The sequence below is a fragment of the Anopheles bellator genome, chromosome 1 (assembly GCF_943735745.2).
Source record: "Anopheles bellator chromosome 1, idAnoBellAS_SP24_06.2, whole genome shotgun sequence".
NCBI classification, from domain to species: Eukaryota; Metazoa; Arthropoda; class Insecta; order Diptera; family Culicidae; genus Anopheles; species Anopheles bellator.
The window spans coordinates 13,242,840-13,312,269 of record NC_071285.1 but is presented as its reverse complement, the minus strand read 5'-3'; the positions used below and the strand labels follow the sequence as shown (position 1 = coordinate 13,312,269).

Sequence of the window (69,430 nt, the reverse complement as noted above, 5' to 3'; positions counted from 1 at the left end):
TTGGGGTCTCAACTTTCAGTGGCGTGCTCGGTCGGATCGCATCGCGAAACCCGCGCCCAACAGCCATCCGGCCGCACCGTACGATACCCCGACGATGGCCGGTGGACTCTTTACGATCAACCGGACGTTCTTCGAGCGGCTCGGTTGGTACGACGAGGGGATGGAGATTTATGGTGGCGAAAACATGGAGCTCTCCTTCAAGGCATGGATGTGCGGGGGCACCCTGCAGATTGTGGCCTGCTCACGGGTGGCCCACATTCAGAAACGGGGCCACCCGTACCTTCGCCAGATGCGCGGCGCTTACGCCAAGATCCGGCGCAACTCGATCCGGCTGGCCGAGGTGTGGATGGACGAGTACGCGGACTACTTCTATGATTCGTTCGGTGGCCGTGTGAAGCGCGGGGACTTTGGTGATCTCACCGCACGCCACGAGCTACGCCGGAGGTTGCAGTGCAAACCGTTCCGCTGGTACCTGGAGCACGTGTTTCCTGAGCAGTTCGATCCGAGCCGGGCGATTACGCGGGGCGAGATCCGCTTCGGGGGTGCCGAACGGACCCATCCCACTTGTCTCGATTGGCCCACCGAGCTGAGGGTTTTGCCGTGCCACGGTACCGGAGGCCATCAGCTGTGGTATCTTACGGCCCAAGGAGAAGTGACCCGCGAGGATCACTGCCTCGACTACGACGGACGGCAGATGGCGGTCTATCGGTGCCACGGGATGCGTGGCAATCAGCAGTGGAGCTGGGACCCGAACACTAAGCTCCTCCGGAAGTTGATGTACGATCGGTGTCTCCAGTGGGACGGCGCTGCGTTCCGGCTCGAGACCTGTGACCCGGCCGTAGCGAACCAACGGTGGTTGATGCAAAACTATAACCCCAACAATCTGTGATCTGTGTGCCAGACCCTCATGACAGTCTGTAAAGCACGTTTCATAATTGCGGACGGAGCCGTTTATCCGGCGATACCAGAACTCGGCCTGAGCTCGGACGCATTAAATAGACCCTAATCTAACGAACGATAGCTTATCTCTCCAGTAAACGTTCCATGGCCGAAAGTGTAGACCTTACCACCTGGATGATAGCCTATTCGGGACGTGCCATTTCCGGAGGTCACGATAAAATAATCGAGCCACCAGTTGGACTATAAAACTGGGACTGGGAAAGAACTTTATTCACTGACTCGTGTGACACGTGCACCGAGCCGAGGGCCAGACAATCCTGCCACATTGTTGTCTGCCCACGGGAAAGTCGTGAGCATCGGTAAGGCACCAGGTGCGGAACGCGATTGTTGGCCAGTTGGCGGTGAACCGTCTGCTTTCATCGCCACTGAAGTCACCAGTGACGTGCGCGGTGCGTTCTGCCGATAAGCCAACATGTTGTGTGTCCATCACAAACATGGCCCGGTGTACAAGTGGGCTCCGTAATCAACGGCCCGTTATCCTCGCGGGGCACCGGGAGATAAAACGGCACGATTGATAACGCAACGGGTGACAGTTTTCGATGGCGCGGTACCTTCGGCACCACCAATGGTCATCGAAGTCAGTGTTGAATCGTTTTCGTGCTCACATCATGTACGGCGTAAGTAACGGGCGGGCCTTCCGCAGACTTCCATCGGAACAGCAGTATTTAACCTGCCCCCGTTTTGCAGGCAAAACTACTCTCCGCCCGGCGCGATCTCTGCCTGGCGGTGATCGTGACCTGCTGCCTGCTGGCCCTGTATCTCTACCACAGCCAGCTATCTGAGCGGCTGGCCACACTGGAAGACTTCCGAGCGCTACACCAGAACCAGGAGCAAACTCGGAAACTCTACGACGAGCCGTTCACGATCCCGGAATATGAAGTGGTCCCGTACGATCAGCACTACACTCCAGCACCGCAGGACGAACGGAGTGCCAAGCTTCCCGGTGACATGGGCGAAGCGGTGACCCTGCCGAAAAACGTTTCGGAAGATATCGAACGGCTCGTCAAGCAAGGCTACACGGAGCAGGGACTGAACCAGTACGTCAGTGATCTGATCCCGGTGCGCCGCCGGTTGCCGGACCTGCGAGATCCTTGGTGTACGGAGAGTGATCGATTGCGCCCGGCACTGCCGAAGGTGTCGATCGTGATCGTCTTCTACAACGAGGCCTGGTCGGTGTTGGTCCGCACGGTGCACTCCATTCTCGATCGAACACCGAGCGCCCTGCTCGGTGAGATCATTCTGGTGGATGACTTTTCCAGCCTGCGTAAGTAGCGGCCACTCTCAGTAGTAGCTCTCACTGGTTCACCTGTTCCCTCACCCCTAGTGTAGCGCATCTCAGGACGCAGCTGGACGAGTACTTCAGTGACTACCGGCAGGTACGGATCCTTCGGGTTCCCAAGCGTCTCGGGCTGATCCGGGCGCGTATGCATGGCGCTCGCAGTGCTTCGTCCGATTTTCTTACCTTTCTCGATGCGCACTGCGAGTGTATGGTGGGGTGGCTCGAGGCACAGCTGGATCAGGTGGTGCGTGATCCGCAGACGATCGCACTGCCAACGATCGACTGGATCGACGAGAACAATCTGAGGCTGGTGAGCGACAAAGCGCCCGTGTTTTACGGGGCCATGGGCTGGGGACTGGACTTTCGGTGGCGGGGCCGCTGGGACCGGCTGCGCAAGCCGGACAACAAGCTGGAACCGTTCCCGACGCCCGTCATGGCCGGTGGGCTGTTCACGATCCACCGGAAGTTCTTCGAGCGGCTCGGTTGGTACGACGACGGGCTGGACGTGTACGGGGGCGAGAATATTGAGCTTTCGGTGAAGGCGTGGATGTGCGGTGGTCGCGTGGTGACTGTTCCGTGTGCCCGCGTGGCTCACATCCAAAAGACTGGCCATCCTTATTTGAGGGTAGGTGAAGTAGAGGTTTTTCTGGGGAAAGCCACCAACTGCTAATATCGAATTCTCTCTCTCTTCTGAAAGGGTGTGAAAAAAGACGTCGTCCGCGTGAACTCGGTCCGAGTGGCCGAAGTCTGGCTCGATGGGTACGCCCAGGTGCTGTACGATCTGTTCGGTGGGCCACAGTTCCGCGGCAGCTACGGTGACGTTTCGGAGCGCAAGCAACTACGGGAGGCGCTCCACTGCAAGGACTTTCGCTGGTACCTGGAGACCGTTTTTCCCGAACTGGCCGAAGATCTCACCAAGTACCGGCCGGGACACGGGGCGATTAAGAACGAGGCGCTACAGTACGTGGCGGTGCCGCAGTGTCTCTCGTACCAGATGCCGGAGCCCCTCATGGACGTGTGTCGCGAGGGGGACTCCAAGCAGCACTGGGTGCACAATGTGTACGGGGAGATTAGCAACGAAAACCGGTGTCTGGACTACGATGGCAATAGGCTCACGATGTTCGGTTGCCACAAGGCGCGCGGGAACCAGGAGTGGCGGTACAATGGCACCACGTACCAGTTCGAGCACGTCAAGCATAAGGCCAAGTGTTTGGCGATCGACCGGGGCACCAAGAAGCTGCACATGGAGCCGTGCGATGCTGGCCAGGAATCTCACCGATGGCACTACCCGCCGTTAGACTTTAGCGGTTAGATCACCCTTTCGGATGAGATAAGTTAAGCAGAAAGCCGTCCCAAAAGTACAAAGAGAAACTTTAGCTAGACTAGAGCAATGTAATGAAGAATGTAATGGAGAACCATTTAATGCATGAAAGCAAAATACATACAACTCATAATCAAAACATCAGCTCAACTACTGGGTTGTTCAATAAGTTCTGAGCTTCGCACAATTTTTTGGTCTCAAAATACTTTTTGTTATTCAGTTCGGTCTCCCTGAACATCAATACACTTTCATCAATACAATTTATGAATTCGCTCCCTGAAGCGAGAATCTAAAAAGGCTGCCTTCCACAACTCTTATAACCTCATCATTGGATGAAAAACGCTTTCCACGCATGAAGTTTTTTAGATCTGGAAACAGATGGAAGTAGCTAGGGGCTGCTGGTGAATACGTTGGATGCTCCAACAATTCGAACTTCTCGGATTCGGAATTTATGTTTTTTCCAGGATGCAAGTAATCAACTAACAAAATTCCTTTCGAATCCCAAAAAACTGATGCTAACACCTTCTTGGCCGACTTCTGGACACAGACTAATTTCGGGGCCGAAGAATCAGGTTCACACGATTACTTAGCTTCATGGTTTGACTCATGGTTATGGTGATAGACCCAAGTCTCATTCATACTGATAAGACGAAGCATAAAATCCACTTTACCCTTTCGAAAACGCTCTAAATGTTGGCGAGAAAGTTGCTGATTCGAATTCGTTTTTGTTCCATTTTTAGCGAAAAAGGCATCCATTTTGCACACAGCTTTCTGAAACCCAATACTTCAATCAAAATATTGCTTACACTGCCCAGATAAGAGGCCTAGTGCTTCTACTAAACCTGTTTCAGTCATTTTATGATTTTCCAATACGATATCCTGTATTTTTCCTGCGATTTCAAGTATTGCTACTGTTTTTGGACGTCCTTGACGAGGATCGTCTTCAATACTTGAATTAATTGAAGCCGAAGAGTCCTTAAACACTTTCAACTCTTAATAAAATTCATAAATTCATAAATTCATAAATTCATAAATTTCATAAGTTCATAAATTTCCTTTGCTTTTAAACCTTCCAATTGATTTTTTCGATTCAAAGTGACAGATTTAAATGGAATTTCCCGTGAATATGAAGAGTGTACCAACATAACAGAAAAATAGGCTAGCTGCAGCGCCCTCTGTTATTGACGCTCAAAACTTATCGAACAGCCTGGGATTACTTATTGATCCGTGTGATACAAGAAAGCAAAATTCCAACAGATTTAGGTTACCAAAAGAACCTTTTTCGTGGCACAAGCTGATCACACATCACACTGGCGTTAAATAAGAACCAAACGATCGATCTAAGAACCTCTCAAGCCTCAAGCGCCAGCTAGCCGATCCCACAACACACACCGATACCGAGCTGGTCATAATAATCGTCACAGGCTCGTCGGACAAAGACATCGGAGATTGCCGGGCGTCGATACGTCCGTACGTGTTCCGAGCTCCAACATGTAAATCCGCTGTTGTTACAACTGTTTCCGCCGGGTTTGGTCAAGAAAGCTGTGCAAACGTCTGCCGGGACTAGTTTGTGCCTTCGTTAATCGCTGTTGTCGCTTTGTTAAATATCTTATAGTAGCGGCGCGTGAGGCACCCTGTGCCGAACCCCGGGTTCTTATCATGCGCAGCTCACCATCGAGCGCTCTATCGCGCGGTACCGTCGTTTGTAGTACGATACCGTGTTCTCCGCCACGGGACTTGCGCTCGTGCTACCTGTCCGTGCTATAAACTGACCTGTCCGTCACGGGCCCTGCGACCCTCAGTTTGCAACGTGCACTGCCAGCATGCGGCATGCGGTGCGTATCGGTTCCGCACGCTTCGCCGTCCCGAGACGCTCCGTCCTGACCGTGCTCGTGCTGGGCCTGGCAACGTTTGGCGTAGTGTTCTTCTTCCTTCCGTACAACGTCAGTGTGTCGCTGACCTCAAAACGGTTGCTTGCTCCGGTCATAGAAGAAGGATCCAACCAGCCGGCACCCCTATCGGCTGGCGATGTGGCACCAGAGGGGACGAGCACCAACGTGGCCTTGACGCAGGCTACGGAGCAACCCAGTGGCAATGGATTTCGCGCGGAGGAAGTGAAGGACCCGAAGGATGAAGGTTTCCGCTTCACCTACACGACCCTTGGGTTGGACCCACGGCTACCGGTGCCCCCGGGGGATATGGGTGAGCCGGTGAAAGTGAATCTCTCGGACCCCGAGATAGCCACGATGATCAGTGAGGGCATGAAGCGCCAGGGCTTCAATCAGTACTCATCCGACATGATGTCCGTGCGGCGTCGGCTGCCCGAGATCCGTGATCCGTGGTGTGCGGAACCGGGCCGCTTTCTGGCCGATCTTCCGGCGACATCGGTTGTGATCGTGTTCTTCAACGAGGCGTGGTCGGTGGTGCTGCGGACTATCCACTCCGTGCTTGACCGCTCACCGCCCCAGCTGGTCAATGAGATTGTGCTCGTCGACGATTGTTCCTCGTTACGTGAGTAAGCCGGCCGTTTGTGTTATATGTTGGTTAAGGTTCACTTTCCGCTTCCGCAGCCAACTTGAGGGCCGAACTGGATGAGTACTTTCGGTCGTACCAAAAGGTGCGCGTAATCCGGGCACCGAAGCGATTGGGATTGATCAGGGCCCGGATTTTCGGGGCCAAAAACACCACCAGCGATGTCATCACGTTTCTGGATGCCCACGTTGAGTGTACGATCGGTAAGTGTCTCCTGTGATCGCCCCCGGGGGTTTCAAGTTCTTCACCGTCATTTCGGCTCGTTCGCAGGCTGGCTGGAGGCGTTGATCGATGTGGTAGCCCGTAACGCCACTACGATCGCCATCCCAACGATCGACTGGATCGACGAGAAGACTATGGCGCTCATCTCGGACAAAGCGCCCATCTTCGTCGGGGCGTACGATTGGGACCTCAACTTTGGCTGGTGGGGTCGATGGTCGCTGCACAAGAAGCACGAGAACAAGATTGAGCCGTTCGATACGCCTGCGATGGCCGGAGGGCTCTTTACGATCAAGCGAGCGTTCTTCGAGCGGCTCGGCTGGTACGACGAGGGGTTCGACATTTACGGCATCGAGAACATTGAGCTGTCGATGAAGAGCTGGATGTGTGGCGGGAAGATGGTCACCGTGCCGTGCTCACGGGTGGCTCACATCCAGAAGGCTGGCCATCCGTACCTGAACAACGAGAAGAAGGACGTGGTACGGTCGAACACGCTACGGCTGGCCGAGGTGTGGATGGACGAGTACAAGCAGGTGATCTTTGACATCCACGGCATACCGCACTACCTGGAGGAAGAGTTCGGCTCGGTGGCCGAGCGGAAGGCGGTCCGCGAGCGAGCCAACTGCCGGGACTTCCGGTACTACATCGAAACGGCGTTCCCCGAGATGCACAGTCCGTTCATCGAGGGCTCGTTCCGGGGTGAGGTTCATAACACCGTCCTGGGGGATGGCATGTGCCTCGAGTGGCGCCCTGCCGACGCCTACCTCGGAATGTCCGCGTGTGACGGGAAGCAAAGGACACAGTACTGGACGCACAACTACTACGAGGAGCTGAACAGCTACCGAAATTGTATCGATTTCACCGGCAGCTATCTCGGCGTGTACGGGTGCCACCGGAGCCGGGGCAATCAGGCGTGGAAAGTGCACAAAAATACGGGTCTGCTGGAGAGCGTGAAGTACTCCAAGTGCCTGGCGCTCGACCTCGCAAAGAACACCACGCTGAAGATGGAGGAGTGTGATGCGAAGCGGGATGCCCAGCGGTGGATCCTCAACTTCACCGTAATCGATGTGTCGCCGTTCAAAAGCACACCCTAGAAGCGCACGGTCACCGTTTCCTGGCCACTAATCTCCCGGGACAGGGTGGCCCGCGGTTCAGCAACGGCCTATATCTCCGAGCCTGCTCCTATATAACCTCCCGAAAGCCTCCCCAGACTGAATCGATAGCCACCGCTTATCTGGCTGATAAAACCGGCTCAATTGCACCGTGTTACTCGGTGTTGTTTGTTGTCGGCGAGCGTTGTACAACGTGGCCAACCGAGACGTCGGTCCAGATCCAAGTGGCAGTTGAAAGGTGCCCGAAAGCGACTTCCACTGAGAGACTCTATTTATAGGCTTACTACTTCATCGCCTCCGAGAGCTCACCAGGTGATCTTATCGGTGGAGAACTAGCGGTAGACGTGCATTCCAGTTCAGCTCATGACAACCACTTTTTTTTTTTGTAAATAAAGCCATTAAGTGATGATGAAACCCCAAAGACCTATTTCTGGCAGTAGATTACGCGGTCAAGGTCGCACGTTTCGCCGAGCCCTCAGACTATTACTATTTTTGTCGGACTGAGTCTCCCGGATCCGGTCCGGTATCGTGCGGAAATGCGTGTGGTTGCAAAAACGCGAAACGCAACTCGTGCCAAATAGATAACGCCTTCAGTTGGCGTCATTTTTGCACTTCGCGTCGAAGCGGCACAAGTGTCTCCCGGGACCATAAAGGGAAGATAAAAAACTAGAAACGGTGGACCGAACAGCGGGCGCCCTCTTTAATTGATGACGATGTGTACCGCGTTTCTTATCGGACAGTTCAAGTGGGTGGTCGGTGACAAGAGGGTTGCGCTTCAATGATTGATTGGATTTGAATAGTTCCCTTGAGCTACGCCGCTCCGGAAGAGACCACGCAGCGAACTCATTCTAAAGAGTTTGCGTTAATCTTGACTGGCACCATGTGGGCTAGTGTCGTCCAAAAATGACTTTCACTCCAAGTGGCCACCATCAGTGGCTGGATGATAAAATGAACGTAGCATGGATACCTTATGCTCGCAGGCGTTACCTCTGAATGGCTATGCTGGGTCACGTTCACTCGCTATCGCTCGTTCGGTAATTTAGTGTCAAACTTAAGCTCCGTTGATAGAGACTTCGTGTTGAGGCCATTCAGGCTTCTCGGTCGAGGAAACGGATCCACAAAGTGATCATAAATTTCACTTGCTTTCGCCCTAACCTGTGTTATCCCTACCAACGTGATCTTGCTTGCTTGCTGCTTGTACCAACGTGATCTTGATCTTGCTTGTGATGGGATGCATTCGAGACATTTTTTTAATAAAAAACTATTTTGATCAAATGTCCACCACAATTGGCTTGGTAGTCGCTCATTCGGTGGACCTATTTTGAGTACATTTTCGACTTCTGTGTTCCTATCTCAGCAATGGCAATGTGAACTACAATCTTTAGGTCATCAACAGTCGTTGATTTGTTGTCTTTCACTGATCCTTAACAGATAACAGTCTAATGGTGTAAAATAGCAACTCTTTGGACGCCAATTCACAACACCATTATTCGCTGTCCGAAGATGCGGGGCAAACAATCGATCGTGGCAGTCGCTGTATGGCAGAGAGCCCCGTCCTGTTTTACCCAAATGTCCCCCAAGTTTTCAGCTTCAACTTCGCCAAAGAAACAATCAGCCAGCATTGCTTTACACCGAACAGTCACTCGTTTAGGGTGCATTGGTTTCTCTTGCACGACTCGTGGGTTTTCTGAACCCTAGTCATCGAGGTGTAAATAAGCTTAAAGGAAATGAGCTCGTGCACGTACCAATGTGATCTATCTTGTACTTGACATCTTTCTCCTTAACTAGAGGAAGTTCTTTAAAATTTGAAACATTAAACCCGATACGTAGCCTTAATATTCAGCCACAAAGGCACAAACTTGTACCGCCAATAAGGGGGTGCTCATTTTTCATTCGTGAAAAAGCGAACCCCCTAACATCGAACCATCATGCAGAACAACCTAAGTCAACTACTTCTGGCCCAATTCTACACCGGTGTCAGTCTTCCAGCCGACCAGCTGTGCCAACAGGCGCGGTGGCACTACCGGCAAAGAAACGCCTCACATTGTGTCGATGCTGCACCACGTGAAAGGTACTCAGTTCAGGGCGTGCATCTGAAAACTGTTCAATATTCATGGAGCCCGGCAACGATTCTTGGCACCCGTTTCGCAACCGCGACCATCGCGAACCCGAGGCCAATGCGAGGCTCCATTGACGCCTCGAGAGCCGTCTTGACACGATGCGCAAGAGCAACCGCAAAACTTTCGCGATAGCCCTGTGTTTGCTGACCCCGCTAGGGTATCTGCTCCTGAACTTGTTCTACGGTGGCACCGACGACTCGCGCCTTGACCACAATCTCGTGTCAAAAATTAGTTATCAAGCTGTGGACAATGAATCTGTCGCGACCGTTCGTACATCTTCGTCGATCGGTACGACGCTGTTCAAGTTTGTCTACAGTACGCTCGGGCTCGATCCACAGGATGCGACCCCACCGCCGGGTGATATGGGAAGTGCAGTGACTAACGATCTCAACGATACGGAAGTGTCCCAATTGGTCGAGCAAGGCCTGTGGAATCAGGGTCTAAATCAGTACTCGTCCGATTTGATGGCCGTGAGACGAAGGTTGCCCGAGGTACGGGATGCCTGGTGCCGGGAACCGGGCCGTTTTCCGGCGAACCTTCCGCCAGCATCGATCGTGGTCGTGTTCTACAACGAGCCGTGGTCGGTGCTGGTGCGTACGGTACACTCCATCCTGGACCGCTCGCCAGCGGAACTGGTTCACGAAGTGGTGCTCGTGGACGACTTCAGTTACCTACGTGAGTGGCGGTGAATTGATATCCAGCACGAAACGTTGGCTAATAACCAAAACTTATCGCTTCAGCGCACCTCAAGACGCAGCTGGATGATTACTTTGCCCCCTACAGTAAGGTACGCATTTTACGGGCACCGGAACGGTTAGGTTTGATCCGTGCCCGAATTCTGGGAGCTCGAAGCACTTCAACGGATCTCATCACATTCTTGGACGCGCATGTAGAAGTTACCGTAGGTTTGTACCGACGCTGCGCAAGCGAGTAGCGATCGAGACTGACTGATATTCTGACTTCTGAAACTTCAGGCTGGCTCGAGGCGTTGCTAGATGTGGTGGCCAAAAACTGGACCGTCATTGCCTTGCCCACGATCGATTGGATCGACGAGAATACGATGCGCTATCGGTCCGGGGAAGCACCCGCCTTCATCGGGGCCTACGATTGGGATCTCAACTTTGGCTGGTGGGGCCGATGGTCGATGAAGAAGCAGTACGAAAACAAGATGGTACCGTTCGATACAGCCGCCATGGCCGGGGGACTGTTTGCGATCAATCGGACCTTCTTCGAGCGGCTCGGCTGGTACGACGAGGGGTTCGACATTTACGGTATCGAGAACATCGAGCTGTCGATCAAGAGCTGGATGTGCGGAGGGAAGATGGTCACCGTGCCGTGTTCGCGCGTGGGACACATCCAAAAAACGGGCCACCCGTACCTATCGAAGGAGAGCAAAGATGTGGTCCGGGCGAACTCGATCCGCATGGCGGAGGTGTGGATGGACGAGTATAAGGGCATCATTTTCGACATCTACGGCATTCCACGGTACTCGGTGGAAGAGTTTGGTTCCGTCGACGGCCGGAAGACCGTACGGCAGAGTGCCGGATGTGAACCATTCCGGTACTATCTGGAAAATGCGTTCCCCGAGATGCACAATCCGCTGGTGCCGGGAGCGTTTCGGGGTGAGGTACACAACCGGGCGCTCGGTAACGAATCCTGCTTGACGTATCGGACTGATCGCTACTTCATCGGTATGGCACCGTGTGATCATCTGGAGAAGAGTCAATTCTGGACGCACAACTACTACCAGGAGCTGAACAGCTATCGCAACTGCATCGATTCGAACGATGATCGCGTTGCCGTTTATGCTTGCCACCGGAATCGTGGAAATCAGGCGTGGAAGTACCTGGTGGAGAGCCAACAGATAAGGCGAGCGTCAAACGATACGCAATGCCTTTCGGTGGATCTTACAACGAACGTTAGTCTAATCATTGAGCCTTGTGACGCGACGCTAGTGCAGCAGAAATGGGAAGTCACGTTTATCCACCTGGATGTGTCGATGTTGATTGAGGCACAGAAGTCAGTATAAACATGCGGGCAGAATGCAACAGAGAGGATCCCATTCGAATGCCCATCCCTATATTAGTTTCTGTATTCCAAAACGTACCAACAACAATAAATGCCTGTTCCCCCTGAAAGGCCTCCATTGTTCAAAACGATCGCATAATCATATGCTCATTTACGTCATTCGGTTGCTCGGTTTACGATACGATCACCATCGCGGTTGGTACGCAGCTTCAGAAAAGACATAGAACTCGCCATGGCTGCCACACACTGTTGGTGCTGCGCGTTGAAAGTTCTGGTGGTGATCCTTGTGATCGCGAACGTTCTTTACTATCGCTACAGTGACTGGTACTACGTCACGGTTTGGAGTAACGGCCCGTCGCAAAAGATATCGTTCTTCGGCAGACAAGACGCCGTAAACTATTCCTCACTGCCTGGCCATTTGGGGTCCGCGGTGGAGTTTGATTTTTCCGACCTAGAGGTAGCGTCACTCGTCAACGGTAGCATCCAGCGGTACGGATTCAACGAGTACGCCTCGGCGTTGATACCCCTGCGACGGGTGCTGCCAGATCTGCGCGATCCATGGTGTGAAGGTGACCGTGTGCAGCGCCAAGGGCGGCTGCCCCCGACAGCGATCGTGATCGTGTTCTACAACGAACCTTGGTCTGCGCTACTTCGGACCGTGCACTCGGTTCTCGATCACTCACCGGTCGAACTGGTCGAAGAAATTGTGCTCGTGGATGACTTTTCCTCTTTCCGTAGGTTTCCGGGTGACATTTTAGAGCAATCAACTAACGTAATGCTTTCGTTGGGACAGCTTTTTTGCAGAATGAACTCGAAGAGTATTGGCGTCCGTACCCGCAAGTACGCATCGTTCGTGCTCCCGAGAGGCTGGGATTGATCAGGGCTAGGATCCTGGGAGCCAAGCGTACCAGGGCCCCGTTGCTCACGTTTCTGGATGCCCACGTCGAGTGTACCACCGGGTGGTTGGAGCCGTTGCTAGATCAAGTTGATCTCAATTACACCACGATTGCCGTGCCACTGATCGATCGAATCGATGACAACGATCTGCACCTGATCGTGAATGTGTCGTCCCAACTGGTGGGTGCGTTCGAATGGGACCTCAACTTTGGCTGGTGGCAACGTTCGATGCTACCAGTCCGAAATTCGGTCGACCGTGCTCCGTACGAACCGTTCGAGTCACCGGCCATGGCAGGCGGTCTATTTTCCATCTCACGCCGCTTCTTCACCCGCCTCGGTTGGTACGATGAAGGGTTCGGTGTGTACGGTATGGAAAATGCCGAACTGTCCATCAAAAGCTGGATGTGCGGTGGCCGCATCCTGGCCGTCCCGTGTTCACATGTCGCGCACATACGCAAAATCTCCCATCCGTTCATCGGAGCGGCGCAGCAGAATGTGACGTTCCTGAACTCGGTTCGCGTGGCCGAAGTCTGGATGGACGAGTACAAGCGGGTCGTGTTTGACGCGAACGGCATTGAGCGATACACCGAGGAGCTGTTTGGATCCGTGGCCGATCGGAAGGCTGTTCGGGCTGGTGCCGGGTGTCGCACGTTTCAGTACTACCTCGAGCGGGCCTACCCAGAGATACCGTCACCGATTGTCCCGGGACAGTTCCGTGGCGAGGTTCGCAATGCGGCGCTTGGCAATGGAACGTGCTTGACGGTGCGTTCGCTGGGAAACGCACCCACCATGGAAGATTGCGGTCAGCGGAAACCGGCGGCACAGTTTTGGGCCCACAACTTCTACCAGGAGCTCAACAGTTATCGACGATGTTTGGAAGCAGAACCGGTTCTGAAGATCGCACCATGCCACCGGCATCGTGGTTCACAGGCGTGGAATTACGATCCGGATAGCATGCAACTGCGGAGCGTCCCCAAGCAACAGTGTCTTTCGATAGTCAGCGTGACAGATAACAGCACGGAACTGACATTGGAACCGTGTGAGGCACACAAACTGGCCCAGCAATGGTACGCACAGTTGACGGAGTACGGGTTTTGGAAACAACTTCAATAAAGCCGTCGTTCACCAAACCGTTAGTGAGTTACCACCCACAGCTACTATCGCAATATTAATTCGCTCAAAGTGTGCCTGTGCCAAAGTTCCCGCGACAATTAGAATATGACCACTTTGGTGGGTGCCATTAGTAAATTATAAGAACCTAAAAGAATATTGAAATGCTAGATTTTAAATTAAAAATCCATGGATATGAAAGCCGTATTTTTTATATGGAAGCGGTAACTTTTTATATGAAAGCGGTAATTTTGTGTGTGAGAGATGGTTGTTATTTGATAAAAATGAAAGAAAAATCGATAAATGATTTGCACAGATGCCGTCGCACCAGCGCTTTGAAGTAGTCTGTCGAAATAAGTTATCTGCCTTAATCAAAGTTACCAGTGAGCTGTGACAAACACCGCAACTCCGCTTCCGCTGATTCGAACGTAGTGCACTGAGAAGTGGGCGATGCCATGTGATTCAATGTCGAAACCACAAAAAAGACACTCGTTTCGTTACCATCCGGATCGTGTTGAATGATGTGCCATTGTCAACGGCAGTGTTACGTAGCATGGTTAGCTACCAAATTAATTCGGTGGATTCAAACAACCTTACGTCATAAAGAGCTTGTTGAGTTCGTATCAGGATCAAGCACAGCTGAAGGGACAACTTCTTGGCGTGCATCCCGGCAGGTGTGTCATTGAAAGAGCGAAGCAGATGCCAAAGACAAGTGGTTCGGAGCCGCACTCTAGTGAAGGCACTCTAGTTTAGTTTTGTTGATCATGCTTAACAGACGATACACACGCAATTTACTGTCACTGGTGGTTTACCTGTCGCTGTTCTTCATAGCACTACACTTCTACAAGCTGTACCTAAGCAGTTTGCGATGCGCGGATCGTGCGTTAGGTATGGAACGAAAATGAAACAAGCAGGAAGAGAAACTCTCGTCTAATAAGTACGGGACTGCGCTTAGCTGATCTTCCCGGCGATATGGGCCAACCAGTGCGAATACAACTGACGAACGAGACACAATGGCTAGTGAGTGAAGGAATGCGCATTCTGGGCTACAACCAATACGCTTCCGATCTGATGTCCCTTCGGCGACGCCTGCCGGACATGCGGGCTCCGTGGTGTAGAAAGCAAACCCTACTCCACGCCAATCTACCACCAACATCCATCGTGATCGTGTTCTACAACGAGGCCTGGTCTGTGCTGTTGCGTACGGTACACTCGATACTCGATCGAACGCCCGACCGCTTGATCGAGGAAATTGTGCTAGTGGACGATTTCTCAACCGCCGGTAAGCCAGGTTAACCTATGTAACGCTAACGATTGATTGAACGGCAGGTCCTATTCGCAGGTCATTTGAAAACTCGTCTGGATGAGTATTTCGTGAGCAATCCCAAAGTTCGCATCTTGCGCGCAGGTCGACGATTGGGATTGATATCGGCCAAAGTTTTGGGCGCGAAAGCAAGTACGGCCGGCGTTATCACCTTTCTGGATGCACACGTAGAGTGTACGGAAGGTGCGTGGCTGTCACACCGCTTCTTTACAAGCAGCACCTAAAGTAAAGCTTCTTTTTCAGGATGGTTAGAGCCGTTGCTGAGCGAAGTGGCCAGCAATTCGACCACCATTGCCATCCCGACGATCGATCGAATCGATAGCTACACAATGAAGCTGGACAAGGATAGTGCTCCGGCGCTGATCGGAGCTTACCAGTGGGATCTCAATTTCGGGTGGTGGCATCGCACTGCTATGCACAAGCAGTACCCCCATCGGTACGTTCCGTTCGATACACCCGCCATGGCAGGGGGACTGTTTGCCATAGATCGCCGCTTCTTCCGGCGGCTCGGTTGGTACGACGAAGGGTTCGAAATGTACGGCATCGAAAACATCGAACTTTCGATCAAGAGCTGGATGTGCGGTGGTCGAATGGTCATTGTGCCCTGTTCTCGCGTGGCGCACATCGAGAAGGCCGGCCATCCGTACCTGAACAACGTCGGGAAAGATATAATCTTCAAGAACTCGATCCGACTGGCCGAAGTGTGGATGGACGAGTACAAACAGGTGATGTACGACGTGTACGGTATTCCTCGTTACTTCGAGAGCATTTTTGGTCCGATCGAGGATCGTAAAGTCCTACGGAAGCACGCAGCGTGCGGCACGTTTCGTGGTTACATCGAAACGGTTTTCCCGGAGATGATGAATCCGCTTGTGCCGGGTGCTTTTCGCGGCGAAGTGCGAAATGCCGCACTGCCTCACAATCGCTGTTTGACACGCATCTGGGCCACCGGCCAGCTAACGATGGCCATTTGCAATGGAGCAGAACAACAGCAATATTGGACGCACAACTTTTATCATGAGCTAAACAACTACTCCTTTTGCTTGGAGGTTGTAGAAGGAAAGCGTGCGCGATCGGTGGTGCGGCTGAAACGGTGCCATCGGGACGACCAATTGGGCAACCAACGATGGCAGCACTTGGTTACGACCGGACAGATAAGAAGCGAAAAGAACGGTCAATGTCTTGCAGTAACAAAAGGCAATCCAATGGTTGTGACTTTGCAACCTTGCGACTCTTCGAGGCGTAATCAAAAATGGATCGTCACGTTCGTTCAGCTGGACGTGTCGGTATTCAAACACCACTAAAAACGGCAGTAAGCATAATAAAATTATCAATCTTAACTTACCTTGATTGTCTCTGGTGACGTTTCTGCAGTTTCAGAATTATAAAAACCACCCCTTTCGAGGTTTCCCCATGGCACGACAACTTGATATTAGTGGCACCATAAGCAATCAACTAAAACTCGATCACATAGGTTCATAGGGAAACGCACAAACAAAAAGCTGTTGAGGAATAAAAAACAGATAAATCATAGGTACAACTAGTTAAAAACGAATGAGGCTTACTCACCAGCCAATGACCTTGCACTCCGCATCAAACTGCAACCTTCGTCATTCACATCCCTATCACTTCGTCGAGATCAAAACGCCGTGTGCAATGCATCCGCAAAAATGGCTCATCGGCGCGTCACACGATCGTTAGTTCCTGTTGGACGTTTGCTTCGTCTAGTCGCATAGTGATGAAGGGATTCCTTCTGCTTGTCCTGCTCGTAGCCGAAGCCAGTTCCCAGTTCAATCCTCATTTTAAAGCGAAACACCACACCATCGTGCAGCTGTTCGAGTGGCGCTATGAGGACATCGAGCACGAGTGCCGCACTTTTCTCGGTCCAAACAGATTCGGCGGTGTTCAGCTGTCGCCAGTGAACGAAGTGCGCACAAGTAAATCGCCAACCTGGACCGACCGCTACGAGCCAGTTTCGTACAAACTGACCAGCCGTTCTGGCAACGAGACCGCTCTCCGTACGATGATCGCCGCTTGCAACGAGGCTGGTGTGCGAGTTTACGTCGAAGTGGTACTGAACCACATGGCCCGGGCCAGCGAAGGACCGTCAACGCACGGAACGGCCGGTTCGATCGTCAATCCGGCCGCCCGTGATTATCCCGACGCACCGTACGTGGCGTCTGATTTTAACGATCCTTGTCGCATCACCAACGTTAACGATCCGCACGAGTTACGCAACTGCTGGAAAGAGGATCGGCCCGATCTGAACCAAGGACTCGTACGCGTTCGCCAACGGATCGTGGATTTCCTTAACCGTCTGCTAACGCTGGGCGTGGCAGGTTTCATCGTCGATTCCGCGCTCTACATGTGGCCGCACGACCTACGGGCAATATACAGTCGGCTCCAGAACCTGACCACAACTGCCGGGTTTCCGCCGGGGGCCCGTCCATTCATTTGTCAAGATCTTTCGTACCATCAACCGGGTGCAGTTCCGGACATCAGCTGGAGCGATTACGCCGACCTTGGCGTAATCGCGCAGGATCGTTTTGCGATCGACATTGGCGACGTGTTGCTGAGGCGAAAACCGTTTCACTATTTCGTCCATCTCGGTACCCGGTTGGGTTACGTCCCACGAGAGAAGGCTCTTGTCTACGTGAACAATCCACTCCTTCTTCGCGAACCGGATGCCGATGGCGATCTGTTGGTGGTTTCGATGCGCAACCAGCGCGCTTACAGGATCGCTCTTGCATTCCTATTGGCACACCGTTACGGAATGGCCCGGGTGGCGAGTTCGTATGAGTTTTCTAACCTTAGCGAAGGGCCACCGCTTGACGCGCAGGGACAGATTATGCAGGTACGACTCGATGAAACTGGCCAGTGCCGTCGGCCGTGGATCTGCGAACATCGTTGGCCAACGGTCCAGAAGATGGTGCACTTCCGGCGCGCCGCCCACGGGACGGCCGTGGCGAACTGGGTAGACAATGGCCAGAATCAGATCGCTTTTTGTCGCGATCGTGTTGGCTTCGTTGCGTTCAATGCGGAGATTTCTCTCACACTAAAAGCCAACCTGCACACCTGCCTGAAGGCCGGCTCTTACTGCGATCTTATCAGTGCACCGCCCGACCGAGTGAGTGAAAATGGCGTGTGCACCGGCACGACGGTGCTGGTAGATGCCAAAGGGCGATCGGACATTTTCATTAACACACAGCTGGAACAACCATTCATAGCGGTGCTGGCCTCCGGATAAGCGCCTAAATGCGATCGCAACGCGCGTAAACTTTTAGTAAACACGACCGACATTAGCAACAGAAGGCGAAAATACACCACGCGACGCACAAGCTGAATGTACACCAAAACTTGTAGGAACGATTGAACGTCGTTTGGAACGGGGTCACTGTGATTTCACCGGAGGAAATCCGCGTTTTCCACGCAAGATCATTTCCCGCCATGCGCAAACTACGATTGGAAGCAACGAACTGTCAAAACAACCCCACTTAGCCAAGACACTCACCCAGATCACGAGCGGCGCGCCTGGGTTCGAATCCTGGGACCGGTTATCACGTTCGATAGGTTCGAATCCTGGGACCGGTTGTCCCGCGCGTAAAAATCACATTATTAAGCAATAGGGATTAACATTGTGGGGCAGGAACAGTTCCAAATAGGGTCTGGCAGAAGGAAAGCATGTAAAAATTCCGCAATTCACTTTGGTCAGCAATTCATCACGCACTCGTTCATTCAATCGTCTCTAGAAGCAAACGGCAAGCAAATAGGGATCGTTTCCGGTTCAGTTTATGTGTTGTCATCATGCGAAGAATATATTCCAGTACAAAATAGGAGAAGGAAACTAAGTGAAATATAAACATCCCATTTATATGTTTTGAATGTGTTTTTGAGTGTGTTTGTCGTGATGTCATTTGATTGATGTTTTGCTGTTGCTTTCTTATTATTTGCTTTCTGTTGTCCTGCGCTAGCGCTGTGTTTCCAACCACCGGCCGCTTCAGACTGTTTCATTCTGTTTGTTTTTTATTTGTTTCTGTTTTCATTGTTTGCTGTGGTCTGCTATCGATAAAAGAACAATATTTGTAGTAAGTAGTATATTTATGTTAATATTGTTGCTTCTTAGTAGTGGGACTTCCGCTCCCTCGCGGAGGGTGGTTCAAGTGATTTTCTGTTTACTTATGGTTTGCTCGCTCTTCAAACGGGCCTTTTCTCGTTCGTCTCCGGTGCACACGGCAGCGCACATGTGTTGCACGTGTAAGAGAGGCGGCAGCTTCACCGATAATCTAACCTGGCGGCTAATTTGGTCATCGATGTAAGTGTCCCAATTGCACGAAGATGAAAAAACTGGCAAGACAGGAAGCTGTGCTTCGTTTTGCTTTTGTAAGTTTTTTTTTCCGTTTGCATTTTCGCTTATACATTCGCTTCACAGCGTTGAAATCGAATCACAACAATGAGAAATATCTGAATTATTGAAACATAAACATTGAAAAATTGAATCGATCACTAATCGATCCGTTGCGCACCCTTTCTCACCGGTTTGTCCGATCTTCCTCTCCTCCCGGGTAAGCTTGTGTTTCGTCTATGGTTTTGCGTGTTTGCGTGTTGCTGAGCATGTAAAAGTAACTGGTGTCGGTTCGGTGTTTTTGCACGCGCACGATCGAGCTGAGTGGCTAAAAGTATGCTTTACATTCAGATAATTTTGTGTTTGTTTTTCTTGATTTGACATGAGAAATTCTCTTACGCCGAGCGTAACGGCTATACTCTACCTATTCCTGTTTAGGTTTTCGTTCAAAGTAGACACTCCTCGATCTAATTTGCTGAATGTATTTGTCACGTATTAGTGTAAATCTTCTGTTCTTTTCTTCATGTTATAATTTTTTCGATAAGAGCAAAATAGCTATAGGAAGATTCGACGACGTTTTTTTTCGAAAGAATACAATAAACGATTAAATACACAACTCTCTTCTTATATCCTTTCGCTTTGTCTTATGGTTTATTTTTCTTAGTTACTTTGTCATTTTTTAATGATATCCTTACGTTTGACTCTATGGTTCATCTCACTTTTTAGGTTGTTTCGCCTTCCGTCTTTGTTTTACTGGCTCACTTCAATGGCTTGTGGCCTCTGCCTAGAGACTTCTTCCATTAGTTAAGGGTTACACACGTTTATGTTCACACTCCGCCGCTCCGGCTGGTCGGTCCAGCTGTCAGGTGTCTTTTCATCTACCCACTGCGCTTCACATTGTTGCCAGCCCAATACCTATCCGCCTCCAATCCTCCGGTCCTACGCATGATTCGCACAGACGACGTTTGTTATAGATTTGTTAAAAATTAAGGCAGTGGTGAAATGGAAACTGTATCCTGCATTAACCTCGCAATCGCATGCTCATCAAACGCTGACACTGGCTCTTCTCTCACTCTCTCTCTCTCTCTCTCTCTCTCTCTCTCTCTCTCTCTCTTTCTCTCTTTCTTTCTTTTTTCTTTCCTCTGTTTAGTGGGTTGGTTGACTTTTGTAATCGTTAGGCGGATGATCCCGGACACTGCCAGCCCAGTTTGGTTTTAGAACATTTCATTTAACCGGTACCGTGTACGTGCACCTTGGTTGTTACTTTTAGTTTTTACATTTTATTTGTCATTGGTTTACACTATCTTCCTGTTATCCTGCGTTTGCGTTCACGTTTAAAGTAACGTTTAGTATTCGCGATCCGCACCCTCCACCGTCGCACCCTTTAGATATCGGAGACACTGAGTTGTGAGTTTTGCCGTTTGCACACCGACTCACAGTAAAATGTTGTTTCAATGCAGACTTTTGTTGTTGCCTCTTTAAATATCCGTTCGAAATGTAAAAAGGTTCCTGTTTTCCGGTGCTTATGGTAAGACTGATTTTGTCGTCCAATCTTGCGGGAATGGCTGAATTCTAATTTCGTTCTATTTCGTTTTACTTTTTCATCTTACAAACTGTTTTGCTCTACTTAATTGGGCGTGAAGTAACTTGCGATTTTGTCGGCCGCCTGCAACGGAACATGCGCATTCACTGTGCGAAATGGGTAATTAATCGAAACAGTGGTAATTCCGTTTCTCCTTTGGTGCTTAAAAAACGATTGGCTGCACATTGTCAACCTGTAACTGGCTCAGATAGTAGTTATTGGATAAAACATTAGTAATACTAACCGATGCTAAAGTATAATAGCAAATGTGTTAGAGTACAGCAATAAAATATCGTAACCGTTGCAGTGTAAAAGTTGTCTAACAAAATCAGTACTACAACTTCTACAATCACAAAACCGACCAATCGAGGGAAGATGACTCTTAGTAAAGTGGTTATATTAAATCACTACCGTTATCGTATAACTGTTAGAACGCATATGGTTACGAATCCTTAACAGAGGTTAGGTACTAGCACTATGTATGCCTACTGCCGGATTATGTCTACCAGTTCCGCGTTACGATTGCGTCTCACTTTAGTTTAGGTGTTGAAGCAGAACGAAAAATCACTTTACGCTATTGTTTACAAAGAGATTGTTCTTTCCATCACTCATCGGTACAGTCGTGCACTGTCCAACTGTTTGCGGATCCTAGAAACGACAGTTACATTTCCGGTTCGTTTATGTCATAGCATGTGGCGCTTGCAATGCCTCTCAATTCCATTTCATACCTATGGCCTTCCTCTTCTGGAATGTTTACAGACTATATAGGTTGCAAGAGAGTAAGTGTCACATTGATGCAAGGTGATTGGATGTCGAGAGTTTGAGAACATCGATATACCTTTCTGTTGTCCGAAGCGCCTTTCGGCTCTGGTAGGTCTAGGCGCACAAGTATCCCTATGGTTTAAGTTGCATAAATAGTCCACCAATTGTTAGCGTTCCCGTTCCGTTCAGTAATGTATAAACTTGGTATTTCTTCTTACCACGTCACCTCCACGGTGTGACGGCTTCCTCCTAAAAGCTAAAGGGTTTTCTTTTTCTTTGTCTATTGGTTTTCAGCGTTCTCGTTATTACGTTTATAGATTGTCATTTTCGATTCTTTCGACTCCGGACACAGTGAGCGGATGTCCTGGAGGGAGAGAGAGAGCATCCCAAATTCTCGACATTCGGCGACTCATGTGCCGGCCCTGTGGCCTGTTGTCGATACACACTTGATATGATAGCTAGCTTTCCATCTATCTTACTGTACCCAGCTCACCAAACTTACGCACTACAAGAGAGTAATATGCTTTTTGCGTTTGTATTGAAAGTGTCGTTTTCCGGTGAGTGTGATGAGCGTTTTACGTGTATTATATTGAGAACAAATTGCTTTTTTTCAATCTTGGTGAATGCTTACGCTACGAATGCTGAGAATGCTTTAATATAAGTCTACCCATCGATAGCTTCGCCTTCAATCCACTCTCTCTCTCTCTCTCTCTCTCTCTGTACTAGGATTAAATATTAGTCTGCAATAGATTCTATATTAAGCCCAATCACAGGCAGGGGTTTTTCTCTCATTTTGTGTAGTATTTTTCACGGTTTGTTTCACGACACCTATTATTTTTCAGTATAATAAATAGATCTCTTCAATATAGTTTTACACTTACGTTTTCGCCCATTCTAGCTATCGACGCACGTGCCGGCGCACTCACAAGTGTCGTGCGTATTCTACTGGCCAAATCGAATCCCGCGCTTGCGCCGCTAGTGCTGCTGTCGCATGTGATTTTCCATTTCCTCGTTGCTGCTTCACGTATTCGCTTCGCTAATGCCAATTTTATCACAATGCCTGGCCGCACGATGCAAACTGTGCCTGCCAACAACGCTGCCAAAAGCGCTCCGTTTCTGGTCCAGCACTTCGTTCAGAATTTCACGCCAATGTAAGGGGTTTTTGCTACAATTGTTTATCGTATAAACGCCGACGCGGGCTGTTCGAGTGCTTGTCTGGTGTGTGGTTACTGATGCAGAGAGTGTCGGCTAATCGGGGACTTTCGGGGGCGACTGTCTATGGGTTTCTTGTGTTGCTTATCAATAGGGGTATATTGATCGTTTATTAATATAACTTCCTCGATTGCCTCGGAATTGTTTCTCTCCCGCCCCGGCCCGCTCCGGCACCGGTCCTAATAGTCTCCCTTTATTTTACCTCACATTTTGTTTTCTTTATTCAGTATATCAATAAAGTGCAAGATTAAAGCTCCTTTTGGTTGATCTTTCGAGTATGTGTTTTGCGTAAGTTCAAGTTTAAGCTACGTGTGTGTATTTGTGTGTATGTGTGTTTAGGTATATGAGTGCTTTTCGAGGTGTGGTCACAGAAAGCATTCCATCTCGAACCATGTACCTCTCCTCGAGGGCTTTGTGTCCTCGTGACGTTAGAAGTAGATAGGTGTTCTACCAGTGACAGCCTGTCGATGCAATGGCAAAGAACGCGGGAACCGTCTCGCGGTTTGGGGTTTTACTTTTTGCTTCACTTCCGCTTCTGCTACTCTCTATGCTCTGTCATTATTGCTACTAAAACTAGTATCCAACAATATCTTAGCGAATATCGGCGCCTGCGTCAAGTTTGTCTTGCGTTTTGCTGGTGCTGTCCGTACTTGTATGATTGTTACTGTGGCACGTGAATACAATCTGCTCGCTAGCCGAACGAATTTGTGTATGTCTGTGGGTGAGTGGGCAACTACCAAATCTCTTAAAATTCTCCTGGTACTGACCTGCTGCTGAATGCTTAACCTATGGCATCATTGTCTTACTGCTCAGCTCCCAACTTCTAACATTCATAAGCACGGTTAGATGAGAGTAAATGTGCATACTTTCTGCCTTGTACTACCTTAGATTTCTCAAGTTTTTCGCTCTATTAGTGAAAAAGTGGTGTTTTCTTAGTACACAAGACTCGCCCGAAACGATGTAGGTCGATTCTGTCTGGTGTAATATGCTTCACATGATCGCGCCTCTCTAGCCGTCCGATTAGTTTGGACACCGATCAGAAGTTTCGGGTGACTAGTAGTGTTTCAACCGAGAAAGAACAGTATGGTACATTGGTACGCCTTTGTTGTTGCTCACGGCCAAAGTCATTCCCTAAAAGTCGGCTCAAGTAGAGCCGTACTGCTTTAAATTCCGTAGATCTTGTAGTTTCAGGTGGCTTGTCGGTCACTTAGAAAGGGACGATAGAGTCGAAGCATTATACAGAGTGCAACATCGAATGTGTGCTGCCGAGAAGAACAGAATAAATTCTTCTGGATGTCACAATGTACTCTTGGGATGTACCTTTTAGTTTCTCTCGAAAGTATGTTCCATGTAAGGCGATCTCATGTATCGTCCAAGCTTCTCTACTGGTCGTAAGCAAAGATTCTGATTTATTCGACATTTTCAGAACAATTATAGTGTTGGTTTGCAATTGTATTGATGCTTTTCGGTTGTTCGATAACGCGTTGCTCGAAACGAAAATTAAAATCCTCTGAGCGAAATTATTCAATGTGAAAAGAAATTTTCTTCACTTGCAGTATTTCTTTTAATTGTTTTGGTTGTATTTTTTGCTTTTCTTTTTTCCTTTCCCCTCAAGTGCCACTCTCGACGATTTGTTTGGATTGTTTGTTACTTTCTGCTGTTGCTGAATGCTTCATTTACTGAAACGCATTTGTATATATGTATAATTTGTTTATAGTATAAAAGTGTGTAGATTTTAACAAGGTGCAGATGTTTTAAATGTCGCTTTACGGATCCAACGAAGCCACGCACAAGCAATCGCAACTCGCGACATGACCGCCAGAGACATGGCGCTTAATGTAATCCGTTGTGCGCTCGCTGACGCAGCTTCGCCGGTGTCCGTAACACGATAATGAGTGTAAAAGTGGTATTAGTAGATAAAAGAGTTTGGCAATTAGATTCCCTCGCAAAGGAGGAACCGATGGAGTGCAAGCAAAACCAATCGGATCCTTTTGCGTATTTACTAGCTAAACATGTACAGGAGATTTGCACAGGCAAACGAAACTGTGGCCACGAGAGACACGCCATTTCGATTACGGTACATAAAACATATCCGAAGACGAAGCTTGTTAAGCAAACCACATCATGCCTTTCGCGAAATTTATGGAAAATTAACTATAACGACGACTAATTAAACAACTAGGCAACGACACCTCGCGCGAACGGGAAGACCTAAAGATTGCGGTTCGCAAGTCTCCTCGGGGAGGCGAAAACAAATGCTCCAAATTTGTGAGAGCGGAATGGAAACTTATCGTATGGCAAGCCGTTTGACTGGATTCATGAATGCCCTACTGTCGAACAACCTTCTGCGAAAGGTCACAGCAAATGTAGCTTAATGTTAATCGTTTCTTTGGATAAGTGCTCTCTCCGATCGGCGGACACGGTAAACAAATTAAATAAAATACAAACATAAAAATGGAAACGCGGGTTGAGCAATAACCACTGCCAGATGTGAAGGGCTGGTGTTGAGATTGGTTCCGGGTGCCCTCCCCACTTTTAGACGTACTGCACAAACTCGGGATTAAGATACGAGAAGCCGTTGAACTCCGTTTGATCGAGATTCATCATGAAAAGCTTGTCCGTCGGCGTGAGATCAGTTTTCTCCGAAGTGAACTGACGATCGAAGTTGGAGACATCCTTGCGATGTTTCTGTGTGAAGATTGGATAGAAATATGCGTGAAACAGTGCGTGAACTAGAAGTAATGTTGTACTTACAATCTTTGGCTTAAACGGGGGCTGCACTTCCCGGTTTTCGATCTTCTCCCAATCGATGCGCCGGAAGAAGGCATGGGCACGGACATCCTCCTCGCCTCGAGCACCACAGCCAAGCCGTTTCTGTGGATTCTTCGTCAGCAGCTACGGACGAGAGAGGTGTTAAAGTCCCAGTTGGTTCTCGCAACCGCAATTTGCTAACGAAATCCATCTTCCAAACTTACCCCCTTGCAGACGTCTTTGGCTTCCTTACTCAAGCTCTTCGGGTAGGAAACGTTATGATCGGTGATGGCGGCAAACAGCTCCTCTTCGTCCTCGCCATCGAACGGTGGCTGACCAACGAGCATCTCGTACAACAGCACTCCGTAAGCCCACCAATCAACCGACTTGCCGTACGGTTGATATAAAATGATCTGCGAGAAAGCGAGCAAAATGTCATATGTTGTGTGCTGAGTGCCCTACTCGCCGTGCCCCTTACCTCGGGTGCTATATAGTCAGGAGTGCCGCAGAATGTTTTCGTCGTCTTATCAGCCATAATGCCCTCTTTGCACATACCGAAATCGGCGATCTTGATGTGACCGTCCTGATCCAGCAGAACATTGTCCAGCTTCAGATCGCGGTAAACGATGCCGCGCGCGTGCAAGTAGAACAAACCTATTGCAATTTCCGATGCATAAAATCTGAAAAATAAGAGCAAAAGTCCCATCGTTAAAGGCACCTGATTTCTCGCTGTGAGCTATTGCTAATGGTCCATTTATCACAGACACAGAAACAGTCAGCGAAGAACTATTATTCCTGCCCTCACGAGTTACTAGCTAATCGATTTGGTACACACATCGGTCGGTTAGTCGTTGGTTCCAGTCGGTTTCGCAGTCAATTAGCATGACCCAGACACTCTATCGAGCGGAACTCGCGTACCGGCGTACCGCGTAGCGAACCCTCGTCTGGAAAGACGGAAAGTTCACTACGGAACGGTAATTAGTTGTTGGTATAAATAGCTTTTTCTCACATTTTTGTAGGTTTTTCCTTTAGCTGCTGTCTTGGCGTGTTTTACTTGTGAATAATGTCCTTCGCACACTAGTAAATAAGAGATGCGAGCTGTTGTACTTACACAGCGACCGGTTCCTTGAACTTGCCGCACTGTTGAATCTGAAACATGAGATCACCTCCGTTGACGTATTCCATGACAAAGTACAGACGATCCTGTTTATGATCGATAGGAAAAGAAAGAAATACGATAGTGAATTGAAGGCCAAATACATGTGAAAAGGCGCATTTACCATCGTCTGGAAGCACGAGTGCAGTTGCACCAAGAACGGAGGCTTGCTGGAGAGCGCAAGGACACGCTTCTCCACCATCGTGCACTCCACGTCGTCGTCCTGAATGATGATATCCTTCTTCAGGATCTTGATCGCGTACAGCTCGTCGGTGCCCTTGCGCTCGGCCAGCATCACCTTGCCGAACGAACCCTTGCCGAGCACCATCAGGAAGTTGAAGTCGGTCGCCCGTATGACGTCCTTCTTGGTCATGTTATGCGGCACATCCTTATCGCCCATCATCGGTATCTTCTTGGTGATGGATGTTTTCTACGTTTCAGTAGGGAAAAGAGATATTCAATTAATTTACCAATCTTCTAATTCAACATTAAAAACTACCGCCGGGTTTACCCTCATTTGGCTCTTGAGCTGCACAAGATCGGCACCCTCCTCCGGTACCGGCACGTTGTAGTATTCGCCCTCCTCCTGGGTGAGCAGCTTGAACCACCCGTCGACCGGGTTCTTCAGGATTTCCGAGATGCCGAACGACAGTGAGCCCATGAAATCGTTCCGCGAGGTACGATCCCAGTCCCACACTTCGATCAGTAGACGGCGATCCTTATCCTCCGCCTTCAGATCGCTGCGGAATTCGGAAAGGAAGAAATTAGAAGATTGCTCATGCATGCACTTTCTGTTCGGCCAACCGTAACCTACAATGTCAGCGTCTCGTTCCAGACCGGGTTCAGCGACGCACGGATGGTTTTGGTTTTCTTCTTCACATTGTCCGCATCCGGGATGAGCTTAATCTTGACGTACGGGTCGCTCGAGCCATTCGGATCCATCGGAATCAGGTTGCGACCCTGTTTCACTGTTTGCAAAGTAAACGAAACAAAGTAAAGTCGGTTCCATACACATTTCCTGTTCTGACGGGCACGACGATAAGAACAATGCGAACGGCCGATATGGCCCTCTGGTAGCATCGCTGGATACGGTTTCATCTTTTCGCATTGTTGCGATGATTAAAGCATTCCCCCGACCGGTGCAACCCGGAGCGCCAGATTTTGTATGGGTCGGTGCGGAACATCCTTGTTCAGCAGCCACCGGCTTTCGATGCGCTTTCATCATTATCCTGCCCACATGATAGAGCGGTAAGGGCGTTTCCCGCCACCGGAGCGCCGACAGCAAATACAAAAGTGCCATTCTAGCGCCCTGCCAGCAACAGTGGCAAAAGAAGGCCCCACTGGAGCTTCCTGCTTTGTTTGACGCCATTTTTACTGTATTCAACCACACAGAGAGCAACCCCGCCGCATGCCTCTGCCTACCAGTCCCGGTTCCAGGCCAATGCGGTGTGCCATATTGTTGCTACATAATATTTCCGTTTTTCACCACCAAAGGAACGACGCCGACTGGCGGCACGTCAACCTAATTGAAAGCGACATGTGAGAGAGAGAGCTTTTCGGTGTTGTTACCATGCCCAGTGTAGGGCCCATCGCGCCTCCGGAAAAAAGTTGGTATTATTCACGCCAGCCCCGGCTAACCGATCATTACGATGCCGGCGACGCACAAATAGTGCCGAAGAACATCCAAAAGGCGCCATGGACCAACGCCACATCAAGTGAGCCACCAGGCGGCTCCATTGTGTTGCTGATGAAAACTCCACTGAAGGGCTACGAAAGGCGCCCAACAAAAGCGAAATAACTCTCAATTTTGTGAACAGCACTCTACATACTCATCATATAAATTTCTAGTAATTCCACACCGACCGAGAGAGCCGCAAGGGAGGCGAAAATAATGTGCCTTCTTCGCGGAAGGCACATCGTAATGTCGCCGGCGCTCGGTTTCCGGGCTGCTGTGTCCTTCTGTTGCAAATTACAACTCCTTCCCGTTTCCCGCGTGAACCGTTATCGCGGCCACTCGTCCTCTCGAGCTCGCACGAAGTGATGGGCCAAAAGTACCGGAGATTGCTGTAACGAAACACCAGCGTACAGCACACCTCTAACGAGCTGATGACGCTGCTTCCTAGTTCGCTTTTCCCTTTGCGGAACCCTTGGAACCCCAGGTAAAAATGTAGCCAGCAGTGTCAGAATGCGATCAGCAGGTCATTCGTTCCGCTACGAGAAACCGTCGCCATGACGGGCCGGGATGGATGCGGGCTGTCCCAAAAAAAGAGAGCACCTAAAGTGGAGCTGTTGTGTGGTAAGCTGCTGCCAACAAAAGCTATCCACGAGAGCGCGATAAGGGCAGTTCGAAGAAGCCCACGCCGAGGACTGGTTTTCCATACCCTTCAGGAGTCCGAAAAGGGTCACGGGCCATGGATTTGTCTGATAATTTTATCGTCTCTTGCAAAGTCGTAGCCGTTGCCTGCGGCACCAAGCGAAGCGAGGGAAAGAAAGGCGAAAAACTTTTCACAAACCACCCAAAAGGACGGCAACAGGACAGAAGAAGCATCTACCTCGACCATAGAGAAGGTGTCCGCCATTGTCCTGACCCTCTTCTTGTGGTCTAGCTAATCTGCATCTCTTTCCCAGGCGGCCACAGCATGATTTGTACTGCAGCGGCAGCAGCAGCAGCACCACCGCCGTTCCCCACCGGGAGTTGGCTACCGCCGGAACGTCTGAAGCGCCCTTCCTTGACGACAATGTCCGTGTTGAGAGGGTGCGAAAGCATAAAAAATATAAACACCTTTTCTGCGTGTCGCTCGTTAGCATTAATGGGTCCGGTTACCAGAATGGTAGCTAACAAAAGGACGAGCACTGCCCGAGGTAAGACAACGGACAGGTAGAGCAGGAACCCACAGGACACGCATTGGGAATGGCACCGAGAAATTCATTTTAATTTTAATGCTGCACTTTAAATTCATTTCCAAACTCACTGCGGTCGCTTTGGGTTCTCGGTTCAAAGCTCAATTCAAGCCCGCGTGTGTCACCATCGGGACGTTCATCACGAGTTCAATTGATGGATTTACTTAAATTTTCGTTCAGCTTTCTCCGAGCGTCCACAGCCCACGGCCCGTCCGGTAATAAATTGCAACGCATAACTTTCTCCATTACACGATACACGCGCGGCGAGTCGCATTGGGAAACATGATGTTGCCTTTTTTCCAACGACGACGACGACGACGAGGACACAACCTGACGGCCTGCCGGCCGGCCGGCCAGCCCGTGAAGCACTTTATCTGCCTCACTCCCACGGGAGGACTCATCGAGGTTTGCTCTTTGCGGAGCCTTCGCCGCATTAGGGCGCCAACGCCCGGTAGAAGGAGGAAATGAAAAATACACAACACCGGCATCCGTCGGCGTCGCCGTTTCAAGGATCGGTTTCAATTTTCCTGATCGACTCATTTGAGCTAAAACCCTCGGCCCTTCCTCACACACAGACCGGTCTGGGCCCTATTTGGCCCACCATCAATCAGCGGTGCGGGCTTTACTTACTGGAACCCACCATCGATCCATACACACCGATCGATCGGTCGGGTCCGGGGTGGCCGAACCAGGAACTATTGCGACCACCGGCGTCCGACGAAAGTACAACCATAAAATCCATCCTCCTGCAGCCGACGAGAAGCAGTCAAAGTCGGAGAAAAGTTCGAAATTCGATTAATCGCTTCGTCAATTGAAACAGATACCATTCCATTGTACGGCGCAATCATTCGGCAACAAAGTTCCGAGAGTACCGTTTTGTAGCGTGTTACAGTTGTGCAAAGTTATGCTCCTGGTCCCCTCCGAAGCCGTGCTCAGTTTGCTGGAGCCTGGATCGTTTGCTGAGGAAAAACCTGCAATTCCAAACCGTAAAGTGTGTTCAAGTTTCTAGATCAATCAAGCCGTGTCACGACCAAATGGTGACCATTTTATTTAGTTTGTTTGGTCGCCCACATTGTTGCACCATTCTATTTACGCAAACCTTTTTGGTGAATCGGAAAGGATTGCCGCTTGTATGGCGCTCTTAAAAACGGTCGCCATCATCAATCTCGGCGAGTTAGAAACAGCGACGGAAGGAGGCCTCTGGAAAGGTATTCTAGTCGCACCGTGCCGCGTGAAGACGTGCTGGGGCAGATCGAAAAAATTAAACCCTCAAAACACACCCAAAAGTCATTAATTTAAATGGCCTGCCGACGGCGGCGTCGTGACCTGGAAGTTGAAAATTAATTCGCGCATTTCAAGCGCAAGACAGACGCGCGGTCATAAACAATTTGTTTCCATCTTCATTCAAGGAAGCTGGTGTCCTGGGGTGGCCCGTTGCTCGGGTGGCAATCAAATAACAATCAATTTGTGTTTGTGTCGCAATCTAACTCACCTTCAATGTTGAGCTTGCCGACCGAGTGCGTGATCGTCAGCTGGATCCGCCCTCGGCGCTCGGTGTGATCACATCCGCAGAGGTTCGGTACGCTCTCCTCGCACCGTTTGTGTACATTCATATCACATGCTGCGTCACGGGGGCCACATCCGGCAGGCACACACGGGTTCGAAGTTGTAGTTGAAGAAATGGCGAAAAACAATGAAAACCGGTTAGTCATACGCTCCTCGTGGTCTTTCGCTAAGAGTTGTATGTAAAGTGTAACGTGTCCACCGTGTACTGTTGCGTGTTATTGGAGAGCATAGTTGAGAGTCGCAGTGAAAGAACACATAGAGAAAATGGCGATGGACATTTGAGTTGAGAGTAGAATAGCACAAGATGGTGGTTAAAACACTTATGATGTGACATTTAGAGTGTAACATGGTGTTAAACGAACAGTGTTTAATACAACTTAAATTTGTGTGAAACGATGTGATCGTGTTGAGTTACGTACTCGTTAGATTATAGACTCGTTTAACTACGCTATAACAGTTTCTATGTTATTAATTGTGTCAGGACTTTTAGTACGCATTTAGAGTTCGAGGGTTCGAGTTAGTGTTGGGTTATAAATTCTACAAAACGTTTAGTCGGATATTCTGGTACAATTATACTTTGCCATTGTTTAACTGATGGATCGATAGCAGAAGGCTTTTAGGGATTATCGCTATTAATACACAGAAGTTTGGGTTAACAAACATACAGGAGGAAAACAGGGATTTTAGTACGCTTCCAAACGTTGGATTGGGATCATGTTTGGCAAACTACAAAACTAGAGTTTGTTAGAGGGGGACACAAAGTTGTCAGCTTCGAAGAGAATATTGAAGAGACACAGATAGAAAGAGATAGAGAGAGAATAAGTACAGAAGACGTGGCACTAAAAATATGTTTCACACGAACATTACACTCGCGCACACAAACAATCATTGACAATCATTACCGCGGGGAGCTTCATCCCGCTTGAGCATGCAATTTTGCAACGAGAGTGTCTGAGGCTTTGGAGTGCAAAGGCACCGCATTGTGCCCATTGTTATGTTTATGCGTCTGGCCATACCTTTATTTGGGCGATAAACCCGACCAACCTGGCTTATGATATTAGAGGTCCCGGCAAATGGGGCCGGTGCCTTAGTAATTGAACCCACAATGGTTATTGCGCACTACACGGAAAATGCCCCTTGGAAGGGGTTTGAAGTAATGGACCACATCTCCAGCACTTCAGCCAGGCAGGAGGTAACCAAACTAAAGTAAAAGCTCGGCGCATAAGTTTTAAGTGTGGATTTTTACAACAGCGGGACCCGCTCATCGGGACGGGTTTACGATGCAACGGGCAACGGTTTCACGTCGGTTGCCCGTAGCCCATCGACTGTAGTGCGAAAAGGACGAGGGAAAAATGATAGTGTGCCTGTGGAGAAGTTTGCCAGCCGCAAAAACTATTTTTTCCTTCCTCGAAATGAGCAAAGAAAAAAGTCTCAACGATCCCTTGGCGGCCGATTTTTTTGATGCCTCACCGTTCACGATCTGAGACAAGTCGGAACACGGTTCGTGAAGTAGCAAAACCGTAAAATGGTACCCGGTCGTGCACGAATTACTTTTTGCCGACTGTGAAGTGAGTGCGCGCGCGAAAGTGGCTAACATTTACTGGGTAATTTAATTATCTCGATCCTCTCGGCGTCCTGTGGCACATCGACAGGCTCGTTATCGCTCGGGCAGGAATTCGCCCGCTTCCGAGCGAAACATCAAAATTAAGCAGCAGAACCGCCAGCCCATGGAGCTGAGGAAGGAGTGCAGGAAAGCAGGAAGTAACATTCCGGAACGCCCTCCGTGAAACCCGAATCCCAAAAGGAAGTGTTTATTTCGGCCGAGACAGCCGTGTCATTTACCGGGCCTTCACGTGCCATTAGTGAGGACGATTCCAACGGCTCGAACTCGACTCACGGATTTTCCGAAGTTCACAAGAAACCCACAGCAAAAAGCCTCATCCAACCGATGCCGTGCGAAAGGAAGCAAACTCTCGGTAATGAGTTTTCCTGCGGGCGCACAGCGGGCAAAAACACGACTGGAAATTCCTTTCTTTAAAGCGGCCTTACAAAGGGCAGAGTGAGGAAGGCCGACGGCATAACATTGGACAAAACCAATATTATCATCTTATTATCCGGAAAAGGAGGAAAACGGAAAGGAAATACATCCACCCTGGGGTCGGGGCCATCGACATGCTTCGAATTGGACGATAATGGCTCGAAAGAGTTGCAGGCACCGCCGCCCAGTTCCGACTGCGCATTCCTTTTTACGACGATAGTTTCGGATAGTTTCGATTCCAACGGGGGACCTCCGGATTTTTCCCTGCTCGGTTCCGGGTGCCGTTCATGGGGCCATTCCTCGCTTTTATTATCGCTATCCGAACTATGGTCGAGCAATTTGAGAAGCATCTGAACATTTTTAATGTTATTTGATGAGGTTTTCCTAAGGGAAGCTTTTCCGGATAGTTACAGTAACATTACGAAATGCGCATCGGGCATCGATCTGTGTTTCCTGGACCAGGGTGCAAGGTTCTTCGCAAGAAGATTCGCAAAGTTTAATCTCTGCTTCAAGCGCGTCTACAGTTCTCCATTTTAAAGCTCGACTGGCCGATTAAATTGCTGACTGGGGATTAGTCCTGATGGATCACTTTCTGCATCCATCAAACGGAGTTGAAGTGAACCGGCAGTGTACGCTGTAGCGGACCTGTGACCTTTCTTCCAGCATCATCCAGCGGACGAAAGGAGTAGACGACCAGCACAACAGCGTTTAGGAGCGTGTTCAGATGTCGGGATGGTTGAGACGTCCAAACTCGCTAATCTTTTCATTTAAATTCAACTTCAATCGCAAAGGCTCGCAGCATAATGTTCGCCGCACATCGGGCGTTGCGGGAAAAAACCTGCCCCGTGTCGCCGAAGCGCCACTAACGATCTCATTTGCGCGCATTTGTTTGCTCGCTAACCATTTATCGGGCTGCTGGCAACGCGCATCCCCATTTCGAGCAACAAACTGTTGGCGAACAAACTCTTTCTCCGGTTGTGACGGCGGTCTGACGCTAATGACAGCTCCAAGTGCGGGTAAATAGACTCGCTGCCACCGCCACCGTCACTAACTGGTTGGTGGTAATCGATTCGCACTTGCCTCGCAACTGTTCTGTTCCCGAGACTGGCACAAAACAACCGGATCGCGGAAGAAAAACACAACGAGCCCCTGAGGCCTGTTTTCGCCGTTTCGGAATTGTTTCGTCCGTGCAGCCTGTCAAATGAAGACGCGCGTGCTCGTCACCGTCATCATCATTACCCGGGGCATTTCGCCAATACTGTGTTGCTGTCACCGCGAACACGATGCCTCACAGCTAATAGCCAGCGAGCAGCTAGCAGCGAGGAACTAGCACGACGACGACGATGGCACGGCCCGCTGCCCGCTATATACGTCCTTTATTGATCGTGCTCAATGAGTGTGCCAAATTTGAAAGACATCTGCCCCGGCTGCTGCTGTTGCTGGAGACAGCAGCCAGTTGGTTAGACGAAGCGCCGCCAGTGCTCGGAAATTGTTTAATTTAAACTGATCAGTTTCAATCAAGACCCCGGGAGCCGGCGAACGCTTGGCGAGGTCCGGCTTGGCTCGACTGGACCCGGTCCAAGCGCCACATCGTTCATCGTCGTTCCGGTGCACCCGGGCAGCACCTGAGGGGCAATAACTACTGGTGTAGGACCACCAGCAACAGTAGCAGCCGACCATCATCACGGAAACTTTGGTTGGCGCCCTTTGGCGCTCCGGCGGAAAAGGAGACCCGGAACCCAGGACCCAGGACCGCGCCGGAGAGATTATAAAGTTGTGTGCCGGATTTCACCCTCCGATGCGGGCGTTCCAGCCCCTCAAAAAAAGAAGGAACAAATATATAAATTGGTCCCCATTACATGGAAGCTCCCTGCGGCCCCGGTATCCTGTCTGCCCCGAGAGTCCCGTGTTCTGTCCATCTCGGGCTTGGCGGAGGATTTGCGAACAAAAGATTAATATTTTTCTGATCCCCGGGCATAGTAAAATATTAAAAGGATCACTCGCAGGCTCTCCCGCACCCATCATCATCGGTTATGCGGCACCCGGGCAGCTTATTGTCTGTGGTAACGATAGATCCATTAGTTTGGTAAACCCTCATACGGAAAAACGGGGGGACATACACCGGCACGCACGCAAGGGATGATTTATCTGACCCCAGGATGCGCTGGTCGGGTGATCGGGATGTGCCACCGTATAGTTTTAGATTAGTTTTCAAACTTTTACCCACCCAGAAACCGAAGCACAATTGCGTAGCCCGGTAACCAGGAAAGTGGCAAATCATGGAGCATATTTTAGTCACCATTTTTTATGTTTGCGGAACCTTTACTAACTTTAGCGCCCAACTGGGGGGAGCAGTTTGTAACAAAGCCTGACCACCCGGCTCGGTCAGCAAACATTAAATCTCTTCCAAGGACACAACCTCGCCTCGGCTAGAATAGCCCCCGGAGACACATACATCCGCATTACGGGGCCACCCCGCTAACGGTCTGGCCCGATGTGAAATTACGGCCCACCGACCACCGACTGGCGACCTTTGAGCTGGGTTTCAGTTAGGATTTCCTTTTTTCGATCGCCTTCGCCCTCGAAATTTGCTGAGCTCAGCAACAAACGAAACTAAAGCCCACCGTCATCGGTGGACCAGCAACTCCTTTTTCAACCTTGCTTGCCCGTTGTTTGCCGAGCAACAGAGCTTCGGGTGATCGTGGGAAACCGGCCCCTTGTGGGAAGGTGAGAAATTTCTGGCTTTGTTTCGTTTCTCTGCCTGAAACAATGGGCTGTGGCCCGGGTGATAATAAATCATACCCGCCGCCGCCCAAGACGCGTGCTCTGGGCGATGCGAATGGGAGAAAGAAAACCGGTGCGACGGTCGTTCACTCACTTCGAGCCTCGGAACTGTCCAGCGCGAGCACGGATATACCGAGGCGCATCCATCGCGTCTCCGGGCGATTTAAAGTGGGATGCGATCGCGAAAACCAGGGGGATCTTACATTCGGGTTCGGATTCGTCAACCCGAAACCCGGCAGATGGTCTACCCTACGCAAACATCGATCCGTCATCGCCGCGATGATGATGCCGTGCCGGTCCTGCGTGCCGTCCGGCCAGGCCGTGGGAAAATGTCACGGCAACACGCCACCCGTCAAGCCACCCCGTGCCAACGTGTTGCGATTTTTCCGGTTTCCTAAGCCGCACGGAACAGCGAAACGGAAGCAAATTTGTCACCGTTCGGCCCTCTGGAGGAGCGGAATGTACGGGACGGAACGGAGGGACACTTTTTGCCAGGTTCGGCCCGGGTTAATACCCGGGTGATTTATGAACTGTCTGCGCGGTGTGTGCCCGGTGTCACGGCAAATTCCTGGTCAGGGAAAATGTTCGATGGAGGCGCATGGTGTTTTTCGGTACATAAAAGTAATATTAGACAAAAAGGCCAAAAAGGGCTTTGTAGCATATGTTGGGTAAAGCATAAATAATATTTACACCACGTGATTACATTATAATGGATTCAAAAAGTCCAAAATGATCCAAAACAATCCAGAACAAAATCCAACAATCATTGATCAATTTAAATTTACCATCATTGATCAGGATTAATTGACCTCTCCAAATGCTTACTGGACACCATACCTTTGAGTTGGACTACTGACAAGGTCCACTCATTTCCTCACAATTACCAACAATTCCTTAATCATTTAAAGGACTTCACTTGTCGAAAAGTAAAGCTCCAGTTCCGTCTCAGACAATTATCCTTAAAGTAGCGATGGATGCAAAGTAAACATTTCAACTCGTTTTTAAACCAACTCAAACGTGCTTAAAATCGAAGTGTAGTATCGGCCATACGAACGTTACCATTTATTAGCCAATGTAACCGAGTGTGTCTCGAACGGCGAAAGCGGAGACTTCCAACAGAATATCGAAGGCGTGAATCGTTGAGCACCGTTCCAAAAACCGTTGATGTAATTATTCCCACGTGCAAGAGAAGCTTGCCTCAAAACCAACGGAGGCTACCAGCGTGGGAAGCGCTTTTTGCTCCGCAAACTTGGAAATGTCAAGCGATCGGATCTGGAGCGGCTGCTGCCATTCTTTGAACCCAACGAGAAGAAGCCACGGACGATCGATCGATTAATGTGAACATTGGAAAGGTCACACCACCAACGGGTGGTTCTGGGCCTGAGATTGGAAAACCTCAGCCTGGTTTTTGGGCCACAAAGACCGCTGAGTGGGTGGGTGTTTCGATGAAGATGAACTTTCAATTATTTTTCCAAGTTTTTACAAATACAAACAAAAGCAGTATGTACACAGTAACATCTCAACAACCGCTTAATAGTGCTTCTAAGTGTTTATAATTGTGCTGTGGGTTTTTTTTTGGGCCATGGACCATGTTTCTACTGACTACTGCCGTGGCCAACGAACCCCTTTGCCGGACCGTATCCCGTGTGCTCTAGTCTCTAACAGTCGTTCGCAATGCAAAAGGGGTGTTCGGGGTGGGCCGTGGGAAAGCGGGAGCATAACCAAGTGCGGAGGCCAGGTCAGCAAACGGTGCACTGCCTGTTAATTGCTGCCGGTGCAGATGTCGGTCCATTCGATATTCGTCGGTGCAGTGGTGGCGGCGAAATGCGGAGTGTGCGCGGAAAGTTTTGTGCATTTCAGGGTTTTGCCTCCTTCACCGGAAAACCTGGTCCACTTCCGGAGGAGGTTGTGCACGGGGTCACGGGTTGTTTCTTGTGTATACACGAGTGTGTTGTGTGTTCGGTAGGAGCAGGTAGGTTTAGTATTTTCCGTTTGGAGTGCTATCAAGATCGTTGTAATGTACAGCGCGCCACCATTAAGGAAGAGAATACCGCAAGAGTCCAGACACTACTAGGGGGCACCCGGAACCGAGCTCCTGTGTGTGTGGGTGTGTTATTATTCGGATGAGAGTGTGGAACTAACGGAACAGAAATTATTTACCAAAACCAAACACGTGACCGGTGTGACTCGTGTGCCTAACCATATATTAAACAAGTTTCTCTGACCCGCGCGGCGCTCGGGCTGCCTCTCACTGGCCGGAAGAGTTAGGTTGCGAAATGGGACAATGATGCACGCCACGGGTGCCAAGTAGGTGGTGGTTGTGTATTAAAGTCTATTCTATTCTAGGCTTGAACGAAACGCCGGAAGTCCCGGCAAACAATTCGGTAGGTACCTTGACACTTTAAACCCTGATGCGCGATCCCGTGCAGCATCGAACCGCAGTGATCGCAAAAGGTTGGTGTTATGAAAGTGTATCCTTGCCATTTGTGCGGGTTTTGTGCCTAGAGAGAAGTAGAAGAATAGGTAGAAGAAACGGTGTGGAGAGAGAGAGAGAGAGAGAAAAAAAAACAAAACACAGGGAGACAGTGCAGCGGGCGGGAGGGCGGAAAAGCATTTCCGGCACCGCCATTTCCGGTTGCCGGAAGCGTTCGCAGTTCGTGTTGGGAAAATCGAATAAATTTCGGAATAATATGCAGTAAAAGAAGGCTAGAGCGAAGGATAACGTGAAAGCAAAGGTGAATCGTGAAACGTTGCTGCTCACTGGGCTGTTGAGCGTTGAGGAATGGTTAAAGTAGCGCTGCAAAACAATGTTTAACATGTTCGCTGCTACCAGCTTACACGGAAATATTTTAGAACTTAAAAAACTGCACAAAGCATCGTCGGAAATAAATATAAATTAAAGAGCAAACAGCATCACTAATCCATATCAGTTTCGAGCCACTCAGCACGATAATCCCGACGTGTATGTGCGCAGTGGCAGCTGTCACGAAATCCTCGCACACACGCAATGCACACATACTCACTCATCCATGCCACGCGTTCGTACGCAAAGTAAACTCGACGCCATGAACAGGGGAATAAAATGAAAAATCGGAAAACTACAAAAGCGGAGCAGCGGAAAAACTCTCCGAGCAGCGAAACGAAACTGTGTTGACGCGAAATGATACGCAAACGTCCGCAAATAACCGCCACAAATCCGGCTCCGGAACGCGATTGCATCCAGGAATTGATCCTCGTCCGCCCAACTTCGTTTGCCATTTTTCAACCGTCCCGTCAAACAATCGCCGGCCCCCCCCGTTTGTTTTCCACATCCTGGCAGCCTGGAGCCGAGTGTTTGACAGCAGCGAGCGAGCCGCAGCTAATCCGGAAAGAGAGGCAGGACGTCAGTCGAGCCTTTCCCACGGGGATACCCGTTCCGGTGAATCTTTCATCCCGACCAGCTGGCCTGCCCTGGTTTCGTTGGGGGCCAATTTCACAAGGGATCTGGCGCGCGTAACTAGCAGCAGCATCTTGGATCAAAGGAGCAGCAGCTTCCTCTTCAAAAGTCGTGCAAAACAACACCCACACACGCGCGCGGAGATTAGCATTATCGTTGGCGTGTACTGTCAAATGTCAAGTCCTGTCCGCTGCTGGTGCTACTGTTACCAAGGTAACCTTTCAGTCGAAAAGAGCGCACTTTTTGTGGGCCTTCAGCCCAGTGTAGCAACAACGCCTACTCTGGCACGTTGGATCCCATTTGTTCGTGATTTTTCCCACCGATTGCTTGTACGGCACAGTTTGTCCGCTGTCCGTGAATTGTTTTTCTTCAGCAGCAGTTTTGTGGGACCAACCGAAAGTGCTAATGAAAAGGAATGGCCACGTCCGTCCGACCATCGATACCGATGACTCTCGGTTCTCGGTTGGGCGTAATGATCCACAAATAATGGTCGAAAGCGCGGAGCTCTTTCTATTGGGCCGGGGCCGGTTTTTTTCCAGGCCACGACGTGGTTCGACGACGAAGAATCCTGGCAGCAAGATCTGACAGCACCCTCTCGGTGGTTCTCGGTGGCGTAAATGCCATACTCCATAACCGAGAGAAAAGAAAACACTCGTTATCGAACTGACCTTTGCCGTTTCCTAGGACATTGTTGATTCGTAAGGGGGTTTTTCCCCTCCATTCCAACATTTTAGGACATCAGGCCGGCCGGAAGCTAATCAACTAGAAAGCCTGGCCCCCTTGCTTGCGTAACTCTTGCTGTGATTTTACGGCTCTATCTGCTCTATCGCAAGCACCACGCCCGTTCGTTCATTCGAAACCCTGCTGCTGTTGGCTCTCCCAACAGTATATCCAACAACATCTTCATGAAGAGCCTTCCCACCCAGTTGTGGGGAGTAGAAAGAAGAAGCCGTCGTCCGCCGGCTCCCACCGAGGCCGTCGCAATGCCCGAGAGACAAATAATTCACGTTCCTGGAGTGGCGTTCGGCCCACCAACTTTTGCCGAACCTTTCTCGGTAGCCGATCACGACAACGTGATTACAGTGCAAACTACACGCCGCCGAGCTTGTGACGCACAGTGAGTTTTGGGCACTGACCGAAAACGTGCCGAAGGCTGGACGGACGGGTCGGACACTAATGGGTTCGGTGGAGGTACCAGGCACACGTAGGGCCCAAGACGATCCAAGATAGCCTATCGAAGACGTAATACATTGGCCTCTTATCGAGTGAACACGTAAACAGGGAGGTGCTCAATCGGCAAACAAACCCAATTCACATGGCTGACCGTGGCACACTTGGGGCCTCCACGAGTTTCGGAAAGACCTCACTGGTGACGCAACTATTGACCAACCATTTTACAAACCCTCCCATTAATTGGTCGTCCCAACCCGGGCGTAGCCAATTGATTAGATTTCCTGGAAGGCGATAACAGACTGGCGATGTGGAACGCAGTACTTTATCAATTTATGGTCGATGAGGGTCTCCCCCCTCACACCAGATATTAATCTACAATCCATCACAAAACGAGCTCCATACATTCAAATTGTAGAACGAAAATTGCTGGTCACAATACCACAATTTACTGGGCTTCTCGGGCTTCGGGTTCTTCCAGCGTAACCTTCGTTCGATTGATAACTCCCCGGCCAGATAAACGTGTTAAAAATGGCACGGAAACGGATTGTTAGCCGGGGCCGACATCGCTTATTAGCAGCAGCCCACGGTCCGTCGCCTCGTAGTGTATGGGGCGGCCAACAAATGACCACAAACGTTCCGCAACTAATTGCACATATCAGTCATGAACACACCCTGTGGCCACGCACGCAACAGGAGATAGAGAATTGTCTGCAATGCCCGGGAATTGTGTGTGTTTACCCCGTTCCCACCCCGAGAAGCCGGGTTCCTGGTAAACCAATGGTCATTAATAACGGAACGGACCTTCCGAGAACCTAGCGAAGATCACAAACCTGAGACCTGGTAAAGTGTAATGCGCGAAACGACCAAACACGCACGATCCTCATCGCAGACACTACTAAACCAATAGAATGTCGGTTCACTTTCGGCAGAAACTATCCATCCTATCCGCGTCGTTACGACAACGGCGACCACGAATCGGCACGCGGTATTTCCAATTCGCCGACGGCTCGGGACGTCGAGTGTTTGAAAGCTGCAGACCACGAGCCATATTAGCACCAGCACACTCTATTAGCGGTCAAGTACACACTCTACGCGCGAGTCAAACATTTGACTTCGACGGCGATCGACGGCGAAGTGTGATGTCTTGTCACAAACATCCGCCAGCATCTCGGGTATTTGCAATGGCCATCCCTCAACACGGAGCAATCGCAGAAAAAAGGACAAAAAAATTACAACCCTTGACAGATGGTCACACACCGAAGATAGGAACGAGAAGCGAGTTCAAAGAGACGCCACTGCTCTCCAACGACTTGATGAGGGTCTCACCGGGGGCTGGGGAGTGTCTTTTCTTCGATCTTCGGCTCCGGGCGGCTCAAGTCTGACAGCTCGAGCTGTCGGAATTGGATGACCACCCGTGGCGAAAGGTAAACATAGGCCACCATCCAGCGAACAATTCCCGTCGACGTTGGCCCGTAGGGGTGTGAGCATTTGAAACGACCCGTTCCGCGGACCCCGGACCACCGATTGTTTGTTGACGGAACGGAACGCGATAATCTAGAGCACGAGCTGCAGCGTGGCAATGTATGAATTCCAACAAAGCACCGTCCACATATGTCCCTCTCTCCGATTAGAGAAGATTTTCCGGCTTCACACCTGGCCGGAGCCAAAGCGGACGCCACACTTCACATTGATTGAAAAAGTGCTGCTGAAGTGAAAAGCGACCAAAACTATTCAACCTCAACACGGCGTGGGGCGGTCACTACCACCGCATGAAGCCATCCATCTTCATTGGCTCTGGCCAGGTGGAATGGCCCCCGAAACGAAGAGAAACGTGCGTGAAGTACGTGAAAACTTTATCCGTGCGCTACACGAGCCGCGGGAATGTGTCATCGAGATGTCGAGAACGAACATTTTCGAAATTGAAAACTTAACCAATAAGACGTCACGGTCCCATCGTGACCACCGGAATGAGGACCTTTGAGCAGGGTATTGTACCTATATAGCCCTTTTCTCGGAATTCTACTTGAAATTGGAACATTCCAAGCGGTGATTGTTTGTTCCACCCGAAAAAGTCGGTTTGTGATGCGATTTGCTGTGGTTCGTTAAATAAATACATCAAAACGTAACGAAAATGGTTTTAAAATACTAGAAATTAGGAAGAAACAATTAAAACGACCTTACGAAGCGATCACTCTCACACTCACTTCGCGCTCGATCACCTGCGCTCAACCATACTGAAAACACGAAAAAAGTCTGGTAAGTCACTCACATTCAATCGAAACAAGCTAAAACTACGAAGCGATAGTTGAAAAGGCGAAAACAGAAAACTAATTCAAAATATTTGAAAGTAATTTAGTAAAACGCTTCCGTATTGTTGAAGAAAAAACACAGAATACACTAATCGAAACTAGTCAACAAACAGTATCGGAGTAAAAGAGAAAAGTCCGCACGACACGCAGAAGTAGAAGAACAGAATGAACAAGCAAAGCGAACAATAGAAGCGTAGTGGTAATAGTATTATAGAAAACGTTGTTGCGATCCGAGCGATAAAAAGTAGTAAAGTTATGCAAAAAGCTTCATACGAAAGCTGGTCGATAATGGGGACGAACGAAACGGCTTCAAAACGACTACACAACGAACGGGCGTATCGATTTATAGTCACGATTCATTTTAGCAAACTGAGTGTTGAGCGAGTGTATGTGGCAGGTCTGTTAGTTTGTGTGGATGAAATTATTTAACTTTAGAGTGTTCAGTGTCACTTTCGTTGTGCTCTTCGTGGGTATTGAGCGATCGAAGAGCAGAACTTAGCAGAGGAGAAACACGGTGAGATAGTTTAGAAAATAGCAATAATAGGGTGGCGCGCAAGGGGCGAAACATAAGACGAAAGTCGAAAGTTAGAAAAGGGAGCGACAGCGTGTTTCGTGTACTCCGCCGTGAGGAAGAAGCGCCACGAAGGAAGGAATGTGAAGGCTGGGTGAAGAGAAGGCTTTAGCGGGTGGACAGAAGAATGAAGAGAAAAACAAACGGACATACATAGGAAGATACGTCAAATAAAGAAACCATGATGGTCGTTACCTGTACACTTAAGCCCCTGGTGGATCAGACCGTACAACAGCGAGCCACAGTGATCGCAAAACGTTGGGCTCGAATAGGTCCACTCTTTAAACTCATGCTTGGTACGGGTGTCCTAGGGTTCGGTTCGGTTTGTTTGATTGGTTGTTTGTGGTTCGATCGTGTGTTGTTGGTTTGGATGGGGTTCGTTTTTTGTTGGTTTGATCCACATATCCGAACGGCCGGGTGAGTGGGGCGGTGGGTGGGTTGGTGGTGCGAGTGATGAAGGAAGATTCGACGACCGTGTTTTATTGTCATGTAGTTGTATTTTTTTAATAGTAAGATGGTAGTGGTGGTGGTGGTGGTGTTGGGGTGCGTTTTGATGTTTGGTGGTCGGTTCATTGTCCGTGGTTGAATTTCGAACATTCGTGGGTAAATGGGAATCGGAAAAACGGAAAAGAAAAAAGACAGAAGACAATGTTTAAAGTTCTACGTATAAATGCGTAACGAAAGCGTATGCTCTGGCGCAACCTTTGACTATGGCGAATATGGTTATGCGAATGGTGGCCGATCGGTGGGCGCGCGAGTCATAAAGGAAAACTGTTTTCAAACAATCAAAACCATTCGTGAATGAGAGAGATTTGCGCTATCAATTGGTAAGTTGTACCCTGTTGTAAGCATTGTATACTATGTGCAGTAGAAGCGTAAGAACGACAGAAGATAACCACAACTCTATTCTATTTCGTCTATTCTAGTCTATTCTATTTCAGAAATGCACATTATTTCACTGCGACAACCTGCAAAGCCACACTTCAGAGCAAAATGGTAGAAAAATTTACAGTAAACTTCAATTTGGAATCCTTGTCGAACTATCCACTACTTATTTTTTTGTCGTCCTAAATTTAGCAATGCCAATTATAGACGAACACGACAAAAGAAACCGGAAACGAGAAAGCGCACGAACGAACTTGAACGACACACTGATACGACACAGTTTGCAACATTATCTAATCCTAGCGGGCAACTGCAACTGAGAACGCGGAACGATCGGAAACTGTCTGCTATCGTTTGCTATTGTAATGGTTTAAGAAATCCAAAAAACAAACATTATTTTCACGCGCTTAGCTCATGCACATTCGAAGAAAAAGTCGTTATCCTGTTTGTAGAAAACAATCTTATCCAAGCGCGAGCTCTACCAGGCGATTTAACTAGAAAAACTGTCCGAGGAGCTTTAAGATTCATTTGATGCAAAATTGTTGCAAGCCAACCAAAGCGGGCCAATTGAAGAGCGAAACAATTCGGGACCCTTCACTCGGCTCGGCTCATTCAATTAGCCAAAGCAAACACAAACCGTGCGGCCACAAACGCCGCACACTGTGAAATCAAAATAAATAGTACGCCAGCACACAATCAAACAAAACGCAGAAAATCGTCGTCATCGTCGTCGCCACATACACTGGGTTGTGGGTCGGGCGTTCGGGTGGAAAAGCCCCTCCCCAGGGGGGCGACTCCACCCCGTAGGAGGTTAGCCAAAATAAAGCATAAATTACACTTTAACGAAATACGAGCTCGGGTCGTAAAAAAATTAGTAGTATGTAAAATGAACGAATGGAACTGGCGAGAACAAAACTCAAAAAAGGAGAACCATCCAATATGTCTACGCGGCCCGGCCACCGGAACAGCGGGTCGGCGTCGTGGTAACGTGGATTGGAAAGAAATACGACCGATCCGGCGAGCGATCTGGAGCGTATCAAAACAACAACCGAGCCGGGGGAAAGGTTGGAAAATTTATTTTTAACACTGAGCCCCGGGAAGCAACCGCCGGTGCCGTGGCGATAAGTGGAAGAGTTGGTGGCCGCTTTCGAGATTGAGTTTTCAGCGTTGCCGAGTGCGGCCGACCGGCCGGTGAAAGAGACGGCCGTACGGAGGGGTGTTTGCAAAACATAAATCTGGAAAAAATTAAAATATTAACTCGCCACGAAAGAGCGGCATATCCTCGCGATGTCGACGGCGGCACCAATTAGGCAGCGGGCGGTGGCAGATGTGGCACTGTGGTAGTGCCAACAATGCGCCCCTCTCACTGTCCAGGTGTTTCTTTTGTTAATTCGATTTGAAGTACTAACTCAAATTGCGCCCGAAAAAAAGGAACGCTTTGCTATGTAGATACTGCATACGGAATGCTAAAGAAATTAGCGGTAAAAAGGACCCAAAACAAACGATCGTGAACGGGGGGTTTCGTAGTAGCGAAATTTTAAAGCATAACGTTTTTGAATCGGTCACAACGGAACACGGCTCTACTTACATCCGAATCGGCTCCCTTATCGGCACCCGGACACTTGAAGGTGACGTACTCGTGGCATCGTTTGTGAACGACGAAGGAACAAACTGTCGAAAGAGGAACGGAACGAAACCGGAACCGGTGTTAGAGTTAATTTATACAAATTTAAAGCTACAATTTGCTAAAACTGTTTACGTAATTTAACGTAAAAATCCTATAGCATATGCAAAGGATTCCAAGGCTTAACTTCAAACAAATATCGCTACATATTTATGCTGCCATTAACTCACTATATGTGCATTATCTATTCTACTAATTTTATATAAACAGTTTTAAGTCAATCTAAAATTCAGCCCAAAACAAACCTCACAACCTCATCATTTACTGCCCGACGCTTCAGTCCGCTAGCGCTTACCTTGACACTGAAATCCTTGCTTGCCGAATCCCCTGTCGATGGTGTCCACGGTGTTCGCGATGAAGCGTGTGACGATAAATTAACCACGCGCGACGGATCCGGAAAATGAGATAAAAAACGAAACGGACACGGTTAGTGACGTGTCGCACGACGGACCCAGCCGCTAGCGTATAAATGTGTTTGTGTGCGTTAGTGTCGTTAGGGTTAATATTTAATAGGATTTATTGTAGGTCAACCAAAAAAAAAGCCTGAACATTGTCGTTGCATTGTCGGTTCTATTTTGCCAACACACCACAGTACGGTGGCTAGGATGCCGATGCCGAAGGAAGCAATGAACCCGCCGCCGCCACACCTGCATGAGTTGTGATGAATATTTAATCACACCGTTACACAGAACCATTTATTAATCGGAATATGAAAATGACGATGGCAACGAGGGGCATAAAAAATGCACATAGCATAAAATAATTACAGAACGTGCCGCGCCACAACAAAAACCCCACGGGTCGGTCTTCGTCAACCGTCAGACTCGGGCTGACGGCTGCTGCTGTTGACGGGTCCGGAGAGATACGATCCAACTTATGGCCTCGAAAGTTTCGCTTCCGAAAACCGATCGATCCGCGACGGTGATTGGCGAACGGCAACAACTTGTTGTTGCCGCTGACTTTCTGGCGCTGCTATAATAATTCAATTTTCTGTGACCGTCGCCGTAGGGCAACCCCAGGTCTGCCCAGGTCTGGCCGTCTTGGGCGGGTGCCGTGCCACCACCTAGTTCGACGAAATTCCGAAAACGCCAAAGAAATGCCGGCTTTATTAACCAGTTGGACCCCTGGTTCCTAAACCGGTGCCATCCAGTTCGCCGTCGCTAATTTCGGGACCGACCGAAGGAAACGCCAACCTGTCAAGTTGATATTTCATTTTCCTTCGATGGATTGCGTGACGGAACTGTGGGCCGCGTTCCGGCGGATCAGCCCGTTCCTGTTGCGCCGAATGATGATTTAATTTGTGTTTATTGCAATACGCCTTTGCCTCGACCGTTCGGTAGCTAATCCTATTTTCGCGTTTTACGATCAAACGGTTGGCACCCGTTCGTTCCGAGCCGGGGCGACCCTTTGATCTTCCGAACCCGGGCCCCGGGAGCCCTCAAGATGCTGTGTTCATATCATTCCCTTATTATTCCATCGCACGGCATGCGTTACATAAATAAACACGTTGCATAAATATTTGTTAGCCTTTGGGAAACTAGCTAGCGTCGGGTGGCTCGCCGAGGCTCAGTTGAGGCGTAAAATGGTTTCCATAGCACCCAAGGGAGGGCGCTTGCTATCGCTTAATCAAACACATACCTGTCTGTGTCTGGGTGGCTATGGTGCGGCAGTAATTTATCAAAATGATCGACTTGTGAATTTTTTACTTCCAACTTCCGGGCGAACCAACCAAAGTTCGCGCTCTTCTCGAACTCCCAATTACGATGGGCGAAATGCCTAAAATCAAAGTAGCTTAACACACTGAATTTAATCACCCGGAGCCGGGTTGAGTGCGGCACCAGACACCAACAACATGGCCACCAATTCATGCCGGGACCGGGGCGTGAAAATGAAATGAACTACCATCAAACAAGTCGCCCAACGTGCAACAAGTCACGCCGCGCGCCAAGTCTACCACGACATCCGTCGGGCACAGTACATTAGCGACGGGGCCTGTGGCATGTTCCTAACCTCGAAAAGTGTTTTGTGCAAGGCTTCTCACACGGGGACCTCTCCGTCATCGCCGTAGCAGCAATCCACAATTCCACAACCCATTTCGGGCAGCATTCCGGCCAGGATATCCGGTCCCTGTGTGGGTGTCGTCGTGTGTCTATTCTGCAGGCTCATCGTCCCCGTCGGTCGGCTCGGGCGAAAACCGAACCAATAGCGTTGGCTTTTGGCGCTGCCTGGCTTCGAGTGTGGCAAGGTCCCAGTGGACCCTTTCCGGCGAAGCTCCGGCACTCCATCCTCCATTAACATGTGGCTGTGGCACCGCGGCTCCCACTAGGTCGGAAAAGCTGCCAGCGAAGCGGGATCGAAACTCGAAATGAATATTTAATCGTGTAATTTATTCGTGTTGTGGCGCACACCCAGCCGTCCTGCCCGACACCACCGGCACCGATTTGCCGGTTCACCGAAAAGAAAATTCGGTGCCAAAAGCTCCCCAACAGAAACCCATTAGCCGGGGTAGGGTGGTGGGTGCTCCCTCCGGCACTCGCGGCGTTGCCAAAAAACGCGAGGAAAGTGTGGCAACGAAAAGCCGACGGGCATGAAAACGGCCGTCACCTGGCGCTTTGTCGCGGATCGCCTTCGGCCTCCCACTCCGGGGTGGTCTTCGCGAGATGATGGATGCCTGGGACTTGAAGGATTTTGCTTTCCAGCTCGCCGTGAAATGCCTCTATCCGTTTGCGCTAATGCACCGGCGACCGGATCGGACTGTCTGACGATCAAATCTCCACAGCCATCGATTAACTTTCCGTCGAGCGCCCCGTGCCTTTTTCAAACCCTCGTTAACTGGAATGTCAGCTCGGCAACCCGGCAAAAAATGTGGCAACCGCCAACTCCTAATGACATCCTTTACGGCACAGCCGATGGCTAAGGGCTTAGGGATCGTCAACTTCATCCTACCACCCGCTTACTGCCTTTCTTACTGTCTCCCTCGTTGCCTGGGTTTCTTCATGATTGCGGAGAGATTATCGGAAGGTTCCCGATGTGGTCCTTGCACTATGCACACGCAGCTGTTTGATTGTTTCGATTCAGCATTCACTCAATATAGATTCTGATTTCTTATACTTTACGAAGAATACACAATTTAGATGTTCAAGCTTGTCCAGCTTACTACTTTCACAAGTGAAAACTAAATTATGCTTCTAAGACTACTTGATCGATATGAAGCCAACTTAAATAAGCGTTTGAATATCGGCATAGTTTCACTGAGCTGTCACCGCCATCCTTGTTAATTCGCAACATACTCAATCCAATGTCATTCTTAGAAAATGAAATTATTGATGCAAAAACGACAAAAGATATCCAATTCTATGAAACACTTTGCATCACAGCAAAATGCTCGCTTTAAATTGGCTTCTCACAAGCCTTAAAGAACACCAACACTAAATTATAGATTCGAACGGCCCAAAATCCGCTTTGGCTTAGAGTCGAGCAACACCCAACTCAACAACCCAGGACCGGCCGCCACGGTTTTTCCCACGCCCACAAAGTTGTTCGAAACTTGAACGGCTTCCAAATTTCTGTTTTCACCCGCCCCAACAAAAAAAAAAGCTGGCGGAAGTGTAAAAGTCGCCAAACCACACCGAATGCTGCGTCGGTGGCTGCGAGGTAAAGTTAGAGAACCTAACGCGGCAGCAAGAAATTCAAGATTTGTGACGTTCGACGGACGCAAACACCGAGCTGTAGCGATCCATCGCCACAACGGAAATTAACCGATACCGAAAAAGTTGCTGCCTTTGGCCACAGGCAGCTTGTGGCCGGACTTGGGCCGGTGCGTTTACGTTAACGGCGAACGAAGGCAAAGTCCCAAACCAAAAGAAACCCATCACACCCAGCTTCATTACTGGTGGTGCTCCTTGAGACTTTGGCCTGGGTTCGTAAACGCCCCAAAACTCGGGCGTCAGTCCTTAAGCAAGATTATGCTAACGTAGATTGGGCGTAAGAATTGCCCATTGAATGCGAGAAGAAAAAACAACTTTACCGAACTTGCTAATAACGTGTGCGTGCCTTCTTCGAGCATCATTTATGCATTATCGCTAGCTGCTGATGCTGCGATAAATCGATAAACAGACCGCTCCTTCGTCCGATGCGTTTTGGCGGGACGAGCCAAATGACCCGTCACTTGCCGTGTTCGCTCAAACCGGAAATCGGGAAAATCAACCAAATCTCCCACTTTATTGGGAGCAGCTTTCGTTCAGTGGCCGGAGTTTGCCGATGATTTGCGTTCGGTTCGCTGTTTCCGGCCGACTCAGCTACAATTGCCACTCGTTCGCCTCGTTTGCGGTCGATGGAGACCAGCCCCCGCCTGCCTCTGGACGGCAAAGTTTCCGTGTAGCCCACCGCAAGCTGCCGTTTGTCTTCGCATTGGTCCGTAAAGTTGGTCCCGTCGAGCGCCGAGAGCGCGGTGCTGCAACAAAGTTTCACGTCACCAAAAACCCCTGGCCGTTTTGATGACGTTTTGTTGCCGTCCCGTGGCTCCTTCCCGTTTTCCGTTCGCCACGGACTCGAAACTCGAAGCAAACAAAAACTAAACTACACGGCTACGCAAACCAACAGATGGAAAACCGGAGACGGTCCCCGAAATGGCCGTCGGCAGGCTACGGGGCTTTGTTCGGCGAAAGTTTCTCGGGCCGTTCGCCGGAACGGCAACAACCGGAACGGTGCCGTCATCCGGTGGGCGGCCCGGGCACAGCCCTCAGGCTGTTCTTGGGAGGGCCGGGGTGGGGCGGCCATCCCGAGGAAAGGCACAGCAGGAGACCAGCCTCGGAGCTCAACGGAATAGACGTAGAAAAAAGTTTCCTGGTCAGCCGCCGGGCCGATCGCGCGGGCTGTTCGCGAGAAACTTGAGCAAACGCCAACTGATCCCGAGGATATCTTATCTCTCCCGTCCCGGACTGTTGCAAACCGGAAGCCGGACCCCGACCCGATCGATTCCCAACCGTTTTCCCGCGGGCGAATAGGTTTTCCCACCATGGTTTTTGGTGAGATTTCACTTTTTCGTGGAGGTGCCGAAAGCCCTCGCGGTGTTGACTTGATGAATGAGCCTAGTGAAAATGAGATTTTAAAAATTCACCGACAACGGATGGCGAAAATGTTTCATGTTGAGTAACTTAGGCTCATTCGTTGCTCCTGCGTCCGTGGCGGACGCAGCGTTGAGATAATGAACCGATAAGGCTAAAGTAGCGGCAAACGCGATGGAGCCTTCAGCATAAAGCTCATCACTTCTTTCCCGCACGATCACGGACGATTCACCTTCTCGCTGTTTCTCTCGAGGGACACAGTTTTATTAAAGCCACCGAGCAGCACCACGTTCACCGCTCGCGGCACGAACAACGATCATGCGTGATTGAATTTGATGTGCGCTATTTCATTTCACCTCGCGCGTCCTCGAGGCTTCCACGCGCATACCTTCACGGCAAGGAATTTCATCTTTAAGCCGGGGAGCCAGAGAAGGAGCTCGGCCGGAAAAAGCCGGCCCCCGGCGTGGTAATGACGCACAACGACCTAGCGTGAGCGAGGCAGGACGCTGAATCGCTGTAATGCTGTTTTTTCCTTACTTTATGCTCAACCCCTGTTCACAGACCAAGCAGCTGCTTCTGGCCCGCTGGTTGTCGATGTCACCGAAAGGAACCGATTTGTGCCCGGTAAAAAAAATGCTGGGAAATTCATTTTCTCTCCCGGCCCGGAACCCGAACGCCCGCGGGAAAAAGCCGGTGCATAATTTATTAAACAAAGTTTCACGGACTGGCGAACTCGGAGCGCGGAGCCGAGACTTATCGTTTGACATTTGTACGGGAGGCGAAATGGCAAAAATGGCCGTTTAACGTTTGCCATCTCGTGGACAGGTACGCGGCCCGGAGGCCAACTGGCCAGGCGAAAACGATTCAGCAGTGGCAACGTAACGTAATGAAACGAGTGGCCAAAACGAGGTCGTAGAACGTTTTAACATTAATAATCGGCCTCTGGGACACCGCGATGCACTTGACAGTCGGCGTCAAGAAACTTGCGGTAATAAAGTGCGAAACCTAACACCGATGCACCGTGTCACTGGCCCCAATATGAGCCCAACCAATCCACTCACCGAGGGCTCGAAGCTTGCCCCAGCCAAATCCGTGTCACTTCGATTCGAAGCTAATGTCGCGAGGATCAGAACACGTCGAGGGTCGCGTCACCGTTACGGGCGAAAGTTATGTAAAACTTGTTGCCGTAACAGCGATGACGGGACGGTGGCTTCATGAAACCTTTTTTTTCACGACGGATTTGCCCAGAACGTCGGTCCCGGTGTGCGCTCGTCGGTGGTGTCGTTGAAGCGTCAAATCATCGCACGCCGATCCTACACGGCTTTGATCCTCCGTGGCCTGCATCAAAACTACGGTACCGGTCGCCATGTAACGCGCTGGTGATGTCGATCAAAATCCTGGACCCCTTCATCGTCGACGTCGATTAGCGATGGCCCCCGGGAGTCTCTTGTTTCACAGCTACCGGAATGGGCCACCAGCAGCGTCACCGTCGGCGTAAGAATCGGAAGCTTACCGGCTGGGGTCCGGACGGAGCAACACGATATGCCGCTGCCCAGCACGGTCCCGTGGAGAGGATTCCGGTTGGACAAAACGCTTGGGCTGTTCCGCGTAAAGGCTACCCGTCAAAGTCCCGCCTCACACGATGGCGAACGAGTTTGGGGCCGGTTGGCACCCGGAGCCAGCCCGGACCAGATTCGGCCAGATCGTCGCTATCGCAAATAGCTTTCCGCGAGCGAGCCCGACACCGCGCTCAACAACGGTACCCGGGTTCGTTTGACTGAACATTTGTTACTTTCCCGGGCGTGTTCCATTTTCAGTGCCTCCGACCAAAGCTCGGGGGTCAAAGCTGGCGGCACGGACAACGCACGGCCTGGTTTCATTAAAAATGCTTCCAGCGTGCCCGCCGACGGGGAAGGCCGTCCGGCGACATCAAAGTGCTTAAAAATAGATAGAGCTTCGGAACGGTGGAAAAAAGCCCCACACAGAGGCCTCCCTTAATTCAGCAAACATCCCCTCCTACGGGTGCTGGTGCTCCAGAAAAGCTAACCTTGCACAGCTTAGGCCTCCAGCGGCAGAATGTTTGCAGAGTGAAGCACTGAGAAAAAAAAACCTTGGCCACTCACATTGATCCGTTTCACAAATTCATCGCCCCCTGTGCACTGTCTGTGCCCGATGGTTGTCTCTGTGTGTAACGCCACCCCGTCCCAAAACGTGGAAACGTGAATCCATTTAGTCCTCAACCCCGTGAGAGAGAGAGAGCTGCGCCAGCCCCAAATTCCGACATTTGGATTTCGAGTTTTCAATTATTCATCTCATTCACGGACGACGATGAGATTGATTCGTTCCGATCGATTTGGCAACAAAATAGAGTGCCGGTGGCGAGAGTGACCAACTCTGCGTAACGGTCGTCGACTGTCTCCTTGGGGCCGTCCTCGACCGTCCATTGTGCCGCAATTGGATTGATTGCTTGCAAATTGATTACGAAACTGATCGGTTCGGTGTAAACTGCGATTCTCGTGCCATCGGGATCGTCCTGCAGCTGCCTGCCGACAAGATTCCGAGTACCGGACCGGATGCTCCCCACAAAACTTGACTGTCTTATCGTCGATTTCACTCCAGATCAGATCAAGAATCTCTCCCGGGGCCCCGGGGCCTGGTTCAGGACGCTCCCAAGTGGGGTGTGCTTCGTCGACCTTACACTGCGGGCGCCCTTTCCGTCTAGCAGATTTCAGAGACCGGGGACACAGGGAGCATTCGGTAAATGAATTCCCAGCATCACTTGGGCACTTATCTTGGGCCCGGTAACCAGCAACGGGGCTGTCCCGAAAGGGGTTCGTACGAAGGTACGAATCTGAGACGCTTCAAAAGACACTTGAGGGATCTCATTTTCAACTGAGGTTTCTGGGCGCTGGCGACAACGAGGAACTACTCCATTCCAAGACACCGGCAGCAGCAGAAAGTGAACTCCACACGAATTGACTTATTGCCCCGCCATCGAAATCGTTGTCGTGGCCGAGCGATGTTCAATCCAACTATTCCGGTCCAGTGACGGGAAGAATTCGAGAGACGGGCGAAGGTCCGGGCGAAGAAGCTGTGAAGTGAAAACCTGGTCACCAAGAACCCGCACTGCCATACAGGCGTTTGAGAATGTTGTACGGAATTTTCCTCCCAACTGCTGCGTGGGTCTGGGTCGCTATTGCATGCCGTTAGCTTGTCGGAAACTCCATCGGAAAGAATCGTCACAAGGATGGATGATGCTTGGGTCGCTGCAAAAAGTTTTGCGTCCGACTACGCCGGGCAATCCTACACTCGCGCGAGTCATTAACATTTCTGTGTGTGAACCGACCTAAAGGTACCCTGGTTCTTCTCCAAATCACGTCGAACGTCGGGTGGATCCTCATGGATCCGCTTTGTCTGCGTAGCGTTTTGTTAGGTTAGGGTTTTCCGAGAAGCAACATCCGGCCTGGGTAAAGGTCAACCCGTCCGGTGCGCTCGTGCCGCGTACCTAATGGTGACATCCCACGGACACCAATTCGTATTAAAATTTGACATTTACCAATCGCCCGAGAGGTCTACGGGAAGGGAAGAAGCGCCAACGGCACAGATAACCCCCCAAAGGGTTCACATTGATGGGCGGGCGTCATCGGAAGAAATCCCACGCGCGCACATGCTAACGCTGGCGGGCCAGTATCAGTGTATCAGATCCCTAGGTGGGCGCTTTACTTTGTCCCTCACACCCTGTGAAGGTAGAAGGATAAAAGCGAGCATAGCGTAGTCTCCCAGAGCGCCCCAATGTTTGCAGTACAATCAAAAGCAGCCGGGTGACGGCAACAGGCAAATCACGGAACAGCGGGCGACCGGAACTCCGTGAAGGAGTTGAAGGACGCGAACACGCTGAAGGCGGGCGCAGACCACCTGCGCTTCGGATGAAAAATGTTCCCAATAACATTCATCCTAATTCGACACCGTCGTCGGGCGGATTTGGGTGACAAATATGATTCCGAATTTTCGATTCGTTTTCGTCCTGAATCCGCACACGAGCCACGGGCATTCGACGGGCGACGCGAAAAGGTCAAACCGCGCGTCAATTCAGACGGCCCCCGAAGGTGTTGTTGTTTGTCCTGTTTCTTTCCACCGTCCGCCCGCGTTTCTGATGAAACAGATACACCAGGACCGGGCCAGGACACGCCGTTGCTCGTAGCGTTTCCGTTTTCCGAACGGGAAATGATACACCTCTGCCGGAAGTGAATATCAATTCGGAATCGGCGAACGGATATCTCGCTGAGCGAGGCATGCGGGAATGCGGATATCTGATTTATGAGCAAAGTTCAATAAGTCTTCGATGGAGAACTTCCACAAAATGGCGTTCGTCGCCGGCCGGTTTTATGGGACTTTACGAATGACAAAAGGCTATTGGGAATGTTTCTACGATAAGATTCCGTCTCATGCGTCCTGCCCACTCATTTGAATGAATCTTCTTTCTGTTCAACGTTTTCAATGTCGTTTAGTTAAATTTAAAAGTATAATGTTTTTGAACTAATTAAAGCCAAAACCTATAACAGAACACAGAAGTGAGTTCGCAGTTACGTAGCATAAATACATAAATTGAAATGAATGGCGAAATAAACACATATGAAAGTTCAACTTTTTCGATACTTTACAAGAACAAGGGCAACTGAAAAAGAACGACCCATATCGATAGAAAACGATAAATAACGGACTAAAATTAATTATGATCTGTAACGAACCATTTGCCATTTGAAGGTTGAAGGGCCCCAAAGTACCAATGTTTTAAGAGCTTCGAAATCAATTTGGGACTTTTATCGTTTTCTAATGAATTATTGCATCGCACCTCGTAAAGTTCCCGGTCACCGCACAAATGGATCTGATTGAGTATCGAACCGAATGGTGCGCGTATTGTTGGCAAACTTGAAATAGGAATTTAATTTTACAGCCACTTCATCCGCTTCACCTGTGCTCCTGCCGTCGTTAATGTACTAAAGTTTTGGCACTGCTCCCGCGCAGTCATTAAATCGAGTGATTTCATCGTACGCAGCGACAACGATTGACCCCTTCATTGGCCCCACCGCAGCTCATCTCATTTACGGCCCAGAAAACGATCGAAACAATTTGTTCCATCCATCCCTTCGGTGTCTTTATGACTCTGCCTACCGGGAGCTGGGAAGGAAGGCAACATAAACGCTAATGAAAAAACATTCCTCCAAAAATTATGTGGTGGCCACTCCGTTGATCCATCCTTTTGGGCCACGTTGCTCTATCTGGCGTGAAATCGGACCATAAACGGAGGGCTAATCAAAACCCCCGACGAAATGTGCGCCGACGAGAGGCCGGCTAGTTGACATTTATCGTCCTTCCGGTTGTCCTTGTCCACGTGCGCGTGTATGTGTGTAAATTATTCGCCCCATTTCGATGACAAGACGGGGACACATCAGTCGCCGCGTGATGAATCGCCTTTCAGCGGAAATGGGCAAACCCGAGATAACGGGCACTAGACGTGCCAACTCGCGGTGACACTTTGGTCCACATTGTGGTGATTAACTTTGGTGGCGGCCATGTTGGTTGGTCAGACACAAATCCCCGCCACTGCCAGCCGTTTCATGCACGGTCGAATGGAATCGATTAGAGAGGCCCGGGCTGCCCGGGGACCGACCCAGAGACTGGCCACCGAATTCAGTGGCTTTTCGGCTTCCGGCCAAAGTGCCCCACAAAACATGTCCCATCACCACCACCAGCCATGGTTGGTGTGGCATAAAAGATGCACTTACACAAACACACCCAGAGGGAGCGCTATCTCACTTTACATCACGAGGCATCAGAAACCGTGGTCCGTGCTTGGAGGCGAACATAAAAACCTCAAGACATCAGCACCGAAGGATGAACGCTGCACGGTTAAATGGTGGACGACGCCACAGGGAAATCGGTATCGATCCTTCCCTGGAACCATGGCCAATCCTCCATGCCTGCTACGGAGAGGTGGGGACTCCCGGCGCCCACAGGTAAGTTGGCCCAAAAATAAAGAACGAACGAAGCCCCGATGGAGGCGCCTAGTCGGGCGTAACATTAAAATCTTTTTATCCTTGCGATAAAAAACGCCAGCACCATCGGGGCCGTCGTCGTCGTCGTCGTCGCATCGCCAAGCACAAAACCATCGGCGTTTATCGGCCGTGGCCGTGGAGGGCAGAGCTTCCACGAAGCACTCCGAGGTGACGGTGGGCTCTTCCTGGAAGCGAAACCCCGAGCCCCGGGATTTTCCTGCAATTTTAGGCAGCAGAAGATTTCGTCGTCCTTCGATCGATGAAAGGGACACCGCCGTCGGAGGAGGATGTCACCGGTGGCGCAGGGTGGAGTGCTGAAGGAAAATGCACATCTTTTATGGCACCACCGAAGACGACGACGACGACGACGTTGCTGATTTTGGGAGTGAAATTTTCTCAATTATCGTTTCAAGTACCGGGCACTTTACTTCGGGATGACGATGGTTGCTGCTGCTCGGTTCCCGATAAGAACAGCGCGAACAGGGACTCAGACTGTGAGAAGAAGGATAAGCTTGGAGGCGACCGCAAGTTTTGTGCGGATTGTTTTATCAGCAGGGAAGCATTTCGGGTGAATTTATGCGTTTTCAAAATGTGCTTTGGGAATATTGTATGGGGATTTAGTGATAAGTTCACTCAATCGGGTGCCATAAGTGAATTCTAGAGTAATCCCAATGATCGGAACCAAGTTTATACTAAGTAACGGTTTAATATTATAGTTTTTTCCAATTTCAACTAGGATCTCTTAAATCTATTTCTTCTCTATCTTATTTTATTATTTTCCATCGTCAACTTTTCGTGATGCGCTAGACTAAAGATGCTAGATGCGTTTTAATCTTTTCTAGCTGTTTTTTGGAATCCTTATAGATCAGTATTGGCGATTGGCGTACGTGTGTTGACCATCTTGTATTTGTGCTCGTAATAAATAATTCCAAGCTGTTCCCACCTACAAATGCACTAAAATCGATTGTGAAGACATAAAACATTGTGCATCTTACTGGTCCCATCATCCTTAAACTAATTTTATTTTAGAACATCGTGCCCTTTTATTTATGAGTCTTTACAATAGTAAGACCTAACGGTCATAAAAGATGCCTAGGAATGCTAATGAATCTGCTTCATTATTAAATTACCCGCCCCACTCGGAACCCATCTGAAGTTATTTATAAGTCACCAGCCCCCATTGGAATCAACCCCGGTCGCTGTAGAACATTGATTAAAATCCCCAACAACATGCGGTTCCCTCTGTATGCCTAGCGGGGTTGCCAGGCCTCCCTGCCTGACGCCGCTGGCCACTGTTGCACCCGTTGCATTCAAAATCTGCCGACAGGTGTCGCGTGAAGCAATTTCTCATTCCGGCACGCCCAACACACGCTGCACTGGACTGGGTTGGCCAAGATCCATCGTTTTTCTTGCCGCACGCGCCCGAGCTCGAGATTGCAATCAAGCTGGCAACACACATGGTCCCGGTCAGCCAGCTCGAGTCATTTGCAAATTTCATCATCCGCCCAATCCAATGTGGGACCCTGAGATCCTGATACTCCCAAACCCGAACGGCTGAACGGCAACAGCAAATTGCGATCATTTCGCACCGCGCTCCGGCGACGACGCCGATCCTTGGAAGCTGCTGTCCGTGAAATCGATCCGACTGGCCTCGTTTCTCGTTCTTCGCCACCCAGGGGGTCCTCGCCCGACTCCTGGCCACACACACATTCGCCGCACCACAATGGCACACAATGCAGCGTAAACAGCGCAAATCATCATGTTCAACAGTTTAATTTGCTGCTAAAAGGTTCGCCCCATAGCATCGTTACCCCCCATTCTTCGTAGTGCGCTTCCGTTCCGTTCCGACAGTAATCGACCTGCTGCTGCTGCTGCTGCTGCTGTTGCAGCACCACAATAGCACCATCTCCAGGAGAGATCCCAGGCGATGCAGCATGTGGTTTGTTTATGCTCTGAGGCGTCCCCGAGAGAAGGAAAGAATATCCGTCCGTGGCGTCGGAACAATGGCGGGGTGACGGTGTATTAGTGAGAGGAAGTAGAAATTGAGGTCGACACAGTGTTGCACTGTTCGTATCCGCTAACGGCGACCTTCCGCCGACGGCACTGGCGGACGAAGGATACCGATCTGACATGCATACCCTCACTCACCGAGGGCTGTGTGTGCCGTGGAGCGGGGATGCTTCTGCCAGGCAGAGAGGCGGACCCCAGCTGTGAACACAAAAAATCCTGCATCCTTTTACGCCGCACTCGGGCTTCACTTTAAAATGGCACCCGCTGTTGTTGTTGTCGTTGTTGTGTGTGAATGTGTAAATGCCACACACAGTTGGCATGTCCTTAGGGCGGCATAATTTAAGCTTCGCACAACACCGTGAAACTGAAAGAGGCGGAGGCCGTGCATGCTGCTGGGGAAGCGAACAGGATATCGATTGCCGTCAACGGCGGCCCAGACCCTCGGCATCAGTGTTTTCTTTGCGGGCGATGTGCAAAAATCCAGGCTGCGCTTTTGGCGCTGAGGACATGCACTACGCTACGTGGGATCCGTTGGCGTCGGTTTCATCGTTCCTTCGTGGAAAGCACGAACGCAAACACGGAATGCGGAACATTGGGGCCATGGTCCGTGTTTTGACGCTGGCGGGACTCCGGGCCCGGAGTGGACGCCCCTTAAACGGACGACGCTTTATGCTCCGGCTTTGTTTCGGGAAATTGATTTGATGCTGGTGGTTTGCTGTCCGTTATGAGCGTTTTGCTGTCACGCTGAGTGGCGGACCCGTTTTTTGGTCCACGACACGCAACAGTGAGAAGGATGCCCTAGCTAAAGCAGGACTCGCCAGGACGGCCACCGGGAAGGTCCGCGGCAGCAGCAGGTCGTTGTTGCTCCGAGACACACCGAGTTGCTGTTTGCAAAATCATCCATCATGTGCGGTTTGCTCTACGGATGCTCTTTCCGCCGGCTTTTCATTCGCTTCTTCGCATGCACCTGGGTTGAGGGGATGGTTTTTTTAAATATTTTCTATAACCGGGACTGTAACTGGCCCCCTCGAGGCCACTTTTTGTGGTCTTGAATGGTGCCGCACGAATCAAACTTCGATCAGTGTCAAGCTGGTCGATATCGGAGGCCTAGGGTACGATATTTTCGGTGGCCCTAATGGGAGGATGATAGCAAAACGGGGTCCGCTTTTTACTCAGAGCCTTTTTGCAGTAGTTTCTTTTCCAACACGAGCGAAGTTCATCAAAGGATGAACTGTTTATTTATTTAACGGGCCACGCACCGCGCATTAGGCATCAACGGAAAGTTTTCCAACGGTCACGTTGAGGCACTGTCCCTTCGATTTAATCTGACGTCTTTCGGCCAATTTCTGGAGTTCAATATCTTTACCATATTCTATCTGGCCGCCGAGCCTGCCCCATTGTGCTGTTTGTAACTCTCCGGTGGCCATGGGCTCCGGCGTGATCGGACCCATTTTGGCATTCCCTCCCAGAGTTTATCCCATTTTCGAAAAATAATGCGAGTCGCTGTCGCTGTCAGTCCTCCGGAACGGTTAGGCCCTTTTTCGATTTGGCTGTGGGCCTGTTTTTCTGCCGCGTCCCATGTTTGCTGACATTTTTATTCAAATCATTACCATACTCTCTCTCTCTCTCTCTCTCTCTCTCTCTCTGGCTCACCTCGCGCTGGTGATCGAGGTGACCTTTTTTCCGTTGTTACCACTCCGTGCACGGCGTCCTGTCACGATTTGTGTGCACGCGGACCCGTGGGCCTTTTCAGGAATTGGTCCGCCTTTTTGTGCGTCCGCCCCTTCATCGGAACGACATTTGCATTACCATTCTCTTCGCGATCGCGTTTTGAGCCGCGTGCGTTTGTTTTTTGCTCCTCTTCTCCGATCTGCATAAACCCGAGGGCTGCATGGCTTGCGCTGCCATTTGTACAGTTACCATGCCCGGCCCCAGCTCCCGGGTCTTCGTCGAAGGCGGCTTTTTGTAGCACTTTTATCGTCTTTTAAATTGCTTTTCCCACACACAAAACCATCAGCGCTCGAGCGAAGCGGGCGTTCTGTGTTTTCCGTCGCGACGGCCGCGCACTTCGCAGACACTCCGGCCTCAGTAAGTCCTCGGTCCCTGCCGGTGCTGGCTTTCTTGAATTACTACACTTCACGAGGCGGGCCGGTTCATTTCTTACTGTACACCGCCCAACGCAAGCTTTTCCTCGAACAAAACACCATTCGAAAAGTGGCCATAAAATCCAATCTAAATTTTTGCCTTTTTGCCACCCAACTCCACGCAAGCAGCGGACGCTGCAAAAAACGGTGGAATCTGCTCGGTTCTGCGCTCGAGCTCTGCTCTCTTAAAGTGCAAACATCGTCCACCGTCCGTCACCGTGAATTGGCCATTAAAAGCGCCCACCGCGAATCGTGAAATCGACCGCCGGAGCTCCTGCACCTGCACAGTGTCCCGGTCTCGGTAGTCTCACCGCCGTGATAAGGTGAAAAATGAATTAAAGCCATACCAATTAGCACGCTCTCGGTTCCACCCCGGTCGCCTGATGGTCCTGGGGTTTGGCGGCAGAACATTCGCTTTTATGACAATGTTCACCGGTGTTCGCTGTATTGTGCGGCATTTTTTTTGGGGTTGCTCTCTATGGACACACCATCATCATCATCGCTACTCAAAAACCGGACACTCAGCAAGGTCTTTCTGGGCCAGCCCGAACTGGGAAACGAGTGGGATCATCAAGAAAGACAAACGACCATCGGGTAGGCTGGCAGGCAGGCAGGGTGGATGAGTGTTGCACTAGGACACACTAGCGCGATAAGACCAACTTTCGTCCCCCCGCAGGTCCTAACGGTGCAAAGGTAAACTTTTCTAAATTAAATCAACCTTGCAACCAGTAAACTGCATGCATGCGCATGGCTTCCCTACGCGGCCGGCCGAGCAGATACCTAGCCCTCTAGCCCTAGGGGGTCCCTTGGTCCCTATTGTGTGCACGCAAACCGCGCGTAGTATGCGCGCGCGCGCGTGAAACAAAACGGAACGGAATCCCCGGCACCAGGAGCGAAAAAAAAACTGCACACCAGAATTATGCTAATGTGCTTATAGCATGTCGTAATAAAAATCCACTCAACCACCACCACCCGAGACCATTGAAGAAAATTCCAGACCGTCGGTGCCAGCGAAGAGAAATGGGCGGATAGTGGGGCAAAAAAAATCGCACGGACACGCGAACCTGATGGGGAAAACTATCGCCACCCCGAATGGCCATCATTAATTTATTTATTACCGTTTGTTTTGCCGCTACTGCTTTTTGTTTGCCGCCGTTTCGGAGCGGGTTTGCGTGAACGAGAAGCAAACACCGGACACCGGTGCAGCTGTCACTGTGACAGATGGCGCCCGCGAATGTGCCACGACGGTTTTTGCACTCTTTCGGTCCGCTAGCTGCAATTTTTTTTTCACCCTTCTACCGGCTTTCGGTGGGGTCCTTCCATTCATTCGCTCCCGTTTTTTCCCTTTCGCTCAACGGGGTTCACTATCCTGCCGCGCACACACATGCACGCTTGCGCACGTACACGGCAGTGAAACAATTATGTGCTAATTAATGAAGCAATTACCGGCGCACGCGGAGCACGTGACACGCGAGCTTAATTCAATCGATACGCCACCACCAGGGCCAAGCCAACAATCGAAAATCCTTCATCCGGTTCCGGTTCCGGTGTTTTACGTTATTTTTCGGTGCGCCTTATCGAACACCCATCGAACGTGTTCGATCATTTGTCATAGGCAGAGTGCGCGGGCGATCGATGGTGGTTACCCGTCAGCGAGGTGATAATAATCCGGTTTCTTCGCTTCCCCGGTGGCACGTGTTTTTTCACCAAACCGTCAATCTCATCAATTTTGCAAATGTCTGTCATCGATTATGAGCGCACACGCACTCAGGACCCAGGGTTTTCACCCAGCACGGTACACGGCACAATGGAAGGATTAATAGGATCCCGCCCAACCCGTACCTGTCCCGGAAACTTATCAGCACCGGCGATGATTAGTGGTGCAATAATTCGTTAATAATTATGGCCGGAGTTCGGGGAGGTCCGAGTGGTCCGTTCAGTGGCAAGGATTAACTCTTTTAGGGGAACATCCATTGGTCAATATAACAGTCGACCCAAATGTTGATTAAATGTTGATTGTCAAATGTTGATTGTCTATTATCATCTTGCTCCACATTGCGCACAGTTATTAAAAAGCCAATTCAACATGTTCCTCGCGGCCGAAAGTCTGCCGCAGACGGGACACAAATATCCACCACCCTCTCTCGTGTCGGGTGCAGTCATTGGCTCCATTAAACTGCCTGTTAACCGTCAAGAAATCAACACCACCCGAGCAGCGGCATCAGCCAGAGCCACGGCTCGCGGAATGACACAGCGGGCGGCTCACCCCGGCCGTCACGTCCGGCCACTTCCGTCCCGTGCTTCCCGTGATGTGATTTATTACCTTTTAACCTACGGCCTATGGCATGTTGCGCACGGTTCGGCTGGCGCCACGGCCACGTACAGCGCGCTGGATTCCGCGCTGCTGGAAGTTCGCTTTTGTCCTGATTTCAGCAACGGCCCTTCGGCACATTCGGGTCTTCGGGCGAGGCGAGTCGAGTCCATGTTCACTTGAAGGACTGCCCCAAACTCGGTGGCCTCACTCATTAACTGATAATGACATGATACGCTGCGGGAGCTGGACGTGTGCGAGAGAGCGTCTGACGAAGGATAATAGGAATTTCGCAGGCGGAATGAAATTTCCTGTTCAGTGCGCGGAAGGCAGTAATACGCGATATTGAATGCCGCTCCGCTCGCTGTGCGCCTTTGCCATCCCGAGCGGCTCCAACTTCCAACCGTCTTCAATATTTTACATTGCAATTTTCAACCCCATTCCGGGCACCATATTGCGTAACGCTTCATCCTCGAAGCAAGTAGGGCAAGGGCATGAAAATCCAAGAAGCCCGTGGGTGCCTGTGCCCCTGAGCACTATAATGGCCATTGCGTTAGCACTGTTGCTGGTAAAAGGCAACCATAAATGAGAAACTCGTGTTGAAGGGTTCATTCTTCGGGTGTTCATACCAACGAACACGCACCGGGGCCAACTTTCGATCCCGTCGGAGGAGAAAATCAAAACAAACGACCATGAAATCGTGCTGGTACGTGCCGGAAAGCCGACATTAGTTCTCCGTAGCCATGGTGCGAGGTCGTACGGTTTTGCCAAAAACATGAAAACTTTCGCCACAACCTTGGCGTGTTTGTGGTCACCATTTTTTTTTTCTTCGGTCAATCGTTTAAAAGATTTTGTCTGAGCGACCCCTACCAGTTACCACCGGCTGTTACCGGATATCTTATCGCACTAATTCGTAATGGCAGTCTATAACACCGAAATCAGAACATCAGAATCAGACCCACACACAGCACAGAGAGAACGCAGAATCTCGGCATACGCCCTCTGCCATCGGCGCTCGTCCTCGTCGTCGTCGTCGGACTTACCAGATAAAATCCTTGCAGTGCGAACAGAACGTGGGCTGCTTGAAGAAGCGCGGTATGAACCGATGATCCTTGACATTATATACGTTCTTCTTCTTCAGCGCGCCCTTGCGACCTCGGTTGCGAAGTAGATGCTTGTTTTCCGACTCCGGGATCTCCTCCAGGGTGTTCTCGTCGTCCGCCATCGCGAAACGTTTCTTTTCCCTCGCTCTCGCTCACTACTGAGCCCACTGCACTCCGCTTTTGGCTAATCACTCCCGTAGAAACTGCACCCGAAGAAACCAGGTGCTACCGTAACGCAGTGTAACGCCTGGCGAGTAACGCGCACAGCAGAATGTAGTGTGGTTTTACTTAGATTTTCGCCATTCGAATCGCGGCACCTCTTCACACTAGACACTCTTCACAAAGCAAGGACACCACGCGCCGGACACGCCGAACACAAAGCACTGGTTGCTTCAGCAGCAGTAGTCGGATGCCGAAAGCGAGCAGGATTCGGCGTGAGTGGTTTCCAGGACGACCGATCGAGGCAGACTGACGGGCGACGATGACGGCGAACGAACGCAGAACGAAGCACACCACACACTACTCTGCCACTACTAGCAATGATACTAATATTAACATCTTCCCCTTTTATGGCCCCATTATTCGGTCGTATCAGCACGTCGCATTCTCTCGCTCTCTCTCTCCACTCTCTCTCTCCATGTGTCCGCTTTTCCGCTCATTGCAAATTAATAATTCTGTTCTGTTTATCGTAGTGATTTCTCGAACCGACGTTAGTTTTGCACCATTGTGCGCAACAGAATGCAGCGAAGGACCTCCTCTGCCCGTCACTAACACGAACACTAAGTTGAGCGCCTCGGTCTGGCTGAGTGCCCCTCTGCGGGATGTTAAGGACCACCGGAAGCGTGTCGTGTCGACTGAGTGGCGCATAAATAACTTTCGATTTTATAGTATGTGTGCCCTATTTTAGTGTGTTGTCTCGTGGGATTTTCGATAATGACACCCGAACGATCAGACAAGATTGGGGCAATAGCTGTTGCGCCATCGTACACAGTTGTTGATAGCGGTAGCCGACAAACATGCGGCCATTTTCATTTACTCGGTACACCAGCGTGGGGTCAACGGTCCACCGTGAAGTGTAATGGAGAAAGTTTCAGCAAGGCCAGCCAGCGAACCACCGTTTTACTCTTCGTCCTCGACACAGAAACGATTGGCCAAATGTCAAAAGTTTAATTACTTTGGCCAAGAAAACAAAGTTTGAAGCAGCCCCGCGGCGAATGCAGAACCGCGAAGAGTGGCCAAAAACGAAGGAACCTTGTGATTGGCGGGAAGAAAAAAAACGCTACAAACTTTTGCGTCAACAAAAAAAAACCAGCCAACACCACAATTTGATCAGCAATTATTTTGCAACGGGCGAACTCTTCCCTTTTGTATCCCAGCATCGTCATCGTCGTTGCTGGCCTCGAATTTCCAATCACCGGAATGGTTTGTCAATTCCCTTCGCGCGCCCATTCTAACTTCCGAAGTGCTTTTTGGTAGATTATTTTCCCGGGTATTACCAACTGTTGCCACCGATCCGTCAACTGGGCGCCTGGAAACACAGTTCCCCGGGGGGGAACTACTGATGGTCGCTTAAAACATTTCTGATAATGAGCAGAGGGCCACCATTAGGGGTGGCTTTGGGTGCTTTTCTTCGACCGAAAACTACCGAATACCGAGGCTATCGTGGCGTGCCCCGGCACAGGACGTAACAGAGTTTTAATTGGAAAACTTCTTCCTCCACTGTCCCTAGTGGGGCACAGCTGATGGTCTTAGTGTCCAGTGCGACGTCTTCCGGGACATCTTGACGTTCCGAATCCCATCCGCACGACTACTAAGGATTCACTGTCTGGTTCACGATGGCCACCCAGTGGGGAACACAAATTGGACAAATTGGCGACGCAGCGTTTCGTAAGCGGCATATCATAACGGACAGGTGCCGGTACCACGGACCACTCAGGACCAGTGCTAATTCAATTAACGCACCAAAACGGCCATCCGTGCGCAACAAAAAGTGGCACGAAGAGTGTCACACGCACCTTTTAAGGCCTCTTTGGGGCAGGACCACACTCGGAATGCGCCAACCACCAAGGTTTCAGCTAAGAAGCAAAGCCAAATGCAACCCACATTGCGTGGCTTCTTTGCCGGTGGCAGCATTTTTGAGTGAACATTAATTTGCACGGCTTCCGATCAAAAGCTCACCGCTGAACGCACAACGAACGGGACTAGAGTGACACGGAGGAGGATTAATTGTGCCTTCCAAACAGGGTGCTCCTAAAAGTAAGCCAATCAAAAAAGGGAACGTAAGCTGGTTCCATCGGCAAACAATAAAACTCCTTCTCGATGCTGCCTCGTCAAGCAGTTTGTGAAATGTGGAACAGATTAAATTGGGAAGTAAACATGGCAGCTGCAATAAAATTAATAGGCTATTTAATGAACTTCGTAATTTCGATGATGAACGAGCTTCCCACAACTCCGTCGCCCAGCACTCTCTCAAACTCTCCTCAACACTCTCTTCTGGCACAGTTTTCGCACCGTCAATCGCTGGAAAATTTCCGGTGACTTAAAATTACTTTCGCAAATTAACCATCCAACGACTCAAAGTACTGTAACCGGTGAACTGACACGAATTCGCATTCGTCCCCGTCGTACTAGAACATTCGTTGCGAACAGAAAAGGGTCAAAAACCTCTACCTCACTACAACCGAAAGGACTCCATTTTATCTTCGGTAAAGTCCTGAACTAGACTCCATGTTGAGTGAGTTTTAAAATATTGAGCACGATCCAACCCCGGCCATCGAGCCGGTACATACGAAAAGCGTGGCAAAATTCATCATCCTCCAAAACGGGACGAAATCATGGCCTCGCACAATACCAATTCGTACGGCACAAACACCGGGGCCGAAGCGGACACATTTACAGGACATTAAACTTGTTCCCTGCCGGGCTAGACTAGGTCGGTGACGCTCGCGGGCGGTCCCGGTGGAAGGACGAAAATCGTCGGCCGCCGTCGTGTCTATTATGCCGCTGTCAAAACGGATGTCCCTGGCGCAACCAGAAGCCCGCCAAGCCCGAGTCCGAGTCTCTCGCTGGCTGGGGCTCTTCCATATTTGATTTGTCGCGCTCCGATCGAGTATCTCCGAGTTCCAATCCGCTTCGATTCGCTCTCGCTCGCCATCCCCCGGTCGAGAGCAAATCGCTTCGATTCGCAACGCGTTCGGGGGACAGCTCTGCAGCATCCCCCCTTTTCGCTGACCAGCTCGTTCTCTTCTCTCGCTCGCACCGTGGGGCCACAAATCTCAGCAAAAGAATTGACATAAAGATAGAGAGCGAGAGATCGGGCAGGCGAGAAGCAGCTCGCACAAAATCGAAACCGAAAAAAAAACCCGAGGCAAGGGAATTTTAAGCAAAAAAATAAGGAAACAAACTAATGGCACAAAAAACCACCTCACAACAATCGCACACGCTTTTTTGTCTCTTCGCGATCTCTCCGCGAACTCTTTTCGCTCGCTGCCCCATCGGTGACCCGATACCTTTGACTCTCTCGCTCTCCCTCTCTCTCGCTCCCTCTCTCACTCGCACGCTCTCGCTACACTTCAGTTACGATAAAAAGTTACTTCCGCAACGGTCTCTGGCTCGAGCTCGGTTCCTTTTTCCCCGTTTGCGGAGATAAATCGAATCTCCGCGCTTCCGAGTCAGCGAAGACGATTCGTTTGCTGCGGATGTCACCGACCACCAGGCCGCCCAGGTCAGTTGGCTAGCTTCGGCCAACAGCTCGGCTGGCGTTCTAGGCCCCAGGATCGTTCCTTTCCGCACGATAAATTTCCCGGGTTGTTCTGGGTTGTTGAGAATTTCTGACGACTTTAAAGGGTCAGAAGAATCGTATACCGAAGAATGCAGCGCACAGGTCACTACACTGGACAGAGCAGCGGATAAACGCACCGACACGGACACCAGATCGAAACCGGGACACGGCGGACACGGGGAACGGCACACAAAAGCACACACGCTGACACACACGGCTCCACTTAGCGGAACACGTTCGAACCGAACCGCATTACAAATCAAAGTTGTTGTTGTTGTTATTATCTTGATTACAGAGATTTTGAGCCTGAAGCTTCTTTCATCTCTTTTTGCAGGTTTGTAGGTTTATTGGTTTGGATGGTTTTGTTGGTTGGTTGGTTTGAAAATGAGCCAGGAGATTTCTTTTCACGATGGCGCCACCGCTAACAGAGACTAGGAACGCAGAGGACGGAACAGAGACTAGGAACGCAGAGAGAGAGAGAAAAGTTTCTCTCTTTCTCTCGTTTCGTGTTCGGGATTTTCGTAGGTTGAATCGGGAAAATCTCTTGGGAAAAATTACTGAATTTTCTGGCACTGAATTTCTGAGGCTTTCAACGATAACTGTGCAATAACTCCTTTGGGCTCTGGCCGACTAATGAACAAATCAAAGTGAACCACGAAATCCAATGGCGATTCGATTTTCGCACTCTGCGGACGAACTTCTCTCCCGAGAGCGAAATACACAGCGAGAGAGAGAGAGAGATGCGCGCGCTCTTGCCTATGCTTATGCTTTGGCCCCAAATTGACCCCACTGCGGCTGGGGAGCATCGAAAGTAAGCATAATTCATGGAAAGCCCTTCCTTAATAATATGTTTCATGCTTACCCCGAACCGAACCAATCGCGCCGCGATTATCCTTCGTCCACGA

The 69,430-nt window shown here is 50.1% G+C and overlaps 7 protein-coding genes and 1 pseudogene across 9 annotated transcripts in view; 7 read left to right on the top strand and 1 right to left on the bottom strand.

The window, feature by feature from the left end:
* Window positions 1–889, top strand: part of LOC131205312 (putative polypeptide N-acetylgalactosaminyltransferase 9) — a 1,813-nt gene extending 924 nt beyond the window's left edge. The window contains exon 2 of the mRNA XM_058197365.1: window positions 1–889. This exon is cut by the window's left edge and continues 133 nt beyond it. Coding sequence (XP_058053348.1) covers window positions 1–889 — 889 coding nt within the window.
* A 679-nt stretch (window positions 890–1,568) lies between these two features.
* LOC131215067 (putative polypeptide N-acetylgalactosaminyltransferase 9) lies at window positions 1,569–3,551 on the top strand. The gene is made up of 4 exons (XM_058209443.1): window positions 1,569–1,577; window positions 1,648–2,224; window positions 2,290–2,864; window positions 2,937–3,551. Exons 1-4 carry the CDS (start codon window positions 1,569–1,571, stop codon window positions 3,549–3,551), a joined length of 1,776 nt encoding a protein of 591 aa, XP_058065426.1.
* A 1,696-nt stretch (window positions 3,552–5,247) lies between these two features.
* Window positions 5,248–7,438, top strand: LOC131212982 (putative polypeptide N-acetylgalactosaminyltransferase 9). Its single transcript, XM_058207095.1, has 3 exons — window positions 5,248–6,071; window positions 6,131–6,295; window positions 6,363–7,438. Exons 1-3 carry the CDS (start codon window positions 5,384–5,386, stop codon window positions 7,403–7,405), a joined length of 1,896 nt encoding a protein of 631 aa, XP_058063078.1. The 5' UTR covers window positions 5,248–5,383; the 3' UTR covers window positions 7,406–7,438.
* Window positions 7,439–9,641: 2,203 nt separating this feature from the next.
* Window positions 9,642–11,572, top strand: LOC131215066 (putative polypeptide N-acetylgalactosaminyltransferase 9). The gene is made up of 3 exons (XM_058209442.1): window positions 9,642–10,218; window positions 10,284–10,448; window positions 10,518–11,572. Exons 1-3 carry the CDS (start codon window positions 9,642–9,644, stop codon window positions 11,570–11,572), a joined length of 1,797 nt encoding a protein of 598 aa, XP_058065425.1.
* Window positions 11,573–11,803: 231 nt separating this feature from the next.
* On the top strand, window positions 11,804–13,581 carry LOC131215065 (putative polypeptide N-acetylgalactosaminyltransferase 9). The gene is made up of 2 exons (XM_058209441.1): window positions 11,804–12,305; window positions 12,365–13,581. Exons 1-2 carry the CDS (start codon window positions 11,804–11,806, stop codon window positions 13,579–13,581), a joined length of 1,719 nt encoding a protein of 572 aa, XP_058065424.1.
* A 761-nt stretch (window positions 13,582–14,342) lies between these two features.
* LOC131215064 (putative polypeptide N-acetylgalactosaminyltransferase 9) lies at window positions 14,343–16,206 on the top strand (annotated as a pseudogene).
* Window positions 16,207–16,640: 434 nt separating this feature from the next.
* LOC131215063 (alpha-amylase 4N-like) lies at window positions 16,641–18,149 on the top strand. Its single transcript, XM_058209439.1, has one exon. It carries the CDS (start codon window positions 16,641–16,643, stop codon window positions 18,147–18,149), a length of 1,509 nt encoding a protein of 502 aa, XP_058065422.1.
* A 2,525-nt stretch (window positions 18,150–20,674) lies between these two features.
* On the bottom strand, window positions 20,675–68,892 carry LOC131205689 (protein kinase C, brain isozyme). Of its 3 annotated transcripts, none has more exons than XM_058197897.1 (14): window positions 68,819–68,892; window positions 64,685–65,277; window positions 46,350–46,381; window positions 45,959–46,041; window positions 43,681–43,792; window positions 31,101–31,229; window positions 27,522–27,675; window positions 27,219–27,447; window positions 26,832–27,137; window positions 26,663–26,754; window positions 26,030–26,231; window positions 25,776–25,964; window positions 25,555–25,695; window positions 20,675–25,488 (listed from the first exon to the last, which is right to left on the bottom strand). In XM_058197897.1, exons 2-14 carry the CDS (start codon window positions 64,864–64,866, stop codon window positions 25,336–25,338), a joined length of 2,004 nt encoding a protein of 667 aa, XP_058053880.1. In that variant the 5' UTR covers window positions 64,867–65,277; window positions 68,819–68,892; the 3' UTR covers window positions 20,675–25,335. The 3 variants fall into 3 exon arrangements, with proteins under 3 accessions (XP_058053880.1, XP_058053878.1, XP_058053879.1); XM_058197895.1 differs by having other exon boundaries at window positions 68,609–68,883; XM_058197896.1 differs by lacking the exon at window positions 68,819–68,892 and adding an exon at window positions 66,241–66,379.
* Between the last annotated feature and the right edge of the window lie 538 nt (window positions 68,893–69,430).

Excerpts from the sequence above, each read along its gene's own strand:
- LOC131205689 (XM_058197897.1), bottom strand. The coding sequence starts at position 64,866 with ATGGCGGACGACGAGAACACCCTGGAGGAGATCCCGGAGTCGGAAAAC. Across the intron at positions 27,138-27,218 it reads AGCTCAAGAGCCAAATGAGG|AAAACATCCATCACCAAGAA; the intron begins GTAAACCCGGCG and ends ACTGAAACGTAG. Across the intron at positions 25,696-25,775 it reads CCAAAGACGTCTGCAAGGGG|CTGCTGACGAAGAATCCACA; the intron begins GTAAGTTTGGAA and ends TCTCGTCCGTAG.
- LOC131212982 (XM_058207095.1), top strand. The coding sequence starts at position 5,384 with ATGCGGCATGCGGTGCGTATCGGTTCCGCACGCTTCGCCGTCCCGAGA. Across the intron at positions 6,072-6,130 it reads CGACGATTGTTCCTCGTTAC|CCAACTTGAGGGCCGAACTG; the intron begins GTGAGTAAGCCG and ends CCGCTTCCGCAG. Across the intron at positions 6,296-6,362 it reads CCACGTTGAGTGTACGATCG|GCTGGCTGGAGGCGTTGATC; the intron begins GTAAGTGTCTCC and ends GCTCGTTCGCAG.
- LOC131215067 (XM_058209443.1), top strand. Across the intron at positions 2,225-2,289 it reads GGATGACTTTTCCAGCCTGC|CGCATCTCAGGACGCAGCTG; the intron begins GTAAGTAGCGGC and ends CCCCTAGTGTAG. Across the intron at positions 2,865-2,936 it reads CTGGCCATCCTTATTTGAGG|GGTGTGAAAAAAGACGTCGT; the intron begins GTAGGTGAAGTA and ends CTCTTCTGAAAG.
- LOC131215065 (XM_058209441.1), top strand. The coding sequence starts at position 11,804 with ATGGCTGCCACACACTGTTGGTGCTGCGCGTTGAAAGTTCTGGTGGTG. Across the intron at positions 12,306-12,364 it reads GGATGACTTTTCCTCTTTCC|CTTTTTTGCAGAATGAACTC; the intron begins GTAGGTTTCCGG and ends TCGTTGGGACAG.
- LOC131215063 (XM_058209439.1), top strand. The coding sequence starts at position 16,641 with ATGAAGGGATTCCTTCTGCTTGTCCTGCTCGTAGCCGAAGCCAGTTCC.
- LOC131215066 (XM_058209442.1), top strand. The coding sequence starts at position 9,642 with ATGCGCAAGAGCAACCGCAAAACTTTCGCGATAGCCCTGTGTTTGCTG. Across the intron at positions 10,219-10,283 it reads GGACGACTTCAGTTACCTAC|CGCACCTCAAGACGCAGCTG; the intron begins GTGAGTGGCGGT and ends TTATCGCTTCAG. Across the intron at positions 10,449-10,517 it reads GCATGTAGAAGTTACCGTAG|GCTGGCTCGAGGCGTTGCTA; the intron begins GTTTGTACCGAC and ends CTGAAACTTCAG.